Genomic DNA, 70207 nt, shown 5'->3' on the forward strand with positions numbered 1-70207 from the left:
GGCTCCCTCAGGTCGTGTTCTGTGTGACAGGTTGGTAAGTACGGCATTATCTATGCATTCTGTCAAGGATAAAGGCTCTCGCCAAGATCCCAATTTGTGTTCCATATCTGATCCTTTAATGTAGTATGGCTCTATTGCTATGTGTGTGTATGTGCCTGGCCTTGGGCCTCCTTCTTCTTAACCTGACTTGTAGGCCAATTATGCTTTGGTCGCACATGTGCAGCGGGGATTTTCTCTTTTTCTTCTTTCTTCCTTTTTCCTTTTCTACTTCTTCTTTTTACCCCAAGATCCCCTAGCAGTTCGTAACATCCGACGGGTCAGTTGCTCGTTGTGCGCATCCATTCACTTCCCCACATCTGAGGTTGCGTGTGACGGTTGGACCCCATGTTTCTTCCCTCGTGCAACATAAATCGCTAGATCTGTTTCCATTGTTTCACTTTTAGTGACACTTGTCACTCTCCCATCTAGGGTAGTCCAATCGGCACAGGCTCCTATTTAAACTTACATCACATTCTTTTCGTCTCCCTTTTATCACATTTCTCTCATTCCCATTACCATCTTCAAAAGTCCCCAACCTTTCTGTTCTTCGTACTTCCTTCTTCCTTCAATAATCCCTGACTCTTCCTTTTTCTGACTTCAATGATTCCCAAGAACACCTCCCATTTTTCATCTTGGGGCTCACTCTCATCCTGTCCTAAGGGGCCTTCCACGGTCCTAGGGGGTCTAGATCATCCCAAGGTTAGGGGTAGTTCCCAATTATTTTAGGGGTATCATTTGTCCTCGATGGCTTCTCTTGCAGACTTATGGTCGGTGAGATCCTCCTTTGGGGTGCCTGACTCCACAGATTTTGAAATCCCGGGAGCTCACTAGGGGACCATCAACTAGGAAGGTTTTGCTGCGAAGGTGGCGTTGTACCCTTCTACGTTTTCTAATGTCTTGTTGTGTTGTCAGACTTATGGTCTTGGAGACCGTGGGCACAAACTACCTAGACCTGACTGCCAGAGAGTTCCTTTTTACGCACGAGGTGCAGCAGCTCAACGACAACCTATTTAGCTTCCATTCCTAAGGGGGTACAAGGTTGTCGGCATCGAACCCCGCTTTTCCTATGTCAAGGATTGGTTCAAACGATTCTTCTTCATGTCGGGTCAAGGTTGGGAGTTTCCCACTGGGGAGGCCACCCGCCATGAGTTCCTCATTCACGTTGTTTGAAGAGTTGTTCTGAAGGACTAGGAGATTTGCATGGTTTAGACCTAGCTAGAGCAGGACCGTTTGGCGACAATAAATGCCTACGTGGAGACACACCTAGAAGAAGTTTTGATCGATTGCTAACCAAAGACAATATAGACTAATTTTTGGTGTCTTCAAACCGGTCTTGTTTCAGTGGCCGTCTTATCTTAAGGGATCTCTCTACTTCTTAGGATTGAAAAAGGCTTCCCAGTCCTTCGTTGGGGGCAAAGGAAAGAAGCCCCGTGCTGAGGATGAGGTGGCTCGCGAGCCGCTAGGGTCTAGTAGCAGCAGTTCCAACTCCGCTGTTATGCCTCCCCTGGGCCAGTCTTCATACGGTTCGTCCTCCTTAACCTCAACTCGAGATCAACAGCCTACCCCGAGCTGTTCGGATGACCTCTTGTCTGACCGACTTCCTACTTCATTCTCGATTGGTGTTCCCCCTCCCACCCTGCCAAGCGATGATGGGCCAATAAGGTTCCTTAGCCGTGAAGAAGAAGAGCTCGAGATGGCCTTCTTCTCGGTCTTCCTCTTCCCTGCTTTGAAGGAATCTCTTGTTCACATCATGCCATTCGAGGATGTCCCAGAGGTGGTCGCCTCCACAAATGTTGATGCTGAGGCATGCATCGTTGTCCTAGAGACAACAGTTGTACCAAAGTGCCAAGGTCCCTAAGCGATGGTAGGGATGCCCATTCTCCACACTCCGACCGTTCTACGTAGTTGTCCCCGGGCCACCCCTTGGTCGTTGATCTCAGTGAGGAGAGAGTCTCCATACCCTTCTCCCCCTTCTACAAGTCACCTGAGCCTAAGGTGGTTTCTTCGGCGGCACTAAGGAGCCTGCTACCAACTGTGATCTTCAACTCAGGTATCACCGAGGCACCTTTGTCACCTTCTAGCACTTGCTCAAATGCCCTCGGGCTGTCTGCATTTGCCTACTGCATTAAAGGAGCCTGCGCTGAGCAACCAGCTGGCCGGGGGCTTCTAGTAGCCATCCAAGTTAAACAGGCGGCCACCCAAGTCGAACAGGAGTTAACGGTCAACATTGGTTCTTGGGGTAGTCCCGAGTTGGTGTCAGTGGTTGACATGGATGCCTAAGGATGACTAGGCAGGTGCTGATGGTCTACAGGGCCTTATCGGCCACAACTGAGTAGGAGACGGCGGCCGGTGCAGGTGTAGAGGTGATACCTAAGTCGGAGCATGTGGCTAATGCTGACAGCCCGGGGCATTCGAGCAAATGCTAGTAGGTGACGAAGGTGCCTCGGTGATGCCTGAGTTGGAGATCACAGTTGGCAGCGGTGCCAAGGAGATGCCCAAACGGAGCTGGTGGCTAACGTAGATGCCTCGAGGAAATCTTGGCAGATGCCAGTAGGCGTGGTCATAAGCATAACTAAAACCCTACCTAAGTTGGCGCCTGACAAGGGTGAAGGTTCCCTTTCTCGGGATCCTCCTTAGCCTCTTTGGCAACTAGGAAGTGTGGGGAAGACCTTTCCAACTGGCAGGATTGGCACTACAAAGATTGGTCTTGGTTTTGATAGAGCTCAGGCTGAGGCCATTAGTTGGGAAGCCGAAAAACTCAATGATTTCTTCACCTCAATATGATATTCTTTTCTCATTATTTATAATTATTTTACATACCCCTTCATTTCTGCTTATGTTTTACTTTATTTGAATTTGTTTGGCCTGCCAGGGAGTTGACCAATTGGCTACCTTGATTATGGATGAAAGGTGGGAGCTGGAAGAGGAGGTCTGGCATTGTGATCCCTCGCCATCCTAGCCCGAATGGAGGTCCGCAAGGTGAATAAGGAAAAGGACGATGTCGTGGAGGCCTTCGTGCAACTGTACTCTAGCTGTAAGCGAAAGAAGAATAAGAATGCTAGGCTTTGCCAGGAGAATACCTTCCTCCAAGGAGACTTGGTTAAGTCTTAGGAGAAGATCACTCACTGCCTCCTTAAGACCAAGCTTCTGGAGGAAAAGCAGGACAATTTGCAAGATCGATTGGCCCCTCATGAGGTGGAGCTGGAGGAGCTTAGGAAATCATGTCACAACCTCAAGGGAAAGAAGGATAAGCTAGTTAAATAGCACAACTCAAACATGAGGTCGCACAACTGATTGCAGAAGAACTGCCAAGGCCTCACCAAGTCCTAGAAACCTAAGATAGACCTTCTAAGATCTTGAGACAAGCAAGTCAAGGCCTTGGAGTTTGAACTGGCTTTGGCCAAGGGCAAGTTCTAGTCTCGGGACATACGGATAGAGGCTCTAGAGTCTGGGTTAGCCACTTCCCAGGAGGAGTTGATCTCTTGGGACCTGGATGTTGAAGTCCTAAAGTCCAAGTTAGCAGATACCAAGGAGGCCCTTACCTGTCTGTCTAAACGGATGTCAACTGCGAAGACGATCAGCAACCAAGCATGGGGTTACGGCTACAAAGAGGGCATGGACAAGTTAAGGGACCACTTACTAGATAACCCCCAGACCGACCTAAGGACTCTCGACCTAAAGTCACTCCAGCCAGACTGCCATGAGGTCCAATTCGCTAACTCCTTGGGCAAGGATCTGATGCCTAATGCTTTCCCAGACACGGCTCTGGGCTCTTAAATGCATATTTATTTTTAAATGTAATGGAGATGAACTTACCCAACGTATGAATTTTTCCATTCTTTGCCAATTTAGGCTTCTTTTCTTTTCATTGTTTTCTTCCTTCTTGTTTTTTTGTTGTGTTCCTTTTCTTTTACTTTCATTCACGTAAGGGCTGGGCAGTCAAAGGACTTGCACTACCCATTAGTTTGAGATGAGTCCAATTCGACTTTTATGTGTGTGAAAGTCAAGCAGTCAAGGGGCTATCACCACCTCTTGGTTCACGGCGAGTCCAGCGACTCGACTTTTATATGGGCGAAGGTTAGGTAGTTAAGGGACTGCCACCCCCTGTTGGTTTGCAGCTAGTCTAGTGACTTGACTTTTATGTGTGTGAAGGTTGGGTAGTCAAGGGACGGTCACTGCTTGTTGGTTCGTGGCGAGTTCAGTGACTCAACTTTTATGTGCGCAAAGGTCGGGCGGTCAAGGGACTGTCACCGCCTGTTGGTTCTTGGCGAGTCCATTGACTCAGCTTTTATTTTATTGGGTACCCTATAAGACAAAATACATAATTGGGGAAGAAATGTAGTTTTATTCATGGTTTTTTGGTATTTATCAATATATTTTCTTAATACATTCAAGAGATTTTTTTTCGCAAGTGTTCTGCGTTCCATGAGTGTGGTAGTTTATTTCCCTAGACGTCCTTAAGCTGATAAAAGCCTGAACTATTGTTGGTGGTGATGAAAAATGGTCCTACCCATCATGGCCCAGCTTTCTCTCCTCTTATGTTGTCGTTCTTGCTTGTCTCAAAACCGGATCGCCCACTTTGAAGAATCTGTGTCTCACTCTTTTGTTGAAATAGTGCTTGGCCTTTCTTTTGTTAATCGTCTTCTGCATCTCGAATTCCTATCTTCTCTTCCAATAAGTCCAATTGTTACTACAATATCTCGTTGTTGGAGTTTTGGTTGAAGTGTTGGACCTTGTAGGTTGACATCCCTACTTCCATTGATACCACTACTTCGCTTCAGTATGTGAGGACGAAACGAAACCCCTTGGTGTTCTAATGGTTGTTCAGTATGCCCATAGGATCCCAAGGAGCTCCTCCGCTTAACTTCCTTTCTTATCAGTCAATTTCTTCTTTAGTATCCGAGCAACATTTTGTTGGTTGCCTCGACTTGTCTATGGCTTGTGGGTGACCCGGGAAAGAGTACTTGAACTTGAGTCCCAATTCCATACACCAGTTGTGATAATGACTCGAATCGAACTATCGCCCATTGTCCAAGATTATGCTATTGGAGATGCCAAACCTACAAACCACGACCTTCACCCATTTAGTGAAGTAATGTATAACGACGACCATGAACCTTATGCTTCCTTTACTCGAGGGTAAGGGTTCAACTAGGTTGATTCCTCAATGCACGAACAATCAATGTGACATGATCGACATCAGTTCCTCTGGTGGGCAATGTGATATCGAGGCGTACAACTGGCACTTCAAGCATTCTCTAACAAATTTTTCCACATCTTTAAAGGCATGCTTCCAATAGTACCCCGGTCTTACCACCTTTCCGACTAATGCTTTCAGGCTGGAATGATTCCCGCATACCCCTTCTTGTGTTTCAGATAGTATGTATTGCGCCTCTTCCAATGAGACGCATCTTAGGAGGGGCGTGGAGAAGCCTCACCTTGACAGGACCCAATCTATCAGAGTGAAGCATGCTGCCTAAGTTTTGACCTTCTGCGCCTCCCATTTCTCATTACGGAGCTCCTCGGCATCTAGGTATTTTATCACATCCAACGCTCATTCCGGTGCTCCCGACCTTACCTCCAAGACTTCGAGCCCCACAACGGGGTACATTAATTGTTCTGGCAACCATTTGTTCTAGTAGGGGAGAATCCTCATATCCTGAGGTGGCCCGCACTAACTTGTCGGCCTTTTAATTCTCTCATTTAGCACCTATTGGATACGAAAATATTGGAAATGGCCACAGTTTTCCCACACCAACTGCAGATATTTCTTCAGCTTTTCACCCTTTGTGGCAAATTCCCCCAAGATTTGGTTGACGACTACTTGGGAGTTGCTTCTCACTTCCACTTCAATGGCCCCTAGTGACTCTGCTACTAAAAGTCTGGCTAGCAATGCTTTGTATTCTGCCTCATTTTTATTAGTTTTGAAAGCGAGCTTAATCGTGTAGTTGTATTCTTCCCCGGAGTCTATAGTGACATGCACCCCTACTCTCTTTGCAGCAGGATAGGACGAGTCGTCGATGAAGACCTACTAGGGATTTCCTGTAGGTGCATCTCGGACTTCCTCAGGAAAGTCGGTGAACTCGGCTACTAAGTCGGCTGGGATATATCCCTTTACAACATTCTAGGGAAGGTAGTTGATGTCGAACTCACTCAATTAGATCACCCAATTCATAAACAGCCTGAGGCATCTGGCCTTTGAATTACCTTCTTCAAAGGTTCTTTTGTCAGCACCTTGATCGGATGGGCTTGAAAATATGGCCTCAAGCGTTGAGTAGTCATTACTAGTGCGAAGGCCAGCATGCCTATCAAGGGGTATCTTGCCTCTACTCCCTAAATGGCCTGGTTAGTGTAGTATACCAGCTTCTGGATGCCTTTCTTTTCCTCACCAAAGTTGTCGAGACAGCATGTAAGAAAGCGGATAAGTATAGGTTTAGAGCTTCTCCTGGTTTTGCTTGGATAAGGAGTGGCAGTTGGTGAGATACCCCTTGAGCTTCTCTAATGCCCAGTCGCATCCGTCGTTCCAGGTTTATGCCTTCCGTAATACTTTGAAGAACGGTAGGCATTTGTCGGTCAGCCGGGAAACAAATTGGTTGAGGGCTGTTATTCATCCTGCTAGCCTCTATACTTCATTTTCATTTTAGGGCAATGACATGTCCATTTTGGATGTGACTTTTTCCAGGTTTGCTTTTATCCCTATCTCTGCGACCATGAAGCCCAAATTTTTTTCCAAATCTATCCCGAAGGCGCACTTTGTTGGATTGAGCTTCCTCTTGTATAACCGTAAGATCGTGAAGGCCTCTCGTAGATCTACCAGGTGTAGCTCAGGTGAATTACTCTTGACAAGCCAATTATCCACTTAAACTTCCATGTTGCTCCCTTTCTAACTTTTGAACATTCGATTGACTAACCTTTGGTAAGTGGCTCCCGCATTTTTATTTTCGAACAACATGTCTTGATAACAATAGAGCCCACGATCTGTTATGAATGGCATTTTCTCCTTATCGCCGGGATTCATTAATATTTGGTTAGACCTACAATAAGCATCCATGAAACTTAGCATGCGATGGCCTGCCGTGTTGTCCACGACCAGGTCGATGCTTGATAGCGGGAAACTGTCCTTTGGGTAGGTTTTATTCAGGTTGGTGAAGTCAACGCACATCCTCCACTTCTCATTGATTTTTTAACCAACACCATGTTGGACAACAACTAGAGGTAATGCGCTTTTGGAATAAACCCCGTTGCTAAAAGGCAATTACCTTTGTCGGCTATGGTGGCATACTTCTCAGCGCTGAAGCTTTTACACTTCTACCATAATTTCTTGGCTTTTGTGTCCTCACAAAGGTGGTTTCGAATACTGTGTTGTCTATCCCAAGCATGTCTTCGTGGTCCCAAGCAAAAGCATCTTGGTGCTTGGTCAAAAGCATCTTCATTGATTGCCTCATCTCTAGCCGCATCTTGGTCCCAAGTCTCACGGTGTTCTCGGGACGGTCTAGATTCAGGGCGACTAGTTCCAATGGCTCGTTCGGCTCCGTCTGGCGAAGGGTTTTCTCATCCCTAATTTCTTCTTCCATACCGACAAACTCTGGAGGTGGTGGTGGATCCACGTCATAAGTCGGCCCTTCGGTCATCGAACATCTCCCCCTCCAGTTTTCAATTCTTGCACGTAGCACTCTCGCACTTGAACTTGCTCGCCCCAAACTTCCCATATGTCAGTTGCCATTGGAAACTTCATCTTCAGGTGGTAGGTTGACGTCACCACCTTAAGATTTTTTAGGGTCGAGCGGCCTAAGATGGCGTTGTAGGACGATGAGGCTTTCACTATAAGGAAGTCGGTCATCGTTGTGATGGTGTTAGAGGCCTTACCGGTTGTGACCGATAGAGTTATAGTTCCCATGGGCTGGACTACATCCCTTGAGAACCCTTTAAGTAGCATGGATGTCAGGCGTAGGCAGTTGAGATTGATCCTCATCTTCATGAAAGCATCCCAGAAAAGGATATATGTTGAGTTGCCGTTGTCAATTAGGGTTCTTTGGATTGTGAAGTTGGCAACTAATGGTTACATTTTCATAGGGGTAAAGGACCTTGTCGCTGTCTTCATTTCCAAATAAGATGATCGTTGTCTCCGAACACCTCATATGTTTAGTCGAGGGTCTCTCCGCTGAAAATACTCCTTCATATTGCACCCTCCGGGCATATGCCTTTCTGCTGGATGAAGTGGGGCCGCCCCTAGCGAACCCCCAACTATGGTACAGCTCTCACCGAGGGGGCTATTTCTACAAACCAAGGCTTGGCGAAGGGCTTTGTGTGCGGGTCCCATTCCGTTCTTTGCATTTTGGGGCTCTCACTCCTTCGCGGCCTTTGGGGCCAACCTTTGCCTTGCTCTGAACCCCTCCTACAGTCCGTCAGGTATTGAATAGCTAAACGCTCCAACTCTTCCATTCTCTTCTTGAGAGTATATCAATACTCAATGTTGTGGCTTGTTATTTGGTGGTAGGTGTAGAAGCGGCGGTTTTCACAATCACGGTGGTCGGCTTCCCGGGTGTCTGGTTTGCTTTCTCCTTGCACATTTAAATCGGAGCGTACGTGTCTAGCACCTTATCTTCTCAAGGAAGCGTTCTCCTCTCTCCTCCTGACGTATTGCCCTTTTTTAGGTTTCTCTGGGGCTTTCATCTGACCCAATGCGTTGGTCCTCCTGTCCATTTGTTCTAATTTGATCTTCCTTAGGGTTGTTAGGACCCGGAGAGCATCCTCGGCATTGATGAAATCGTCCACCCTATCCATGAACTTCTGCAATGCCATGGGAGTCTTCCTTACCAACTTTATCATGAATGGGTTTCGAGGTCAGATGCCTCCCAAAAGCGCTGCCAGTGTAATTTTCTCATCCTTGTCATTCGTCGTCATGTGCTCTTTGTTGAACCTGGTCAGGTATGCCTTTAGGCTCTCATTCTCTTGTTTTTTGACGATTAGGAGATAAGTAGCAGAGCACCTTCTTCTCCTACTTGCAATAAATTGCGTTAAAAATAGGCAGGCTAATTCTCCGAAACCATAAATTGAGCTAGAGGTAAACCATGCATTTCAATGTCAGCGGGAAGGCTCTACAAGCTATTTCTTCAGTGAACCCATGTAAAGTTATATGGGTTTTAAAGGTCTCAATATGTTCGAGAGGGTCCATGGACCTGTCGTACATCACCATCTGAGGGACTTTAAACTTTGGTGATAGTAGCGCTACCATCACTTTCGCTCTGTAGAAAATCTGTGCTAGTGAGTAACTAGTTGACCAACGACGAAGCTCCCATCCTTTTTGCCATTTCCTTAGACTTGTTCATGAGGCTATGTAGTTCACAGTGCATTTGCCTACTTTCTTCCTTGTGGATCTCTCCATCGGCGCTCTAGGATTCAGCATGTTTGTTTTGACTTGGCCATGCATCCTCTTGCGACTTGTCATTCCTACTCTTTAAGACTTCATTTTCTTCCTAGAGGTTTTCCATCTCCACCTCTATTTTTTTTATCAACTCCTCCATTTCTACAAATCTCCCTTCCATGTTTCTCGATGGGCTTCCTTTCTACAAGTTGTCCAAGAGTGCGTTGTAGCTGGCATGCGAAGAACACATAACTTTACAACGATCCCACAAACGGTGCCACTGTTAATGACGTGTTTCGCACACCGGTCATTGGGCTCATGCTCATATAACACAAGAAATGTGAAGGCTTGGGGGGTGATGATCCACTTCCGATGCTTAAGTTAGTCATTTATCCTTAGAGAGAATTTTTGTATATGAGAGTACATCAGTCTGAACTCTAACCTGTGATTTGGCTTTTATACCTCATGCAAAGATGGTCCACTGTATCTTGTGTTAAGGGCACTCGTCCTTTATACTGGGTACCATGTCGTCGTCTTTAATGCGGTGTGGCTCCCTCGAGTCGTGTACTGTGTGACAATTAGTGAGTGCAGCCATTATCCGTGCATTCTGTCAATGATAGAGGCTCTTGCCAAGATCCAAGTCTGTGTTTCATATCTAACCCTTTAATGCGGCATGACTCTATTGCTTTGTGTGTGTATAGGGTTGTGTCAAAGAAAACATCGTCCCATCTTCCCATGTCGAACTTCTTCCCGCACTGACACTGGACCTCTTTCCTAACCTAACTTGTGGGCCGACTATGCTTTGGCCATTGGGCCTCCCAGGGATGAGTTAGGCCTAGCCCAATGAGAAGTGTGAACATCCCTTCGAAGTTTCATCTGATAATTCTACTTTTATGTCAAATTAAGAGTATAGTTGGGCTTGGATATAGTATATTTTTTAAAGTTAGTTTAACGATTTATACGATGTGATAAAATAATTGTTTTGAAGAGTAGTGTTATATATAGTTTTAGAGAAATAATATTTGTAGTCGTGGAGTGCGCAAGATTGTGAACCCCCACACTCCCATTTTGAAAAAAATTTAGATTTAATTTTTTAATAGTGAACCCCCATTTTTCAAAACGATTGTGCTGCGCTTGTGCACTCCAAGACTGTATGTAGTATTACCCATGGTTTTAAGGTATATAAGCCCCCACACTCCCATTTTGAAAAAAATTTAGCATCCACTATTAAAAGAATAAATTTTCATGTGGGTCTTATATTTACCCACATTTTTAAAGGGAATACGCGAGACTTGCACATGCTAGAACTACAAATATAATTTCTACTATTTTGAAAATGGGAATGAAATCATGATAGGTCAAGTCCCTCTCTAAAAGATGCACGATCCATTTGGTTTAACACATCTAGAGTCTCATCTTATCTTATTTACACATTAAACAATCTTTTATTTTTATTTAATATAATATGTCAAATTGAATTTCAAAGTACCCGAAAGAAATTATAATTTTTGTTTTTAAAAATGATAGGGCAACAACGCAAAATTATTAAGTTGTATCTGCCCACGACGAGGAATGCGTATGAGAATAGATAACAAAGAAACCAAAACAAACTGAAGGACACAAAACCATTTCAGTTTCAGTCACTCTAAACTTCGACCATTATGATGCTTTGACCACTACTTCTATTTGTATTATTCTTGTCAAACTCTGTCTTGATCGGACAGGTTGGCTCACACCAATAGTTTGTTATAAGCTAAGAAAGGGAGCTAGAGTGGAAGAGATTAGCATTTGATTGTCTAAGGTGCAGGCTATGTGAAGGAATGGGAAACAAGCTATGCATAGGAGAAGGTTGAAGATGACAGTTTAGTTAGTTAAAGTTAGAGTGATATATTGTTGTTCTATTAAACAAAGTGATGTTGTTTTTGCGCAAGTCATGAAAGATTAGTAGAACAATGTCATTTTTATACAAAATTGTAATAAGTAAATGTACAAGAAACAAAATCTTTTGAACACATATAAATACACCATGAGCTGGGAAAGAAGCCAACTCTGGAATTTCACACTACTTACGTTTTTCTCTCTCTCTCTCTCTCTCTCTCTAGTTCTTGTTCTTGTTCTTGGAGGGTGACTACCTCAAACTAGTTAGCGGAAGCAGGGTAGTAGCAGGGACCATTACAATTGGTATTAGTTGTTAGGAGCCATGGCAGAGGGTACACGATCCTACGCTCAAATTGTGGATTCGGTAAACCATATTAGACAGTAGCAAGAAAGACAATAAAAGCATATTGAAGATACGATTGCAATCTTAGTTCAACAGCAGGAGGCTGCTAGGGTGGATAAAGAGAATCAAGATAATAGATTTTTTTGAAATTGCTATAATAGATTTCAAGAATTTAATGTAATACTTCTTAACGAAATGGGCAAACAGTTAGGAATGTTCAAGAATCTTAGACATTTGTTCGAAATGGGAATGTTAATGAAGATATGGGTAAAGTTCATTATCGTGACATGGGTGAAAGGGGATTCACTAAAGGTATGCAATGGGATTTTTCAAGATTTTGAGACAAAAATCCATCAGGTTGGATTTATAGGACTAATCAATATTTTCTGTACCACCAAGTACCACCTAGGCAGAGAATATTTTTACCCTCATTTCATATGGATGAGGAAGCCTTAATACAGTTCTAGGATGCAAGTGAAGCTGGAACGGAAGAGTTTACATAGGCTGTGCATACAAGATTTGGTTTGTCACCATATGATGATCCAATAAAAGCTCTTACAAGACTCAAGTAGGTAAGTTATGTAACTGCTTATAAGGCTGATTTTGAATTGTTGTCTAATTGAATAAAGGATATTTCTGAAAAAAATAAATTTAGGGTTAATTACACTTTATCCCCTCGAACTTTTACTCAATTCACAATGTACCCCAAAACTAATAATCGCATCAAAGTGGACTTACTTTCAAAACTTACCAATGTGCCCCTTCCGTCCACCAACAGCATTAAATCTAACGAAAACTGCCTCCACGTGCTACTCATGTGCATAACATTCACTATAAAGATGTAATCTCTATCTAATTTATGATCATTAATTGATAGCATATATTATTTTATAATTTATATGGTCAATGATAACTAAATTAGATGAAAATTACATCTTTACAGTGAATGTTATGCACATGTGCAGTACGTGGAGGCAGTTTCCGTTAGATTTAACGCTGGTGGTAGACGGAAGGGGCACACTAGTAACTTTTGAAAGTAAGTGGGTCCACTTTGATAGAATTATTAGTTTCGGGGGAACATTGTGAGTTGAGTGGAAGCTCGAAGGGGTAAAGGGTAATTACCCCATAAACTTATCTATTTTTTTAATGAGCTAAGGGATGATGAAGTGAGGTTGTCCGTGGGAATGTTGAATCCTATTACCTTAAATGATGCTTTTGGATTAGCTAAGGTCAAAAAGCAATATATTTGGAGTACAAGGAGGTCTTGGAGAGGTAATTCTGTAGATCCTCATCAACAAAATTCTGAGTAGGGGTTGTCTAGGAATGTACCTTCTGGTTCCATTTTGGGTACATCTAAAACTTTACCCACTACAAAATTGCCTTATCAAAAGGTGTCTGAAACCCAAATGAAAAGAAAGAAGGAAGAAAGGGCAATGTTATTTTTGTGATGATAAATGACATTAAGGACATAAATGTGTTAAGCCAAGATTATACTTGTTGGAAAATGTGTATTGACTATAGAGTGCTGAATGAGGCTACCATTAAAGACAAATACCCCATACTTGTAGTGGATGAGTTGCTGAATGAGTTATTTGGTTCCACAATTTTTTTCAAATTGAATTTGAGATTGGGGTATCATCAAATCCATATGAAAAATGAAAACTGATGACATATATAAAACAACCTTTAGAACACATGAGAGACATTATGAGTTCCTTGTCATGCCATTTGGATTCACTAATGCTCCCTCAACATTTCAAGCTCTCATAATGATGTGTCAAACCATTTTTAGACAGTTTGTAATGGTATTTTCCGATGATATCCTTGTTTATAGCAAGGACATGCAATCTCATTTACTGCATCTAGCCATTGTGTTGAAGGTATTGGAGAAGAATAAACTATTTGCAAAGAAATCAAAGTGTCATTTTGCATGTGCTGAAATTGAGTACTTGTGGTACTTAATTTCTAAGGATGGAGTAAGAGCTAATCCAAAGAAGTTGGAGTCTATGTTAAGTTAGCCAATTCCTAAGAATTTTAAGTCTTTAAAAGGTTTTTTAGGACTCAAAAGGTTATTATAGAAAGTTTATCAGAGGCTATGGTTTAATAGCTACTCCCTTGACAACTTTGTTGAAAAAGGACGCATTTCAGTGGTCTCAAGTAGCAACTAATTCATTTGAACAACTTAAACAAGCTGTGACTAATCCACCAGTGTTGTCTTTGCTAGATTTTACAAGGATGTTTGTTATAGAATGTGATGCTTATGGTGTTACCGTGGGAGTTGTCTTGATGCAAAATAAAAAACTAATGGCCTTCCTCAGCCAAGCCCTCAAGGGTAAAAACTTGTTGTTGTCCACTTATGAAAAAGAATTGGTTACAACTGTTAAAAAGTAGAGACTTTACTTGTTTGGAAGTACTTTTATAATTAGAACTGATCACCACAATTTAAATTACTTGTTGGAACAAAAGATTAGTACAGTAGCTCAACAAAAGTAGATTTCGAAGTTGTTGGGTTATGAATTCTCTATTGAGTATAGAAAAAGGAGCTGAAAACAAAGTGGCAGATGCTCTATTAAGAAATTATATTTCAGATGATTCTATGGTGGTTATTACTATAACAATTCCTACCCCAACTTGGCTTGAAGAGTTGAAGAATACTTATGTTGGAGATTAATTAGCACAACAACAGTTGGTTTGTTGAAGAATGACTCATCTTCTGCCTCTTCCTTCACTCTTAAACATGGTCTTTTGTCTAAGAAATGAAGAATTTATATTCTAGATTGTCTTGAGTTAAAAATGAAGATTTTGCATTTCATCCATGCTAGTCCATCTGCAAGTTACTCTGGATTTCACAAATCTTTGTAGTGTGCTAGAAGTGATTTTTACTGGCCAGGGTTAAAAAGTGAGGTAAAAAAATATATTAGAGAATGTGAATTTTGCCAAAGAAACAAAGTGGAGAATGTGTATCTTGCTAAATTGTTGCAACCCTTACCAGTTCTGCAAATTTGGACAAATTTTGTATAAGGTTTACTTGTTTCAAAGGGACATTCTATCATCATGGTGGTTGTTGATAGATTGTCCAAATATTCTCATTTTATGGTATGCCTAAGAGCATAGTTTCTAATAGAGGCTCAACTTTTACTAATTCTATCATGGTAGTTGTTGATAGATTGTCCAAATATTCTCATTTTATGGTATGCCTAAGAGCATAGTTTCTAATAGAGGCTCAACTTTTACGAATTCTTTTTGGAAAGAGCTATTCAAATTGCAGGGAGTAACTCTTTCTTATTCTTCTACTTATCACCCTCAAAGTGGATAGACTGAGACTATTAATAAATACCTTGAGCATTTCTTGAGATGCTTCACAGGAGATAAACCAAGGTTGTGGTTCAAGTGGTTGACATTGGTGGTACAATACCACTTTTCACACTTCTACCAAGCTCGCACCATATGAGGCAGTGTATGGCAAGAAGAGGGTTGGGTGTATCTCGGACTTTAAGTTGATAAGAAGAGGGTGGAGAGGGAATTTTCGAATGGGGATTGGGTGTATCTCGGACTTTAACCTTACATACAACATTCATTGGTTACCAGGCATAATTTCAAGCTTTCTTCAGGGTTCTTTGGTCCATTCTAGATAACCCATAGGATTGGTCAAGTTACTTATAAGTTTGATCTTCCTCAGTATTCTTTATTCCATCGTTTCATGTCTTTTGCTTAAAAAAGAAATTGGATAGCATGTTTCACCCTTGTCTAAGCTACCACCAGTTGATGTGAAGGTTGAGCTAACACCAGAACCTAAGTGTATTTTACCTCGCAAAAGTAGAAACTAGAAAGTTTTATAGTACAGCTATAGTAGAAGTTTTAATGCAATGGAAGGGAGCTGGAGTGATGCCACTTGGAAATCCTATTGGTGACTTTGTGATAAATTTTCTCACCTAGTGAGCAAGATCCTTTGAAGGAGAGGGGCATGTTATACGTTGAGAAAGGGAGCTAGAGTGGATGAGATTAGCATATGATTGTCGCAGGCTGTGTGAAAGAATGGGAAACAAGCTGTGCGAGGTTGAAGATGACACTTTAATTAGTTGAAGTTAAGAGTGATACGCTTTCGTTATATTAAACAAAGTGATATCATTTGTGTAAGTTAAGGTAGATTAGTAGAATGGTGTCGTTTCTTAATGCAAAATTGTAATAAATAGATGTACAAAAAACGAATTTATTTAGGCTGCGTTTAGATGTTGAGTTGAATTTTAATAAGTTGGGATGGTAAAGTGAGTTCTGTGAGATCTATCTAAGATGAATTTAAATGTATTTAGATGTTAAGATAAGTTTAGATGTATTTATGATAAGTTAAAATGATTGTAAATCTCACATGTAAATAGATTTTAAATTGAGATGAATATAATAATTTAAAAATTAGATATTTAAATATTAAAAAAAATTTAAATATGAACCGAATAGCGCAGTGAAGGAACCAAAAGAGGTCTTAAATACAAAATTACACGAGGAGTGGGAAAACAAGCCAACTCTCGAATTTCATACAACTCTCTCTCTCTCTCTCTCTCTCTCTCTAGTTCTTCGAGGGTGACTACCACGAACCAGTCAGCGAAGCAGGGTAGTAGCAGGGTCCATTACAGAGTCGGGTAAGTGGAGCTGCGAGTTTGAATGTGAGACCCGAGTCGAGGCAGAGTTCAGCCCGGCCTCGTCACCCTCAACGGCCACGCTGATGATTGGAAGGACGTTGATGGCTTCGAGTTCTCTCTCCTCCCCGCTCTAGACCCAGATCCCGAGCACGAATACAAAGGCGGAAAAATGACCGTTAATGTGTACTTCCCTTGATTTAAATTTCGAATCCAATTTGGTTTCGCCGGGAATCATTGCTGTTCAGTATGTATTTTTCTTTTTGATTATTGTGTTGCTAAATTGAGGTTCTGCTGCAGGCTTTTGCACGATGGCCATTCTGTTTTCTTTATGTTACAAGTTGATGGGGAATATGTGTACTCCAAAGGGTAAGTTTTTAGTTTTGGGAGTTGAATGTTGCATTGTGTTCGTGGTCGAGTTAGATTTTTAATATAGCTTTTATATTCACTTCTAGCAACTAGGGTGAATCCATGTTCAAATGACTCGTCTGAAAGGGGAGGGGGAAAGAAAATAAACTTTATGGGTTTAGATTTTTAATTCAGTTTTGGTGGGCTGGCTGTGTAATCCTATATCACTGAGCCATTCATTCATGCAAATAGAAGTGGATACTTTTTGAATTGAATAACCTATCAGTTTCAAGCATCGACTCTTTGACAAGAACGGCTCTTGCTGAATTGGTTTTGTAGTAATAGCAACCAATGCCCTTCTGTCGCTCTTATGTTTCAAATTGGAGAAGATGCCTCGTACCATAGCATAAGTTACCACCTCTGGTTATTTATTTCTGATTTCCAATGATTTTTTTTATTTTTTTATTTTAAAGTTTTAGTTGCTTTTCATGTTGATTTCTTCTATCATAATCCAAACTGAGAAGACTTATGCTGTAAGAAGGGTGGATGTACCGAAGGGAAGGGAAAGACATGCACCAACAAGACGTGCAAAGGGCATGAAGTTGATATCATGCACTTCTCAATTGGAAATGCTATTCCGGGATGGCTGTATGGTGGCAATCCTATAGACAACAGGGACGGGAATGGTGGTGACAGGTGAGGCTGAATGACAACAACACCCCCACCCCCCCAGGCCCACTTTTGAACCCGACAACAATATTGTACAATCCCACCTTTTGACCTTCACATAAAGTTGTCTGAGATCATGGCAATATAGTACAATCCCATATTCTTAATTATTTTTGTTATTTATCACTTTTTTTTGGTGAACAGGTTTGGTCATTTGGTTGATCCTTGGAAATACATTGATGAGCCTAGAAGATCTGAAAATGTTTTGAGTAAAGGAGAAAAAGAGGGATAAGGCACCAAATGAAATGACTTCAAAAGAAAAAATCAATTGAACTGGCATGAAACTTGTGTCTTATTCATAAACAAAACTCACTATCCATGGCACAGTTCTCTGGAACCTGCCTAAAAGAGTTATTCTTCCTATTTAGTTGCCTTGTTTAATAATCACCAACACCTCTGCAATTACCTTTAACTGAACATGTTAAACTATTATTTTAGGAACCGTATAGACCGCCTTCCCTTATGCTGGGAAAAACTACTCTACTTCCTCCTTGTTATCTTCTAAATTTTTGCATCCATGTTTCTGTAACAGCTTTCATTCTTGTTCTTTTGGACTTCTTATCGTTATTTGACTCCTTCAATATTAAGCAAATCACTCATCTGCAGTGGTGTTTATGTCTCCATTTGCTTTTTAAAGAATTGCCATTATGTGGCTTTGTCTTCATTTCATTCTGGTTTTCCCCCTCATTTTGCACTCCTTTCTTTCCCATCTACAGCTGATTTCTTCTAATCCCACAGGTTATTTTGATGACATTCATCTTCAGTCACATCCTTTAATCTGTACAATCAAACTTCGTTTTGGATTCAACATTAAAATTTTCTTTATTGCTTTAGTCAATCTTTGGATTATTGGCTTCTTCATAAATATAAATTTGTCATAGCTTTGCCGGCTAATTTCACCCACAAGAATTGTAAGACTTGCTTGGATGAATCATGCATATTTCTTAAATCTTAAATTTTGGACGGGAAGAGTGCCACCTCTTGAGAGCGGGCAGTAAACAGATTTGATAACAGATGGTAGGCACTCTATGGAATTTGGATCTTGGAATGTTGGTAAAGTTTCTTTAGGAATTTAGTCACCAAATTACTGCTATTTTCTTCTTTCTTGGTTTGTACTTTTTAGAAACATAGAGGTTGAATTCTTGATGGATTTTTTACTGTCAATCATGTCACTCATTGCTTTTCAAACCTTTGCACCTGAAATGCATATTTATCCATTGACATGCATCCCTTGTCAACGCAAATGGAAATCCCCAACTTTCAATTTGATTTATTGTTTTATCTCTTTTCCCTTTATGCCAATTTTCATGCAATGGCATCTCCTCTTCCCATGGTAAGAGATGGAAGGTTAGTTTGTGGGTTGATTCCTATGCAAGTGCATGAGTTGCATATACCTAAAAGAAAAATATAATTTTCGTTTCTCCACCCTTCCGCTTCTCGAGGTTTTACTTTGTGTTTCTTTTTTCTCCGATGGTAATTTTTTGTGATCAAAGTGTAAGTGGTTTATCTTTCTCCATTGTCAGGAAATGATGCTAGTGCACAGAATGACTGAAAAGGTGCATGGTGGCACAATAGCTTTGCTGTTCACTCAGGTAATTAACTATCTTTTGTTAAGGGTCTGATATTTAAATATCTATTCTCATTTCTCCACCTTTATAAAAATGTGGTGCTTACATGGAACTATCACTTGACTGTAAAATATTAAAAAGTAGGTGAAAAGTAATGAATAGTAGAAAAGTAGGTGAAAAGTAATAATAAAGTAAAGAATAGTAGTGAGAGTACCTCAAGTACTCTCACTTGCCAAACACACCCTTAAACGGCAAGTGTTCAACAGCATGGTTTCAATTTTTGAAACAAGTTTCAAAAGTAATTTAAGCTATTATCCATCTGACACTGTGCCATCCAACCTTTTTTAAAAAGAAAAAGGCCGAAGCTCGAGTGGAGGGGAGATAAGAGATGAGTTTTGCTACACAACCTCCACCACACTCCACACTCCACATTTTTTTAAATTTTAAAATTTTTTAATATTTTTTTTTAAATTTTTTTTGACCTTATTCTTTTTAAATTATTTCAAATTTTCTATTCATTATTTATATAATAAATATTTGATAAAAGAAAAAAATAATAAAAATTTTAAAAAAAATGTGGAGTGTGGAGTGTGAGGAGGTTGTGAAGATTTATTCAATAAGAGATTCATCCCCTTACGAATAAAGTTAATCTCCTGCTAAAAGCTTGGGATCTGAGCCATGCCACTTCAGGAATGAGCAAACGAGGACATCATGGATTTAAATGAAGGACATTGTAACCTCTTGAACTGGATATAGTAAGGAAGGTAAATGTGATTTCAAATTGACTGGGAGGGAGAAGTTCTTATAGCCTATAATGATTTCAAAACTCCAATCGTAAGCTTGGTTGGTTCTTTTGGAGTATAACCCAAATTTGATTTGAGCGTTACTCGGGTTGTTGCAAATCTAAGACAAAACCAAAACCCAATAAAAACCAAACGAAAACATGAAATCAATTTCAAAAACCACAACCAAAAAATAAACTTTGTTCCCAAACATGCCCTCAGCCTGTGGGACTGTTGCTTAAAACAAACTGTTGCTTAGTTAGGTTTAAGGCCCCTGAGCCTGTGGGACTAAACTAAAATAATCTAAAATAGAAAAGATAAAGAACTTCACTTGGTTCCTTATGACGATTTTGGCTAAGGGTGCGGCTACTATGCCGCCCCATCTTGACAGCTAGACTTACCGCCCAATGTAAATTTTTTTTTTTTCTCTTTTTTCTTTTCACATTTTTTTAACATATTTAAATACATTTAAAAAATAAAAAAAAATACACCAATATATTTAAAATTACTTTCTTAATCACTAAGTAAAAAGAAAATTGACCAGCGGTCAAATGGAGGTGTCGAAAGAAGTGGGCATAGTAGTGTTTTCCTTGCTAAAATGTCTTTGTGACAGTTTTGGCTCCTGTCAAATCACCCTTTTCACATGCTTGTTTATTTATATGGTGTTCCATGCGTTTCCCAAATGTGACCTCATATTTCACCAGTAGTTGTAGTCTCGGTTTTAGTTATATATTGTTGCATCCATTTCATGTTGAATATCAGTATATGGTAGTTGCCTATTCCAGGTTTTGTGGAGGAAGATAGTCCGTGTGCATCAGTTGGCCAGAAAGGCACATATTATTTTGAATTCTCGAGACCTTTGAGAACAATGGATCATCTTCAACGGGTACGAATGCCATCTGCTGAATTTAGAGTTTTATCAATCTGGGTTTGCATAAATCTTCTAATCCCTTGTAACACACCTGATAGTAGGTGTTTGGTTGACTAGAAAATATAAGAGAAAAGATAAGAAAAAGTGATCACATTCGAAGTTGACCTAGCCTCTAAGAAAAAGAGAGAAAAGAGAATAAGGAAATATTTTCATTAATGATTTTGGATACCATTACAAGTCCCTCATTCTACTACATATACGACTTCTGTGTTGACTCTTGGGCCACAGGCCACTTACTCCAATGGCAAACATAAAGTCACAATTACAATTATAACTAACAATAAATGGGCCATGGCCCGACTCAACAAAACTCATGCAAATAAAAGAGATGATGTTTGTGGGCCATAGCCTAAGCCCAACTACTAAACTCCTACCATCCAACCCAAACTCATTATGAACTTGGTCCCTATTGTCACAATCACAGACGTGTGACAAATCCTCCCCCTTCAAGTACCTTGTCCTCAAGGTGCGGCCTAGCTTCAATCCTTCTCTTGTAGTTGAGGCAAGTTTCTTCCTCGTCATGACCTTATTTCTATGTTGTCTGGAAAAGGGTAGAGACTGTGCATCGAAACCTTCTGAAGTGAAATTTTCAAACTCAAACTGCCTTCTAATTTGATCATATACTGCAAGTTCTCTATCATACTTTAGTGCCTGGGACTAAAGCTCCTTAATTTGAAGTTCTTTCCATTTACAGCCCCACAAAAGAGGAAGTATAAACTTCCTCCAATGAACTGTTAACTTTTTCTTCAAATCAAAGCATCCATCATATACTGATGCATTACTTGCACACATGTGACTCAATTTCCTCATCAGTCAACCTCCAGCCAAAATAAATGACTTCCTCCAGCAACTCATATATAAGCACCAAGTTTTTGTGCAACGAATCTTCATTGAGTACACCAAAGTAATCTTTGATGACACCTTTGATATTAGACCCCTGCTCCCTTCCTCTGTCAAAGGGCTTAAAGACAACATTAAGTAGCAAAAAGTCAAGCAGCTAAGGAGCAAGATTCGTATCAAGTATTTCTAAGTTTGGGCTCCTCTGTATTGACATACACTGGTCCTCTATGTCAAGCAACGCATATAAGAGATCCAGTTTTTTGAGTTGGGGTGCATGTATGTCATCAATTTGCAGACCCTTTTCAGGCGTATCATCAAACACTTGAGGGGTAACAACTCTCAATTCATGAATCTTCCCCACAATTTCCTTGCTCAACAAAGTGTCGGTGGTGTTCTCAAGCTGCAGCTCCACAGCTTGTGGTTGGTTCATTTTGTCAAGATTTCGGCCTGAATGGAGACCATGCCTCTCAATTACCTGCTGCAAACTTGAGCTAGCGTAGTCGAAGAGTTTTCCAGTAGAAGAAAAGCTAGGAGTTCTATGTCAACATCGCAGAGAGTTGAGAGCTCCAGAGCCTTCTTAAACAGCCCCCTCCAATCCACCTTCTGTTTACCAGAATCAGTTGCAAAATCACCTAGATCTGTGGTGTGGAGTTCTCGGCTGATGAAGGAAACCAAGGGTATGAGCACTGTGAGGAGAGTGAGAATTGTTAAAGGAAACCAAGATCCACCGCCTTGGTTCCTATGAATCTCGATGCTCAAGGCTTTCACAATAGCACCATTGCCTTCCCCGAAGCCCAAGTAGAGCTCAAATATTTGGGATTGTTGGGAAGAAGATGTCACCCACCCCTACGAAACCAACTTGCATCATGGCAAATGGCGAGGGAGATGTGGCCACCTGTGAGGGCGGACAGACAGTGGGTCTAGGGACCTTGAGTCTCCCAATGGACATGCCTTGTGGGTTTCTTGTGATATTGGGTCTGGTATAGCATGTTTTGTCTGGAACAACGTTTTAGGATGAGATTGGTGTCTGTTTTGGTGGCTATTGAGCAGAGCTACCCAATCTCGATTTGGCTCCCGGTAGGACTTCCACGTAATGACTGAAGGTGGAAGGAAGGAAAGGACGAGTGGTAGAGAATGGCGTTGAGACTGACGAGGTCCGAATTGAGCTTGGGGCCACGGGCGAAGATCTTGAGCTTGTAGAGCACTTCGACTGCGTGTTGAAAGAGGAGGCCCAGGTTGTTGCTGGCGCTCATGGGAGAAAGAGGAGGGTGAGGAACAGAGACACTAAAAATTGCTACCACTTGGGTCAAACTCCCAAATCTGAGAATCTGAGTGTGAAACTTGAGGCTGGAGCCGTAGTAATGTTGTATTCCAGCTTTGAGAAATTTCCAAATAACAACTCATTTTTTCCTCCAGCCATTCTCTTGCTTTATTCACTTCTCTTCGGGCTCTATCCCTATGTTTGGAAATGTCGATGTTGAGACTAGGCTTGGAAATCTCACAGTTACCTTTGATAGTTTCCCCCTTAGAAATCTCGATCTGGATCTGAGAGAGGTATTTTTGGTCTCAAGGCAAATCTGAGACTGGAAATAAATTCTTTGGCTCTGTTGCTTCATTTTCGTTTGCAGCTGTAACAGTGGCAGATGGAGTAAAATTGGTTTCACCCGGTTGATTCTTGAACAATATTGTCGGTTGCTGTAGAAATCTCATCCATGGCTGTGTCGATGGCTGCATTGGTTTCTTTTTTTTATTGCAGCAATAGTATCTCCAACCCTTTCAAGCTGCTGTTGGAACACTTCACAACTTTATTTCATCTTAAGAATGAATTCCATGATTGATAACATAGAGACCGATGTCTCTCTGATACCAATTGTAACACACCTAATAATAGGTGTTTAGATGACTAGAAAATATAAGAGAAAAGATATGAAAAGTGATCACATTCGAGATTGACCTAGCCTCCAAGAAAAAGAGAGAAAAGAGAATAAGAAAATATTTTCATTAATGATTCTGGATACCATTACAAGTCCCTCATTCTACTACATATACGACTACCGTGTTAACTCTTGGGCTACAGGCCACTTACTCCAATGGCAAACATAAAGTCACAATTACAATTATAACTAACAATAAATGGGCCATGGCCCGACTCAACAAAACTCATGCAAATAAAAGAGATGATGGTTGTGGGCCATAGCCTAAGCCCAACTACTAAACTCTTGTTATCCAACCCAAACCCATTATGAATTTGGTCCCTATTGTCACAATCACAGACGTGTGACATCTCTAGTGTGTATGTTGCTTGCATAGGTCGTTGCTCCTTCAGTTGTTAAACGAAGTGGTTTATGAAATGTGGACCAAGACTATGCATTCTTGTAATTAGTTGAGGGTTCACAATTGAAGATTGCCCTTGAAAGTGTGACACAGTTGCCTCTGCCATTTGACTTTGGACCTTTAGGAGGTTATTCAAATGAGCTTGTTGGCCGTGTTTGTTTCAATTAGGTTCTTTTTTTGAAATATGAATTTGACTATGTTTGAAAAGAAGTAATTTTTCACGATGGGAACTTAATAGTACAACTTTAGGAAACTCTTTTCGGCATAATTTCCTGTTTATCCTGATGAAGCCCTTTTCATTCTTATTTGTGTTGAATTTGTTTTAAACCCTGTTATCTTGAGTGAATAGAGTCCAATATTTCACATGGATGATATTGATATGATGGAAAAGTTGTGTTATCTGTACATTCGGAGTTATATATTAACCCTGTAGCAACAGAACCTTAATTTGTTTAATATTACCTGGTGCCTGCGGGATGCTCAGTTTACACTTGGTGGATCAAGTAAGATGTCAGTGGCATTCCGGTTTCCTGTTGATGGACAATGATGGCATGTTTCTGGACACTATTCTGTCAACTGTGATTGGGTACCCTTGGATATCTCTTCCAGCAATTCTAAGCTAAGCACCTCTGCCCGAGGTGGCTCTGGGAATGTTGCCATTGCCTTTGCCCTTCTGCTATCAGTATCCTCCTTATGCCTGTCTGTTTTTGTGGGGTACTGGCTTTACAAACCCACGAGTGTACCTTTTACACCAATGGAGAACCTTTAGGATACCAGTATGTGCATGGGATTGTACCAAAGACTGACTCGTTTGTTTTTATATATGAGATTAGATGAGTTGAGATTAAAGTTAAAAAGTTGAATAAAATATTGTTAGAATATATTTTTTTAATATTATTTTTATTTTGGGATTTGAGAAAATTGAATTGTTTATTTTATTTTGTATGAGAATTTGAAAAAATTGTAATGATTAGATGAAATGAATTGTGAAAATAAACTAGGTTTGCCATTTGTGTAACCCCATTTTCCTCTTCCAAAGGGGTATTCTTAGAATAAAATTCATTATTTTGAAGTCTTAAGATTTGCCATTTCGGGAAGTAAATATTTTTCACAAGGTTCATTTGTTGGGTTATGATCACCTTAGTGGGCTTTCGGGCCGAATCGCTCCCCATCGATGGGCTGGACCCAAGATATCATCCTAGTTAGGAGGGGAAGCATGTTTCAACTTGTTCGAAGAGTTCTGTTAACAATACTTTGATTAAGAGGGGTGATAGGAATAGTAAGGGGAAAAAAAAAAAGGTTGCACCTAAAAAGGGTTTTAAAAAGTATTTAAATAGTTTTAAAAGTTTTTTAATAAAAAAAATGAGGTTGTTTGAGTGTTACATTTTACAATATTTTTTAATCTTAGATGTGTTTTTCCGAATAATAGGAAGGTAATTCAAATTTTGGATAGATTGTCAATGGACGAAAATATCTATTAGACTTTCAGATAATTACAACTTTAAAACTTTTAAGGATATGGTCATAATTTTTTAAAAAATCAAATAATTGTCATTTCTATCTCAAAAAATATTGTTTTAATTTATTTCTAAACAAATATAACATATTTGAATGTGCTTTAAACATATGGTTATCAAACAGTAAATTACTCTTTAATAGTAGAACTTATTACTGAACATTTAAGCTATAAGATCTAAAGGTATAAGTTATATTTTCTACCACAATCTCAAACATGCAGCAAATACAATATAAGCTTTGGAATGCCCATATGCCAACATATGAAAGCAAACACTATGTGACCATTTTTCCCTGCAACCATTGCTTCTTGTGCTCTGTTGGAATTTTGCACTAATTGGGATTGGGGTCCTCTTATTCATTTTCTGTAGACAATCTAATTCAGAAAGAGAGACACACTACAAGATATGAGCAGTTGAAGATATTGCGTTTGGATGTTAAACTGAACTGAGTTGAGTTGAGATGATAAAATATTGTTAAAATATTATTTTTTAATATTATTATTATTTTGAGATTTGAAAAAGTTAAATTATTTATTATATTTTGTGTTGAAATTTCAAAAAATTATAATAATGAATTGAGATGAGTTAAGATGGGTCGATGATTAATATGTATACTTATTTTCAAATCCAATAAGGAAAAAAAAAAAAAATTAGAGAGGATATCCACCTACTAAAGATATGGGTACCATGCCAATTGACTAAAGAGTAATGATAATCTTTAACTATTTTACATTTATTTTAAGACTAACTAATATAATAGTGCTGTTTCATAAAAAAATGTTGGAGTTATTTTTATTTGAATTTGAATAATGATATTCTTTATCACTTTTTTACAGCTCATTTTATAATTAACCGATATAATAATTTTAAATTATTAAAAATATGAAAAATTTTTATTTAAATTTTAAATTTTAATAAAGTTGTACGTAGAGAAGGAAAAATGATGGCACTGTACACTTGTTGAATTTCAAATTTTACTGTGATAAATTCTTTTTTAATTGTTTTTCTCTCTCTTGCAGTTCCAGACAGCCATTCACCTACTCTAGCTCTCATCTTCAGCCCAAATTTCTAACCCCGATTCTCTCTTTCTCTGAGCGATATACAGCCGAACACATCAACAGTACAAAAGAAAGGGCCCATCGGATACACCCTCTATTCATTAGACGTCTTCAGGTGAGAATCATTTTTTTTTTTTTTTTTGTTTCTTTTTTTCAGAATTTATCAGATTTGAGTATAATTTTTGTTTTACGTGAGTCATCAACGTGGGAATTAAAATCTAAGGTTTTAGTGGGTACGATTTGGTGCTTTCTCAATGCTCTGTCTGGGAATTAAACTCCAAATAGTTGTCAGCTGATATTACTGTATCGGTTTTAAAGTCGTTGAGTTTAGGTTTCACTTGGATGCTTGTGCTTGAATATTACAAGATCTTACTTTGAAACCACCCGTACAAATTTGTTTGAATTTTATGATTGGATTTAAATAAAGCTTGAATTTTGATTCAAGTTGGGGGAAACTTTCGCCTTTTTATAGAACCACTGGAAGCTCTTAATTTGGAAATTCTTAAGTGTTTGGTAATTCGAATTGTAAACCTGTAAAAGATTTGAATTTCAAAACCGCACCGTTGAAGTAGCTCTTTATATGCTATACACTAAAGAAGTCTAAGGCCATTAGTTCCAAATCCGTGAGAATTCCAAATATAGTTGAAAGCGAACCTGGCCTTTGCATGCTCTGGTATATATTATTTTTCATGGAGAAGCGTTTTAGTATGGAAATTATGGTTAACTCGTCACTGGATGAACTGCTTTTTTTATGGGTTTAACTTTATCTATATATTGGGATTGGTAAATGGTTTATGACTTTAATTTTAACCTCTAGGGTTTCTGAACTTCGTGGGAATTGATCACGCCGTGAAGCCGAAGCTTGAAATTTAATGGCAAGGATCAAACCTCAAGCTCTGCTACAACAAAGCAAAAAGAAGAAGGGGCCGACTCGAATAAGTGTCACTACTATCATATTGTGCAATTTGATTGTTGTGTTGATTGTGTTTTTCCTGTTTTCAACATACAGACACTGGAATCAAAGGTTTGTGTGGTTTTTTATTTGTGCATAATATTTGGCATTATCAATTAAAATTCTTTATTGGTGGGGGTTTAAAAATTTGCTGTTATGCATGATGAGAATAGGCAAGAGTTTAAGATATAGGCCAGCCAAATTGATTGAACTAGGAACTTTCCCACCTGGCATGCTGGACTAACAATATGGCTAATTCGAGTGCAATCTTATTGATATTTATAATGTATTAACCTTTATTTATCACAATAGTTAATTTCCAAATTTAGTTTGACATGCTGGATTTTATATAATTTTTGGATTGTTAACAATATCCTTGGGTGTAACTAGAGATTTTGAATATAATTATATGGGAAAGTTTCGTGTATACAATTTTTAAAGAAGTTCAGAATAAGTTAGGAGTTCAGCAAATGATCAGAAGTTTTTGTTTCAGTGAGTTCTGCTTTATTTTCATGTATAGCATTGGAACTACTTGAAATATCCGTTGAGTAATAACTTTTACTTGCTAACCTGTGTATAGGTCAAGTTTTCAAACAGATGATCACTTATCAGTTTCTGAGGTATTTGTTCCATTATAATGGCATTGATAGTTCTTGAGCATTTTCTTTCTGGCTTCTAGCTATTATGGATAGCCAAATTGTAGGTGTTGCATAAAGTGCCAGATTTCTCATATGTGTGCATGTGCATCTATTTGTTATAGAAATTTTAATGCTAAGCACAAGCTCCAGTATATATGATGATAATGCGTTGTTTCTGAATTTGTTCTTGAATTTGCTTTAGGATGAAAACGCACTGGTGGATCCAAAAAAATCTGATGTCCCTGGATATGCTGTAGGTTTCTCATTTGCTCACTGAAGAATTTCCCTTTGATATGTTGCAAATTTTAGATGTGAGCTCTGACTTTCATTAGATAAAAAAAAAAAAAAAAAACACAATGCTTTTTCATTTTTCTTTGTTTTTGTCTTTCAATAGGTTTTTAATACCTCAAAAGGGTACATAACAGTGGAACTTTACAAGGAAAGTTCTCCTGAAGTTGTTGACGAATTCATTGAGTTATGGTGAGTAATTGAGTCACCACTTTTGTGTTAATGATATTTAAAAAGGAAGGCTGTTGTTGTTCCCATCTTTTTACCCTCCCGCATCCCTTCTTCTCTCTTTGTGGGCAAAGAAAATTCTCCATTTGTATGCTGAAATTTATTCAATTAGGTTTTCCCGTGACTGCGAACTTACAGAAAATTGTTTAGTTGGCAAATTGTGCATTATCAGCTAGATTTTGCATTTTACTTTTACATCAGCTCTGACCTATTCCAACAAAAATGTTATTGGCTCAGTTCATATTTGGCTGGGGTCTTCACCTTCGGAATTAGTCGGGACTTTGTTCTCGGACACCCGGTGTCAATAATATATATATTTGTTTGGGGCCTTTGAGAAGAAAAGAGGGAAGTAGGGAGCGGGCTTGGATGTCTAAAATAGCACCGTATAGAATGCAAAAAGGTTATCGAGTTATTGGAAGTCCCATATCAAGCAGTTAGCTGGAATCATGCACGTGCTAATTGAAAGCTGTTATTTAAATAGATTACCTATTAATTGGATTTGCACATGGTTCAGGTTTGTGATCCATGAACGGAGGCATTAGTAACATCCAGGAGAAACATCAAAGATTATTAACTGTGCATAGAGTTATTTTTACTAATTACTTTTCATATCAAACTGTAATTTCTTAAAGATGTCAACTTGATTAATGTTATCTATCCAAACTGTTGCACGGGTCCATTAAATGCTAACACCTGCAGAAGTTTTCTGACATGATACCTGCTCTCCATGAAAAATTATACTAAATCTGAATGAAAGTGGTTTTGCAGTCAGAAGGGGCACTTCAAGGGAATGCTTTTTAACCGTGTTATAAAACACTATGTCATTCAAGCTGGGAATGCTCAAGGGGTTGGAGCTACTGAAGATTGGACTTCGAAAGGAAAGCATTATGATCATCTTGACACAAGGTGAATAGCTAATTTTGAAAAAAAAAAAAAAAAAATTGATAGTTTGATGCTATTACTGATTTGTTCTCCTCTGACATGTGAAGTTTGTAATGTTTAAACAGTCTGAAACATGAGGCATTCATGCTTGGAACTTCAAAGGGTAAACGTGATGACAAAGAATTTGAGCTTTTCATTACAACTGCCCCCATCCCAGATTTAAACGAGAAACTTATTGTATTTGGGCGGGTCATCAAGGGAGAGGAAGTTGTTCAGGTGACAAATAACTGTGATTATGTGTCTGGTTTTTTGTGTGGTTAGTTACATGCTAGTGATTGGCATTGCCAATCGGGACTCCTTCTATATACATGAATCAAGATTGTATCTCACACACATCACTTGCTGACCTTTTGGATAAACTGCACTAGTACCATACTACACAGTCCCATGTGATATATGCGATCGGAAGTGACATGATGAATGCTGATTGATATTGGTGACATATTCCATGTTAATGTCGCAAAAGTGCCTCAAGTAACTGTGTCACTGCATATGTTTAAAATTTTTGTTATTGAAATTATGAAGAGTCACAGGAGCTCTCTAATTTATTATTTAACTTATTTTTTTGTGAGACCTACAATTTTTATAGTCACAGTAATGGTAAATGTGGGTTGCTTCGTACATTATTGTACCCAGGAAATCGAGGAGGTGGATACAGATGAAAACTATCAACCTAAATCCTCTATTGGCATCATCAATGCGAATCTCAAACAGAAAATCTGAAGGCTCCCCATCTTGATTAAAGAGCATTTTAGCTCTGCTTCCTCCTCTCCAGATAATTATGTTCACAGGGACCTGGTGCAGTTTGTAATTCTCGTCCCGAGGTCATCAGCGAAGGATATTAAACCATGATGCTGATCTTGGCTTTGTTGCATGTTTTGGCTAATCAAGATCTTGTCAATTCTCTTTATGCAAGTTGCTTCGATGGCTTTATAACGCTAATCTTCATTGCATTACAAGTTGGATGTAATTTTTCACATAGGTTATGAGATTAGAGTAGGGTTTCTTTGGTTTTGAGAGGATTTTTTTTCTTTGAAGTTGGCTGGATACTGAAAAGCTTAGCACTGTTCTCAATATAATGCACGGTAAAAACACTGGATTCAGTTCGAAATGTATGTAATGAAAGATCATGATACTCATTTCCATTTGCATTTTTTGTGGTCAGTACATATATCGTAGAATGGCAGTGCTTCCACTTGATAATTATATGCACACACGGACACATTGACGCTGCCATTGCTTTGATCAGTTAAATAAAAAGATAGATTGCCTTTTATTATCTGTAACATTGTTTAAAAGTGTTTGTATAGGATAGAAAAGGCCACTTCTGTGTTTAGGCTTGGCATAGTTATTGTACAAGCACCATACAAATGGGTCGAAAATTAATCTGTGCAAGGCTTATCATCATTGAATGAGATTCCCAAATCATCATTCATGTCATCTGGAAATAAGGGTAAAAAAGTGTATTTATGCAGAAGATCTCCCTTCTCTGGTCTTCCGATGTATGGAAATAATTTTTTTTTACAAGTAAAAATTTAATAATATCAATAGGCGTAAGCAAGTATACTGGCAAGTATACAAAAGAGAACATCTAGCCCATAATATAGAATTTTCGTAGCTGCTTTCCCTTACAGATTGCAAAGAAGTTCAGATGAAATATCGGGGAGAAATAATGGTGAAGATGATAATGGCAATCACTTCTTCCTCTTGTAACAGTAAAACAATAAGACAACTAACAGTTTTATATGTCATCGCTCATAGCATTAACAAATGAAATTCTTCCTCTGTAAAGTGATCGTCACTTGAATAACAAATGGACCATTTGTCAATTAGAAGTAAGAGGGAGAAGTCTCCATATTTGATCAGAGGGACTAAAGGCTATTCAGGGCAAACCTGTTCAAGCAAGTTTTCTAAGCCAGAGTCACTGCTTATTTCTATGTGATCTTCCTTCAACCGGCGACGCATCTCGGGAGCCTGTTTACCAGCAGCTATGTAAGTCTTAAGCAACAAATGGTAGATGTTAGAGGTGAGACACTTAAAAGTCTTCAGAGTCGTGCAAAACTCTTCAGCTCCATCTACATCTTTCTCTCCCTCAAAATACTTTAAAAATGCACAGGCTGTTGCCGGGGCTGGACGCCATTCATTGTGCTTGACTTCAGAAACAGCTGCTTCCAGATAACTACGAGCCAAATCCACCTGACGGATCTTCAAGAAGTAAACCATGAACATTTCCCGAGCTAAAAAGAAAGGTCCTTTACACCTCTTCATGGCATCGTCAAAGACCAATGTTGCTTCTTTGAACATGTCCTGACTTAGGTAAGCACTTATAACAACATTTGCTAACCTTACATCATAACTGAAGCAACTAGACTCCCACGCTTTATAGCATTTTGTCAAGCCATCAACATCTTTTAGTTTGCGAAGAGCTTGGAGCATAACCAGATTGCTCATATTGTTAGTTGTCTGAAGAACCGACTTTAGGGACTTCCATACCCGATGTACCTCACCTAAATTATTAGTACCCGCATACAAGCTAATCAGAAAATGGTAAGCCTCACGCTTTGGGGGTTTCATATTTTCCTCCAGCTTTTTAAGAGCTAACTGAGCTTTCTCAAAAAGGCCAGCCTTGACATAGATTGCAGCCAAATTACTATATGTTGTCCAGTCGCATTTGCTTTCGTCTTCCTTCAGAACTCTTTCTACCCCATCAATATCATTCAACAACGCATAACTATTCATCCATACATTACGAGTAAATGTGCTCAGTGGAATACTCCTCCGCTTCATTTCTTGTACTAGGGGAGGCACTTTCTCTGGTTGGTTTGTTCTCATATATAGAGACATAAGATTGTTAAAAGCCAAATCAGATGAAACAAAGTTCAACGCATCCATCTCCTTAAAGAGAGTTAATGCCATGTCTTCCATCACTTCCTTGCAATAGCAGCTCAGAAGGGCTCCATAAGTTATTCGGTTTTTCACAGTCGGCGGAAGACCACTGAAGTATTCCTCCGCTGCAGGGATACCTTTTGTCTTCGATATAAGATCTAAACGCAATGCATGGTCTGTAGAGTAGTATTTGAATCCCTCGGCCTCCATCCATTCCATTATCTGCATCAAAGTCAAAACTGATTAGGATATTTTCTCTGAACGCGAAGATTAAAAAAAAAAAAAAAAAGACCGACAAAAGTCCATGGTGCTCACTTCGTTAATATAAAAGAACCATTAAGTTAAACCAGAATAAACAATCATAAAAAAGAGTTTGCCTTTCATTTCAAGAACGGCATATTTTCGCCCGAAGAAAGTGCAATGATATTACATTCAGTCACCAAGAAAAACATCCCAATAGTTTGGATGGCATCAACTACTAAGCTAAGACTAGGAATGATATTAGAATACGATTCAAAACTGTGTTGTGTCCGCTACATGTCTTATATGCCATATACTTATATGGATTACTCAGAATTCAATCCATAATCTAAACTGAAATTTTCTAATTACTGTTCTTTGGAAAGTAGTTTTCTAGTCACATTTGACTGACAGAGGTTATGGTTCCTTAAAATATAAAAATCTCGATTAACAACATTTGACATAAAACCGTTAGGGACAAAAACGTTTGTGAGACCAAAACCTTCCGAAGATCGGTTTTGGCAAAGTTACGATATATCAACCACTAACACTCACGAGCTTGTACTACCACAAAAAACCATAGCGCATTTATCTAGAAACAAACAAAAAATGATTAGTAGAACAAATTAAGCAAAAAATTGATAAAGTTCCATAATCTTAAATTTTGTGGATGTTGGGGATTAGGATTTGATAACATTGATCGAAGAAGGGATGGAAGGAAACCTCGAGGGCGTGCTGGAACCTGCGGTACTTGCGGAGCGCCTTAATGCATCTCTGGAGATTGTATTTATAAACGGTATTGCCTTCCCTGAGGTACTGTTTTAAAGTCTCTGAGACGCTCCCTCCGGTGGCTCCCAAGGCCGATAGTCTCCGGTACAGTCGCTCCGGTTTTCTCTCGGTCTCCGTCTCGGAAACCCTGCAAAAATGTCTCATCAGCCTTGCGACGGCTGGTATAGGACGGCTCCGAATCATTCTCGTCAGACTCCTGACTCCTCTCTCTCTCTCTCTCTCTCTATCTCTCTCTCAATTTGCGTAGGGTTTAAACATGCCAAGGTCCAAACAAAAATGGTTGATAATCCCTTCCACTGAAGCGCAAGCTTTTGCGCTGCTTACCGTTTTGGCCAAGTTTTGATAACCTATTATTCTTCGAAAAATTATAAACAATTAATATTTTTCACAATATATTTTACAATCATATTTTAAAATGAGAAATGTTATTATAAAATTATTATGAAGATTGTTGTGTATATATTATTACTCTTTTAAATGTCTTAATAATTATTTAATTTACTAACCAGCAATAATTTTATAATTTTATCTTAAGATGTACTATCATTAAAAAAAAAAAAAAAAAAAACTAAGATGTCACGTTTTAATTGTTTAATTTTACGACTCAAAGTTAACGTTTGTTTGAGTTAGAAAGTTTAAAAAGTAAAGCTCCTTTGAATAAAAACTTATATGTTTAGTAATTTTATAAAAAATATTTTTAGCATCTAAAAATAATTAAAAAAATTCATAACTGTATAAGTTTATATGAACAATCTCTATTTAGAGACTGAGAACTATATATAAACTAACTCCAAAACATCAAATTGAATATTTTATTGAAAAACTCAAGCTGCATTTTTAAAAAGTTACCGTAACAAATTTTAATAGTGGTTTAGATGCTTGTTTACCAAATAGTAAATAGTTTTTAATTATAGAGCTTTACAATAAAACTCTATAATTAAAAACACTGCTTTAAAAAAAAAATCTATTTCCTATTATAATTTCAAAGGGATGCTAATCTAACGTATAGAAAGATTTTATTTATCATCTTCATATCACACATCACGCACTATATATAATTTTTTTTTTCTCTTATAAAATTTGTAATATATGAATAATGTATAAAAGAATTTAATTAATTTATGAAAAATAAAATTAAAATAATTAAAATAAATATTGTGCGTGGACACGATGAATAGGAAAGCTCGTTCCTTAGAATGTTAGTGGAGTCCAGTCCTGACTCCTATCTACTTCGAGCCTGGAAGCACAGTAACAGAAGAAGATAGCTTTAAACACACGTACAGACAGTGAAGGAATGAAGCCACTGGCTCTTCTTCGTCCCCTTACCATTTCTTCTGCCCCCTCAAACCCTCTTTTCCAACCACAATCTCTTCCCCAAAAACATGCCTTTCGAGTTCTATGCTCTTCTTTCGATTCTAAACCGGTGAGTTCTATCTCTCTCTCTCTCTCTCTCTCTCTCTCTCAAACCTATCGGTTTTTTCATTCTAAGTTATCCAAAATAATTTTCAGATACAAGATGGATATACTGCAGCAAAGCCCGATAACAACAAGCCTGGAATCTTGGATGATTTGTTCCTCAATTTGTTCCGTAACAAAATGGTGCAGGTGCTTCTCTTAATCCATCCCAACCATGCCATACAGTTATTGTTGATTTTCGTGTTCTGTAACATTGGGGATTCTCTAACACACCACCTTAAACCATTATCTATCTATATATATATATATATATATATATATATATATATATATATATATAACTCAATCCCAAAGGAAAGAGTAGGTTCTAATGCCAATTGCCATGTTTGTTTGAGTCTACGTACATGTGTAGTTCTACATCTAGATGTGCTTATAGTTGTTTTATTTATATTGTATATGATATAGCTCTTGAAGTGGAAAAACAGGAGGTCGGATGGGATTCAGAGAAGCCGGGCTATGAGGGACTAATTGAAGTTGCGAATCGACTTATGATGAGGGGCAGGACCAATTCTGATACTAAAGAAGCAGCGGTAGTTCTCATTATATAAGTTCAATATACTCCGTACAGTCTTTTATGCTGTCCAGCAATAAACTGGTCACATAGATTACATAAATGCATGAAAATCTTACACATATTAGAAAAGAAGTGATAGCATCCTTCTCTGCATGCCTAGTGTGCAAAAAGAGCCTGACCTGCAGAGCATTTCGTCTTATTATGTTATTGGACCAAATTCTTGGTTTTAGAGTGTTTTACAATGTAAAATTGATAGAACAGATCTTATTAGAATAGAAAAGTGCCTTCTCCAAAAATGTCTAGAATTAAAATCAAATACAGTGGAGGAGTGACTGCCTTGGTTGCTTTCTTTTGTCGGGCCATCAGGAAGTTGAGAATAAAAGGACTTATGAGTAGAAAATACCAGATCCTTGTCTTTGTCAAGAGCTCAATCCTTCCAACTGATTTTAATTTTTCTCTTCCAATAGTTTAGTCAACTCCAGGTATGATTCTATAATTCTAGTGGCCAGGGATAATTTTGGAAGGTTGTTTGATGGCAATGCTCATACCTTAGGTTTATGTGATCTCGGTTATGTTGGCATCAGCTGTTAGGAGAACGACTTTGATTTCAAAAAATCCCTATCACCCGACATTGGTATCATAGAATCAGATATTGAAACTGTCATAAAATCTCATAAGCAAATGAAGTCCTTGAGAGATTTCAACAACTTTTGTAGATTAGTCAATCGTTCGAATCAATATCTAAGTCAGACTTCCCTTCCCATAGTCCTGTCATGTTCAATTCGTTGTTCTTCTGTCTACAGCAATGGTGAATCCCTTATTCTCTGTACGGTCGAGTGGGATTCCATTGCTGAGTCCGTTGTGGGATCAGTGGCTTTTTTATGAGCTGGTAAAGAATCAAACTTATTTGAATGTTCCCATCTGAAGATCTCTGCAATTTTCTGCCTTAAAGTCTGCTAATCCAGTAGTTGGCTGGTATTTTTGGTTTTTGATGTTTTCTTTTGTTTTGTCTAGTATTTTGTTATCCTACACCAAAACATATACCTGAACATGCTTATTATATGTAGTTGGTATCAAATCTCATCTCAACAAATTGATGCATTTGTAGTATGTATATGTCCATGTTTCTGTATATACCTGTGCATGCAGGTAAGTAGTTTTAAGTGTGCAATAAGTAGAGGATAAAGCAATTCATGGGACTTGTTTGTTTCCACGGTTTTCATCCACCATAAGTAAGAGCTTTATTAATAAATTCGGGAGGGGGTCACTATTGGACAAGTGACTGCCCGCTCTTAAATAAAAATAAAAAAAGCAATTCATTATATGTATCGTTGGCAAATGGCAGGTAAGAATACTGATATCACTATTTCCTCCATTTCTGCTGGAGCTTTATCGAATCCTCATAGCCCCTATTGGAGGAGGCAAAATAGCAGCAACTATGGTAGGTGAGTTAAACTCCGTGTGGGTATTTGCTTAAAGCTGATTTACATTCCCTTAATCAAACTATATGCTCAAAAATCTGAAAAGGGCCTTAAATCTTTCATTCTCTATTAAAGCAAGGGTGACTGCACTCAGTTGGCAATGGCTCATGGGGAAGTGCACTATTAATTCTGTCGATCTACCTGATGGAACCTCGTGCAGAAGTGGGGTGATGACTCTACCTTCCCAGTTATTTCATCTTAAAAGACAGTATATTCAAAACTTATATTTCATCGACATTTCTATGAAATAGTGATCCCCAGTAAATGTGAGTTGGTCTTTGATATAGGTGTTTGTAGAAAGATGCAAATATTTAGAGGAAAGCAAATGCATAGGGATTTGTATCAATACTTGTAAGCTTCCAACACAAGTGAGTGGCTTTCAAATTTCTTTTTATGCAATTTCTTCCCTTTTATCTTCCTCTTTTGCCTGCATTTATCAGGTTTGAAAATTTGTAATCTGAACATTTTGTTGTTGCTCTAGGCTTTCTTCAAGGATTACATGGGGGTTCCTTTACTAATGGAACCAAACTTTACTGATTACAGTTGTCAGGTAATCCCACTATTATCTCTTTAATTCCAACCTTCTTGTTCCCATTCAATGAAAACGAGTGGATTGATTTGTGCCTCTATAAACTTTTTCTGTTGTTTGGATTTTACATTCTAATTTATCAATGCAATGAATCCATTCTCAACAGCAGAAACCAAGGAGAAGTTCAGTAAGTTTCTTCCAGGATATTGAGCAATTTGATTGTCTGACTAAACTGTAATCTTTCCTCAAGGTGCAGCATTTCCAGTCTTACTGATTCTTTTGTGGCTCTAACATGGCAGTTTAGATTTGGGGTTCTTCCTCCATTGCCTGAAGATGATATCTCCCTTAAGGAGCCGTGCTTGGAGATATGCCGAAATGCCACAAGACGAAGAAAAGTTGCTGGTGACATGGATGTCCCGCATTGCCCTAAGGCCTGAACATCCTTCTAAATTTTGAGGTGGTTTACAACAATACATACATACATACATACATACATATATATATATATATATGTACATATATGCACTTTAGTTGCTCTTTGATTTTTCATATACACAAAAATCTCATCTCTTCTCGTCTCTTCATTTCTACAAATGTACGATCTAGAAAGGATGTTACCACCATGTGCTAGCTAAAAGCTCATCCCTTCTGAGTTGATAAAGTGGTCTCTAATGTGAAGAGGAAATATTGAAATTTTACTCCCAATTGTAATTTCCATATCACAAACTAATCCTCTATCAACTTTGCGATATAACATGTCGATTATTTGTCAGATTATGATCAATCAAGCTGGACGTATGCCCAAAATATAGTGTCAAAAAAAAAAAATAAATAAATTGAAAGAGAAAAGTCATCTCTAGTTGATCAAGTGAAATCTAGAGATCACTCCGAGTGATCATGAGCCACCTCGAGAGAGGTCCTTTACGCCTTGTGGGTGGTTGCATAGAGAGGGGGAGCCACCACCATGTAAGGAGTATGATAATCCCTCTCGAGGTGGCTCGTGGTTTCTTCAGAAGAATTTCATCTCACTCTAAAGTTGGCTGTGACTAGAAAGTTAACAAAATCTAGGATTGGTATTTCATGTTTTCAAGATGGTTTCAGGATGTATCAAATCAAAATCCAAAATCTAATTGTAAATGAGTAGACCATAACCCAACCCATTTATTTAAAGGTATGAAATCCCTCAATCTTAAAACTTTAATCCGTTTATTTTGTATTAGATTTAGGAGTTGTGACACAAAATCGACTCATGTCGAATAGACCCTCAATTCTAACCCATTAACTTAATATCGAAATCGTATCCAGTTCATATATGGTATCAAAATTATCAGCCAAGTTCAGTCTAACGAAATCAAAAAACCCCTATTAGGATGACATTTTACCAATGAAAATAGAAGGATGCGAACCTAATATGTCAACAGAGGTAGCCTTTTTATTATCTGAATATGTAAATCTCATGCTCAAAGCAGTTACTTCAAAAAACTGTTTTAAAAACTCTAAAAGAATAATGCTACCCTGCTTTCCTCAATTTGTCCACTCATTTTGACCGTTCATGCATTAATTTTTTTTTTAAATATTAACTATTAATGTATTTGTAATTTTTTATTTCTTAAAAATGTTTAAACATATTTTTAAAATGTTTGAAATAAAAAAAAATAAAAAAAAGAAAAGAAAGTGCGACTCCATTTTGGCGAGTGGCGACAGGGGATAGCAGAACTCGTCTCTGTGCATGTCTGTGTATCAGTGTATGCATACATTTTTTGAGGCAAAATATAGTAATTTCACATTACTTAAAAATAAATACAAAAGGTTGAGGAGATTTAAAAAGAAGCAGAGAGCGACCTGCATATGCATGGGGTTTTCAGCATCCTTCCTATCCAAATGTAATATTTTCTATCCGACTAAAGGCTGCATCCCAAAAAGAATCAATTCATACCATCTTCAAATATTGCACAGTCCTTAGCTGGAGGATTTTACTATTTCTGTCCACCCCAAAACAAAGAAAAAAAAAAAAAAAGTTCTGTAACTTATTGTCTTCTATCTAGGATCCCTCGTTCAGAACACCACAAAAGTATCAAAAAGCTAGAATCATACAGTAGGAACTAACTCCTTTTTACTTCTTTTTATATAAGGAACAGTAGGAGCTAACTTAAAAGCACAAAAAAAAACTTACACCAATAACAACGGAATATCATGTCAGAGTTATACTAAGAGATGAGAGTAGTTGACCATATGAAAGTAGTGTTGTTTAATTGTACAGATCACCGGTCCCAACCAGAGGGCCTCCGCCTTTCTCTACCTCTGTCTCTTGAACTGCAACGAGAACAACAAATTAACTTTATCAAGAACAAGCATCCAAAATCCAAATTTATTTTAGCAGAATATTTAAATTTAAACCACTAGATAAAAACTATGCAACTTTAGCTTTAGATATAACCTTTCCGAGTTCTTTTTATTTGCATTTTCTGCGGAGCTGTGATTGGTGCTGATGCCTGACATAGCAGGACTGAATGAACTGGGCGTTTGTGTTTTATATATATCTCCACCAATTGAACCACCAGACACAAAGCCAGATAGTGCTGTTCCCTTGTTGGCATAGGCACTTGAACTGTTACTCATTCCCTGGCTCTGTGAATTTGATGCAGCAGCAACAAAGTTACTCTTAAACTGTGCCATCATTCCCGTCCTGAGTGAATTAACAGCAGCAGATCGACTTGGAACAGAGCTAGAGGAAGTATTATTGGATTCTGGAGTATAGCCAATGCCCAAACCAAAATCAACCCCACGAACACCCCGACCACTGCCACCACCCTCCCTCTACCCTTTTTCCCTCCTGCACAAGACATCAAACAAACATCCAGTAAAAAGCCACCAAAAGATTCTAAGCGGAGTGTTTTATAAACCAGCAATACCAAACACCCCTATCTCGCGTATATTTCATCATCTTAATCACATCAACCAAGTGCTGCACTGATTGGAAGACAATCTAGTTTCTTAACATTCCAGGCAATACCATAGGCATTGAATTATTGCACAGTGGCAAAGGCATTAGAATACCGTTTTTCGATAAGTAATCAAAGATTTTATTTAAAAAAAAAAAACAAAAGGCATAACCCAAGTACACAGGATATTCTCAAGAGGAAGCATATAGGCATTAGAAAAACAATTTTTGCCGAATAAGAACTAAAATGCAAGATAAAATAAAATAAAATTAAAACCTTACCTCCTTTTCTTGCATCACGTTTGGACCTGAATCTCCCATCCTAATGTTTACAAGGTAAATGTCATTTAATCAGATAAAACGTGAAAGTCAGACCTAAAAACTAGTGCCATATCTGAAGATATCAAAAAATGAAAATAATAAATGGGAATTGTAAATGTTCCAAGCATGAGATAGTATCATCCAAGACAATAACCCAGATGGCTGAGTCAAGGAGAGGGAAACTATACCAAGAAAGGGTGGACCAAAAATTGAAGCAGAAGTAACACTGGGCATAAAGTAGAAAACTTTTTATTGGTAAACAAAATTTTATTGATTATAAGAATAGGCAAGAGCCCAAGATACAGGACAAGGCATAAAGTAGAAAAATATTGGAAGAGAACAGCACAACAGTCAGAATCTACCGGCTCTTGCCAAAAAAAAAAGGGGGATATTTATGCCCATTGCTGCAAGAATCTTGGGCCTAGAGTTCTGCACTCATACCTATATGACATGATTTGTGAACACAGGTTCACAGGTTGCACTTTAATTATGCACCAGCCACAACACCTTATCCTGGTGGTTTTCAGTTACTTGGTATACAGGCTTTTCAAGGGTCAGGTTGTTTTAGGGAAATGTAAAGTTTGCAAAGTAACCCTTATTGGTATGTACTAGGAGTACAGTGTAGAGGAACGAACATTGCAATGGGTTTCCCCATCTTCCACCGCAGACAACGGAAATAATAGCTCAAGAGTGGGCATGGGCCTTGACTTAGAGAGGCTTAGTCACCCTGTCGGGGAAGGACCAAAGCCACACAATCAAGAGAAAGGATTATCAAATGGTTGTTCATCCTGGTATCAGATTTTGATGGTATTCTTCAAATGGTTGTTCATCCTTCTACTTCAGTTAATGGCATAATGCCAATATGGCTTGCCCTATGGGTAATTCCAACTTTGAGATATCAAGTGGGGCTGTCCCGGCCCATTTTGGTGTGAAGTGTGCTTTGGTAGTTTCTTTAGGTCCCTTTGGAGTGTTGGCTAATTCTATTGGGTGGGCTGTTGTGGCTAGTCCTTACAGAGCCGAATGAAAAGGCAAGGGCTTTTGTCGACTTAGATAGGTGTGAAGAAGGTGAATTTGGTGGAGGTTTTTTATAAGAAATTTGGCGGAGGTTTTTTTTTATAAGAAATTTGGTGGAGGTTTATTGGTCTCTTGAATGGCCTAGACTTGGTAGTGTTCTCTGAAGAGGATCCCCTCCCATTGAAGGTTACTGCCAATTGCCAAGAAGGTTAAGGGAAAAAATCTTCACTCTGGGTTTGGAAGATCATGAAAGATATTTTTCATGTGGTGGAACTTTCGTGTGATTGTTATGCAAAGTCCTTTGAGGCCCTGTTTACAGCCATTGAAGCAAGTCATTCCCTTTAGATGGAAGCCTTCAGCCTCTTGAACTGGATTAAAAAGAAAAAGGTGATAGAGAGTTAAGAAGGTTATACTCCTCCATGAACTATGGTTGTGGAAGTGCGAGTTGTGGTAAAGGGAAGATTGAGGTGGGCATATCACGTTGTGAATTGGCTTGTGTTTGATCGAGGATGGAGTCCTCAATTCTGATTTTATTTTGTGCATTTATGATGCTTTTTAAGGCTTCAAGGGGAGCTCATTGCATAGCTTGTAGGGTTTTGTGTGTTATGATCTCTGGAGGGGTAGTTTGTTTCTCTGGCATAGAGAATGGTGGGTTCCAGCTTTGACTGTTGGTCTTTTCCTTCCCTTTTTTCCTGATTAGGTGGTTTTCCTTGTATACTTCTTGTGTTCTTGGGTACAGACTTTGGTTTTTAATGAGTTTCAATTACTTATTAAAAAGGCCATGAAGTGTGGTGAAGTTTACAAGATGCATTATCATTCATTAAAGATTAGGCATGCATTTTCCATCCTGTAAAAGTCCAAAAATTCCACTGGTGACCAGTGAGAAATATTACAAATGCCCGAGAAGTTCAGCATGCCATAAAGCAGATGATAGATTATTACTGGTCTCAAGATTCTGTACCCAATTCTGTATCCCTAGTAATCCCCCAACTTCTATCCAAGAACAACTTAATGATAGGTAATCCATTATATCACAATTTAAAGCACTAGTGATCCTAAGAGTTATTAGTCACAACAAGGACATACCAAATCTGTAAATTGAAATCTAACTATTAATTACCTCACAATTTATTCGGTAACATAACATGTAATATTTACACATCAACTAGGACATACAAAATCCTTCTAGAAGATAGGCCTAAATTAATAATTGTTCCACTAATTCCATCTCAGCACAACTTACAGCAATTTGGAAAAATTCATTATACTAGCAAACTAGAAACCTATCTACCATGCCTATAAGAGTGTAATGTAGATACGAATAAAAAGAAGTTAATTGGTTTTGTATCAGTTATCCTAGCAAAAGGAACAAACAGATCAAAATCATAATACACGTTATCAAAATGAAAATCATCAATAAAATCAAAAGTTACCTTCATAGCAAGATCCATCAATTCTACGGACACATTCTGACCAGCAGCAACCAAACTATTAACCAATTCACCAGCAAACCGTGCCTCTTTCTGAGTAATTAGTGTATATGCAGTCCCATCTTTGTCACCAGCACGGCCTGTTCTACCAATCCGATGGACATGCATATCCATGTCTCTGGCAATATCAAAGTTCACAACTGATTTAATCGACTTGATGTCAAGACCACGGGCAGCAACATCAGTTGCAATAAGAACGTGATAGATGCCAGATTTAAATTTTCGCAAAATTTCCATACGAGAAGCCTGGTCCTTGTCACCATGAAGAGCTGCAACTTTAAAACCTGTCTGAGCCAGCTGTGATTCAATCTCATCCACCGTGGCTTTTTTTGAAGCAAACACTAAAACATCTCCATCATCGATCATTTTGGGTAGCTGTTCAAGCAACCAAGGCAACTTCTCTGCATCAGAAGGAATTACATGAACTACCTGAGTAATATCCTCATTGGCCATTCCCACCTCCCCCACTGTAACTCTTACAGGATCAGTAAGGATTTCCCTAGCTAACTTCTCGACTTTACGAGGCATTGTGGCAGAAAATAATAAGGTCTGGCGATCTGGCCTAATCTGACCAACAATAGACCTAACTTGCGGCTCAAATCCAAGGTCAAACATCCGATCAGCCTCATCAAGTACCAAGTAGGTTGTCCTTAACATCGTCAGTGCCTTTATCTTTATCATGTCTATCAACCTCCCGGGAGTAGCAACCACTATCTCACAGCCAGCTTTAAGCTCTTTCAACTGATCAAATTTCGACATGCCACCATAGACAGCAGAGACACGTATTCCATTTGACTTGGAAAATTTCTTGGCCTCTAAGTATATTTGGTGTGCTAGCTCTCTAGTTGGTGCACAAATTACTCCTATAGGACCCTCCTCTTTCTCCAGTTCAGGTTGATCCATAATATGGACAATCATGGGAAGTACAAAAGCAGCAGTTTTACCAGAACCCGTCTTTGCTATTCCAATGATATCCCTCCCGGAGAGCACAATCGGTAAAGCTTGGCACTGTATTGATGTAGGCTTCTCATAACCTTGCTTCTTTATCGCATTCATGAGCTGCGGAGAAAACCCAGAGTCTTCAAATGTCTTAATTGGCTTTGGGACATCAAAACCCGAGACCCGAATAGCCAAGCTCTTCCGGTACTCGGCAACATCCTGCTCACTCATCCCTAAAGCAGCGAACCAAATTAGAAATTACCCAAGTTATTGCAGTTTCTTCACTGTTATTTCTCACTTAATAAGAACTTATATTCACATGCATTTATATTTATAGACCTCTCTGTGATTAGGAATTGTGCATGAAGAAACATACAAAGAGAGAAACCAAGTATAATTTCAACCCCATTTTTAACCAAAATCAGTCACTGTATACATTTATCATAAGTACCCGATATCGAGTCCTTCTCCTCGTAGAAATCCTTATTGAAGGGCTCGTACTCGATCTCGCTGTGGTCCAGAGGCAGAATGGGCTCGATCCGCTTCTTGTCCAGGACCACCACGGGGTTGTCATCCGAGTCGTACTCCACCATCCCGGCATCCACGGCCTTGGCGGCCGCGTATACCTCCTCATCGGAGTCGTAGCCAGCGTGTAGTGCCTCCGACGCCAGCGTGAGCCCCAAATCCTTCTTCGCCAAGAGGAAGCTCTCCATGGGATCATCGTCCTCGTCGTCCTTGTACCTCTCGGCCTTCTCCTTGGGCTTCGGAGGCGGCGCCGAACGCATCTCCTCCTGGATGCCCTCCATGAACGCGTCGAGAGGGTCGATTTCCTCATTTGCATCCTCCTCGTTCTTGTTGGCGGCGGCGGAGGCGTCGTTATCTTCGTAATCGATGTTGTCAAGGTCGGTGTCCTCGTAGTTGTCATGGGGAAGGGATGAGGAGGAAGGAGGGACGTAGAGTCGCTGAGGGGGTTGGGAGCGCTCGAAGTTGTAGGTGGGTTGGCGGTTGATGCCGAAGCCTTCGAATCCGAACTTCCGCTTCGACATGGTTGGTTTCGAATTTTGTATTGCTCGAGCTCTGGGAGCTGCTGGCAGAGAAGCAGGCTTTTGGGTTTGTTTAGGTTTCTGCGCTGTGCAACGACGGAGGCCGACTTCGAGAGAGATAAATGAGGGGAAACCACGCACGCTGATAGCTGTCGGACGGGTCGGTTCAATTTAACCGGATCCAGCTACTATCAAATAAAAATGATAGAGTTATTATTTTCTTATTATTTATTTATTATTAATTTTTTTTAATTTTTTAATTTTACTTAATAGTTAAAAAAATATCTATTAATAAAATTATATTTTTTTTTTAATTATTTTTTATGATTAAAGATATTAAAAAAATACTTAAAAATAATTGATAAAAAAATTAAAAATTTTTAAATACTTGTAATTAGTAAATGGATAGTAATATAAAAAGATAAAATCAAAAAATAATTCTTTATGCATTTCTGGGGAGACCCGGCGCATGCGGCTCAATGAAATGCATCGTTTCATTTAAGCGGAAAAATGCATAGAAGTAAAGCGCGTCTTTTAACTTGGCTACTATTTTAGGTTACAATTTCATATTAAATTGAGTTCAGTTGAATTTTTTATAAATAGTAATAAGTTAAATAGTAAAAAAAATTATATAGAGCTTATTTAAATTGAGTTTAAAGTATATTTTAATATTAAAATGTATTTAGTACTTTTTATGAGAACTTGAAAAAAATTATAGATTCCACATATAAAAATATTTTAAATTGAAAAAAGTTGTAGGTCTCATGTATAAGAAGCTTTGAATTGATATGAGTTTAGTAATTTGAAAATTTAATATTTAGATATTAGACTCATCTTAAGCTCAAATTTAAGAACCAAACGTAGTCTTAATCGTTCAAACTCTTTTTCCTGAGCTCTAATCTGCTCTGTAAAACTTGATGTGTTACTCTATATCTCACAGCCAATATCATTATCGTTTGTAGAAGCGGAGGTGACACAAGAACAATTCTTCGAGCACAATGCCAGGCAATCAGAAAAACTTGGGTTGTTGCTTTTGCCGAATGCGAATTCCATAGAAATCAAACCCATTTTGGACAAGAGCCTCATCGCTTAATGATGTTAGATACCAAATCAGCCCAGGTTTTTTGTTGGTTCTCAACTTCATTTTTTAAAGAAGTGTGTCGTTAGGAGAATCAAACCTTTGTCATAGTTCCTGCTTTATGGTTCCATCTGGGTTCAGTTCAAGTAGCATGTAAGAAAGGGGCATTCATAGTGGGCACCCCTTCACCTTCTCTTGGTGGTTATGAAGTGGTTCTTAAACTATTTCATGAGACTTAATAACTGGCCATTAAGGGCCAGCCGGGAGTTACACTTAGAGGAGCTATTTACATAGCCCCTCTCCCCTTTGGAGTACACTTGCATCAAAAACATGAAATCTCTCTCTCAAATGATTCTCTCTAGTTTCGGCATTTAGGCTGTGGAATATGTGGGTGTTGCTCTGGTATTGCCACGTAGCACACTCCACCATCGATATAGAAGATTGTGAATGAACAACGACGATGACGAAGAATCTGTGGAACAACCACACTAGATCCTAAATATTTACGATGAGGTAATATCGCTTCCGCTGTGTAATTTGATCTAGTATTTCAAACATAGCACAAATTTCTCAATATCTAGCAGTACGACATTTCTCTCATCAATAAAAACCAGTTGTTTTCATTTTCAATATCCCCAAGGCTTACAGTCTTGCTGGATGCCAATGATCCCACTTCTTTTTCTTTCTTTGGCTGGATGGAAAAAGATACCTTATTTAATAGCAAATGCCCTCATAACTGCAAGCATAAATCCAAAGTTACTACAAGAATCAGAACAGAGAATTCATTGACTCGGTTGAGCATTTTGGGTATAAAGAATCGTTGCTTGTTATAGCTATGGAGAGAGTTAAATATCTGAACTGAACTTAATATATGAGCATTTTGGGAAAAATGTATTTAAGCATCTGTTTTTTGGATGACAAGATCTATTTTCAAAGCACTCTAACGCTTCGAATGAGACTGCATACTAACGATGGTGGAGGAGATGTAGAGGGAACTCAAATTGTAGAGATATGTTTTCAGAGTACTCAAATGTAAGGCCACTTTGCTTTGGGTCGACATGTCTTATTGCCAGACGGTTGTGGAGGAGCTGAGCAAGTCGATGCCCGTGGATGGAGTTGTAGCTCAAATGGCAAAGAGAAATGAATTTAGTGGCAATAACAAATAATTTAGAAGAGGTTTTCGATAAAATTGAGAGCAGGAGTTTTTGGTCATTAACATAAGCTAACATGGGCAAGGAGTACGCAAGGACTGTATTAGGAAGACTGTACGTAGCAGAACTTAAAACAAAAATAATATTAAAAAATAATATTTTAATAATATTTAATTCAATTTTCAACTTTTATCCCATCTCACTTATGTAACCAAACGAGGCTAAAATAAAGGTTATTCAGATAATTTTCACTTTTAAAAATATTATTACAAAATATATTTAGAAAAAAAAATACTAATTATACTTAAGAAAAACTTTCTTTTCTATAAGTTAGTTATTAATAGGCTAAAAATTATAAAATTTAAATCTCAAAAGGAAAATAATAAACTAAGTCTTTGTAAATTTTTTGTAAATGAAATTGTAAGTACATGTAGTACTACTCTTAGAAAAATCTATTTTTACAAAATTCAATAAGAAAAATGATAAATCTACAATTAGTCTACAAGTATTTTAAAACTCTATTTAAAATAAAGGATAATTATTTAAAATTAAAAATATTTTTTAAAAAAGGGCCAAAATTACGATAGTTAATTTGAAATCAGTACTAAAATAAGTGTAAAAGAATTGTACATTCATTATTCATCCAATAAATATCTATCTCAAAAAAATTTGTGAGATATTATCAAAACTTCTATTAACCAAAAAACAACTATTACAACTATTTTTTTAAGTACATAAAAGTGACCAATACTTTTAGTTTTTTTTTTAATACTATAAAGTACAAACTATATTATACAATATTATAGTATAAGGTATAAGCTACATTATACAAGAGTGTAAATTTAAACCGAAAAATCAGATCGGATCGAACCGGACCTGACCGGTTGGTCCGGTTTTGAACCGGTCTGTCTGGAACCAGTTCCTATATTATGAAAACAGGTAGGAACCTGTCTAGTTTCGGTTCCGTAGTTTCCGGAACTGGACCGGACCAAACCGGACCGGTTGGAAAAAATATATCTATAAAAATTAATTTTATATATTATACAAAATATTTATATATATAATTTTTATATATAATATATAATTATATATTAAATTTTTATATATAATATATAATTATATATCATATATGAAATAATTTCATATTATAATTTATAAATTATAACATAAAATGTTAATATTAAATATGAACATTTGTAATTTGTTTGATTATATGTTATTAATATAATTATATATAAGATAATGTTATTATAATTTATAAAATAAAAGTTTAATCTTAAAGATAAAAATTTAATTGATCATATGCTTTAAACATAATATATATATATTAAATTATTAATAATATTTTATCATAAGAAGTAACACTTTTTTATATGTTTTTTACATTTTAAAAAAAGGGACCAGACCGGAAACCGGTAAAACCGGATGTACCTGTTTAGGAGGATAACCGGGACGTAATCGATTTTGAAAAATGAAAAGCCGGTACATTCCGATTCGGTCCTAGATTTTGTCCAAAACCGGATCGGTTACACCCCTAATTATACTATAAAGTACGTTTCCACCCACCAAGCGTGTGAATAAAGAAAGACCCAAACTTGATGGTATGCCTTTTGAGACTATTGACCAGCTAAGCTCTACGCGGTTGGAGAGACTATTTGAGTCAGAGGAGATTTTTTAGGTGATTTGTGGGATGGCCAAGGATAAAGCCCCGAGTCCGAATGGGTTTTTTATGGCTTTTTATCATGATTGTTGGGAGGTAGTGGGTGGAGATATTATGCAGGTTTTTCAGAAACTATACACATTTGGGAGATTTGAGAAAAGCATTAATGTGTCTTTTATTGCTCTTAGAAAGTTGGTGGTGTGGATGTGAAAGGCTTTCGACCTATTAGTCTTATAAATGGAGTATATAAGATCATCTCAAAGATGCTCGCTAATCGCATGAACATAGTTATAAGTAGCAGTATTTCAAAATCTCAAAATGTTTTTGTGAGGGGTAGACAAATTCTGGATTTGGCATTGATAGCCAATGAATGCTTGGATTGTAGAATCAAGGAGGGCAAACATGCACTTTTGTGCAAGTTAGACATGGAAAAGGTTTACGACCATGTTAATTGAAACTTTTTGTGTTATTTACTTAGGAGGTGCGGATTTGGGGTTAGATGGATATCATGGATTAGACATTATGCATCTATGGTTCGCTTCTCCATTTTGGTGAATGGAGCACCAGAATTATTCTTTAATAGCTCTAGGGGCTTATACGGTAAGGGGATCCACTCTCCCCTTTACTATTTGTTGTTGTTATGGAAGTACTAAGTCGAATGTTGCGAACGGCGATGAATGGAGGTTTTCTTGCTGGATTTTCAGTGGGTGGGGTTTCTATATCTCACATTCTTTTTACTGATGACACACTTTTGTTTTGCGAGCCGCACAATGATAATTTGCAGTGTTTAAGGGTTGTACTTCTTTGTTTCAAAGCAATGTCAATCTCTCAAAGTCTAAAATAGTTCCTGTGGGTAGTGTATATAATATCCAAGACTTGGCGAATATCTTGGGTTGTAAGGTTGCTTCGCTATCTTTGAAATATCTTGGCCTCCCATTGGAGGCTACTTTCAAAACAAAAACCATTTGGGATGGTGTGTTAGAAATAATTGAAAGACGATTGGCTGGGTGGAAATGGATATATTTGTCCAAAGGTACTTGTTTGACTCTTATCAAGAATATTTTTTCTAACCTCCCTACATATTTTTTATCCCTTTTTCCATTACCTGCAAGTGTGGCTTCTTGTATGGAGAAAATTTTTTGCAACTTTCTTTGGGGAGGCATAGGAGAAGAAATTAAGTTCCATCTTGTGGGTTGGGATAAAGTTTGCTTACCAATTCAATGTAGTGGGTTGGGGTGCGCAATGTAAGGGTCTTCAATTAAACATTTTTGGAAAAATGGTTGTGGAGATACCATAAGAAAGGGAAGGGTTTATGGCAAGAAGTCATAGATGCTAAGTATGGGAGTATGATGGGGGATGGTGTTCTGAGGAAGTTAGAGGGACACATTGTGTGGGCTTGTGGAAAAATATTAGAGCGGGATGGGGTAAATTATCCAAGTGCTTTAGATTTACAATTGGAAGAGGTGACAGAGCTTACTTTTGGCATTATGCTTGGTGCGGTGAACGGGTCCTAAAGTAGGTGTTTCACACACTTTACCAGATTTCTAGCGACAAAGAGGTTGTTGTGGCTGACTTAGTGGTGATTTCTAATGGTGTTATCAATTGGGATTAGGTTTCTCAAGAGCTGCTCATGATTGAGAGTTGGATATGCTTGTTAATTTTTTTGACTCGCTATATGCAATATTGATAGGCAGCGAGACGGAGGATAAAATGATCTGGATTTTGAATGGAAATAACAAATTTCCGGTGCTCTCATTCTACAAGGCCTTCTTGGGAGTATCTAATGATCATAATTTTCCTTAGAAGGCCATATGGCAATGTAAAGTACCGTCTAGGATCGCTTTCTTTGTATGGACTGCATCTCTTGAGCGGATCCTCACGTCGGATAATTTGAGAAACGTGGTCATCTCTTAGCAGATTGGTGCTTCTTGTGCAAGAGTGATGGGGAATCAATGGATCATCTCTTATTACATTGTAAGGTGGCAAGATGTTTATGGAATGAGAACCTTAATAGATTAAAGGTGGCTTGGGTTATGCCCAGAAAAGTTAGAGATATTCTGGAGTGTTGGACAGGAATTAGAGGGAATTCACGAATAACTATTGTGTGGAGAATGATCTCTCTTTGTATTATGTGGTGCTTGTGGCTAGAGAGAAATAAGAGGTGCTTTGAAAACGTAGAGCATTCTTTGGATGTGCTGAAGCGATTCTTCTACAATACTTTATTTTCTTGGGCTTCGACCATTATTTGTATTACGGACAATTTTCATGACTTGCTTGTATCTCTCACTAGTACCTAGATGTAATTAGGTTTCATGATCTGCTTGTATAGTTCTGGTGTACTTTGTTATTATCCTTATTTCAATAGAATTTTACTTTTACCTATAAAAAAAAAAAGCTTTCCGCACAGATGGAAGAGTGGAGGAGATCCCTTATCTCTCATTGATCACCACCTCTTTACTATGTGATGGACATATATTCCCTTATTTTTCTTAATTAAATGTTTTTATGCGTATATATTATACACATAAATATGTTAGATGTCATGTTTAGCCAAGTCAGTATTGGATGAAAGTGATTATTTTTTTTAAAGAAAACTATAATCATTCATTCATCAAAGAAACTTACATCCATAATCAGATACATTCTAGGATATTTTCATATCAAACATAACATCATAAACCAAAATAATGGATTTGAAGCTCTACCAGTACACTATTTTCTTTTGTAACTAGTCTAGTCTTCACTATTGTTGATACTCCTTAAAGACAAACATCCAAAAGACAACACTCTCTGCCTAAGTAAAGACTCCACCTCACTTTTCATAAAAAAGAGAGGACTCACTACAGCCAAACTCTTTTTTTTTAATTAATAATAAAGAAACTAAAAAAGAAAGCAGTTAGATAAATTGATGAAAGTGATTATGAGATGTCAAATTTAACATTCCAAACAAAATTGATTCTATCTAATTAAAAACTTAGATTGTCAACCCAAAAATCACATATACATTCTATTAAGAATAATTATATTTGAAAACCTTTACATCATACACATTATCCATGTGGTATAATTTAACTTAGAAGATAAAATTTTATCCATGTGGTATAATTTAATTTAGAAGATAAAATTTTTCTTCTTGACAAACATTTTTTTCTACTAAAATACCAACTTCAATTTCTCTACAATTAAAAAATATATATATTTAAAATTAAAACAAATGAGTAAGTGAACTGCACCCGCTCTAGCAATGCATGTGACAAGAGATATTCACACATAGTGGATGGTGGAATCTCCCCCTTCTCGGCAGCGGCGGCAAAGGAATCTATCCTTTCCCCATGGATGGTTTGTAGCTCATTGATAGTCTCTTACCAATTTTTACTGTGCACTCCTAAATTTTTTACCTTCATTTATGTACGATCTCTTTCCTGACTTGTAGCCTAAATTCAAAATGTAGGACACATATATTGGATTTTAGGTTCAACTTGTATTATACTTAATTGTCACTTATTTGTTTCGTATTTTATAGAGTAAGAGGATGCTTGGGGTGGGGTGTAGCTTGGGTCCTGTTATAAAAATAATAGAAAATCTCCTGTTAAGTAAACCGACGTCGTGTAGATTTATGCTGGCCAAACTAATGTCGTGTACATATCTCTTATTTTTCCTATATGTTGGCCACTGATGACTGAATAGATATCTCACATTTTTTCTATACGCCGGCCACTGATACTCATTTGGAACACTTTGGCAAGAACCAACCGCAAAATCGTGGATTGGCAAATGTGAATCTACTCTTGCTACATTATTTATGTTAAAGTTGTAGGTGGAGAACACCTGCTTGATACTTCTAGCAAAGGACATCAATAGACAATACTAGTTGTAAAATCAAAAGAGACAACAACAACCAAAACAAAAAGAAGCAATGCAACTATGGGTTCTCAATAAGAGATAAGAATTTAAGAAAATTATTTATGAAATAGTATTTTTCATGATGTAATTTGGTATTATTTATGAAATAGTTTGTTGTTGTTGTCGATCTATTTGAAACCGTAGGACAAGTGCTTGTAAAAAGTACTCTTAGAATGTAAACTAAGATGTCTTGCTCTAGTTTGTAATATAATGTTAATAGATGATATGTTACTCTCAAAGGTGTAATTAATAGTTATATTTATCGGGGCATATTGATGGAACCGATCCATTTTCCCCCCCTCTCTCTTCTAGAAATGTGGGGCGTTTTCTCTCTACTATTCTTCTGAACGTAGAGACCCTCTCTTGAACTTAGTTCGAAGAGGTTTATCTGTTTTTTGGTTGTAAGGTGAGCTACTAAGTTACATTCATGGCTGAAGAATTAAGTAGCCTCTATGAGGGTCTATGTCTCACGGAGGAGGAGAAACAATAAGTTTTCATTCCGACTGAGAAAGTTCTAATCTCCATTGAAAAGAGCAAGAAGTGATTGGCTGCTCTTGTTGTAGCATAGAAGAAGTAAACAGATGAGCTTTTCGGTCTACTATGAGCAAGGTATGCAAAGTGGAGGGCCAGATTTCTTTTAAGAACCTTGGTACGAACATGTTTCTGGTTGAGTTTCAAAGTCCCATGGAAAAGGATCTAGTACTATCAGGAAGGCCCTGGTCCTTTGACAAGTCTTTGGTATGTTTATTTAACTGTGAAGGTTGTTTGGCTCCTAAAGATATTGCATTTAACAAAGAATCATTATGGATACTGCTACATGATTTGCCTTTTGCTGGTATGAATAAAAACCACGCGGAAAAAGTTGGGTTCAGCTGCAGGTATTGTTTTATCAGTGGATGTAGATGCAAGTGGAATGGCTTGGGGCAGCTTCCTCAGGGTTAGAGTATTACTCAATATTTCTAAACCTCTTACTCATGGTAGGTTTATTAATATGGGAGAGAAATGTTATTATATCCCTTTCAAATATGAAAGGCTTCCTATGTTCTGTTTCCACTATGGTGCCACTAAACATACTGGTTCTTCTTGTCCAAATTCTCCTTTGAGCGGCAAAGTACGTGAAGGAACTGCATCAAAATACGATTCCCGGTTAAGGGCTAGCACTCAGATTAGGAGTTTTCAAACCTTTAACAGAAGGGGTGATTTCGAAAACTCAGGAAGTTGGCGCCAAAACAAACCTGAGGACAGCTGGTACGATGAGGGTGGGATGGGACATAATGCTACTGGGAACTCTAATGCAGCTTTTGAGCAAGCAGACCTTGGGAACCCAACAAACATTGCAAGTGGTTGAAACTCCTTGTTAGTCCTATATGTCGTATAAGAAAAAAATTACATCACCAAATAAATTATAATCAATAATCATTTGGTCATCTGTCCAAAAAATGTGTTATAGAAGGAATGACTCTCTCATTTTTGCTTTTAGAAGTATCTCAATAAACTCCGTCTTACCATATTTTAGCTCTCGTTGTCATTTGTTATGAAGATAATTCTTTTGATCTTGCTTGGTGTAACCAAGTGCATCTTTCTCACAAACTTGCCTACCCATGAACTCATAGGAATCCTTCAATTTTATATTACTATCATCTGCCAAATCAATTTCCAATGCTTGTGCTTTTAAAATCTTCATTGTGATGGCATCATGTGAGCACATTGTGGAATATGGAGAGCATGATTATGATTGAGCTCAATACTATATATGTAATTTTTTTGTTTTTATTTATCATGTCTAATTATCATATGTGCTTTGCAACTTGTCCTTGTTTATGCTCGCTCATATCTTTTTTGTCCATATCTCTCCCATTGGGCTCGAAGTCCCTCCTTAAAACACACAAATTTTCTTGAAGTCACCAAGTCATCTATTTTTCTTTTATCATACTACTATCTTCGAATACTAAATCCATAGTTCTATCCATACTCATTATAGAAGTCGTATGCCTCTTGTTCATAATCAAACTCAAGTCCAATCTTTGGTATATGATCTATAACCAAAGTTTGATCATTATTCTTGATTATCTCTTCTATGTATATTACGGTCTCTGAAAAATTACAATAAGCACATGAACTTTTAGATTCATATCAAGTCCTTGAAAGTGACAAGTACTTTTCTAAAAGAAAAATTAAAAGCAACTAAAAGTAACAAAAATTATGTCTACACATTAGAATGACATACTGACAAACACAAGCTACAAAAATATGGTAAGCCAAAAAGGCAAATACAAGCAACAAGAAAACCAAATAATGGCTTAGTCGTAGAGAATGGAGACCAAATTGGATTTAAGGAAATGATATTCAGAGTAAAAATGGAAGAACCCTTGGGAGATTAACTCAAATACAGGAAAAACAAATAAAAAGAAAAGACTTTGAACAAAGAGAGAAAAATATATATACATTTACCAATAAAAGAGAGAAAAATGCATAACAAAGTAGATTTACATTTACCAATATTCCAAGTTTTTGATGCTCGTTCTTCTTCCTGCAAGCAAGTGGTTTACCAGAAAAGAAAAACGATTTTTATGAGTATACGTCAAACCAAAGTGTTCTAAACGAGTTCGACCAGTGTATAAGAAAAATAGTAAATATATATATATATATATATGTTCAGTGGCCAGTGTACTCAAACTTTTTGCATTCTCGTGCCAAAAACAGAAGATATCTGCGTGACATTAGTTTGGCCAATGTACCTCTACACGACGTCGGTTTGCTTAACAGGAGATTTCTTGTTATATAAATAACGAGACCCAAGTTGGATCCCTTGGGGAGTGAGATGAGATGAGAATTTTGTGAATAGTAATAATATAGTTTGTGAATATTAATGAAATAGTTTAAATTGAGTATTTTTTAGATTTTTAGAAAGGAGTGAGAAAAAATTAAATAAAAAATATTATAAAATTAAAATATTGTTAGAATATAGTTTTATAATATTATTGTTCAAGATTTGAAAAAGTTAAATTACTTTTTATTTTTTGTTTGAAAGTTTAGAAAAGTTATAATAATTAGTTTGAAAAAGTTGTAATGATTAGTTTGAAAAAGTTGTAATAATTAATTTAAAAATATTTGTGTTTGAGTGATATTTGAAAAGAAGATTGGATGAAATGAGATGAGATAAGAATTTTAGAATGGAAACTTTTTCCAAACAAGCTCTAAGATTACTACCTTATATGTATTACAAGATTACCTAATAATTAGCATGGAGAGAGAGACCATAATTTCCATTTTTTAATTTTTTTTATATGAAACCTCAACTGTTTGTTTTTTAAATAAGTAACTGAAAAATTATCACATCGATATTCACTATTAACCATGCGTATAGAAACTGTCTTCTTCTTCTTCTTCTTCTTCTTCTTCTTTTTTTTTCCCCTTAAATGAATGCATAAAATCAATCCTTTTTTTTTTTAAGAATAATAATAGAAGAGCTTCCTAATTTTTAAGTTGTACTATTTACAAAATTACAAGTATGATGTGTAACATACCACTTATTGTGAGATCTATTATATTCATAAAAAGAATCAAAACTACTAATTATTTTTTATATATAAACTAATGTAATCGGTTTTCATGTTAGCAATGTATTTAGTGTATTAATAAAAAAAAACTTGTGAATATATTTATTCATTTTTTCTCAAACAAAAAGTTAGGTCATACATATACCTTAACATGTCAAAATCTCCTACTCCCTATGGTAGAAAATTTTAAGTTTTATTGTCACCATAAAGTATATGTAGACATGCCGAGAATTGAACAACAATAAGTACTACAGCTATAAAAATATTTTGCAAAGTAAATTTTCAAGATAACGTGATTTCATACGGTACATTAGGTTTTGGTATACCATATCAAGACACATTGTTTTGTGAATTTATTTTTATGAATTTATGACAAAAGTATTTCTCTTAAATACATCTATATATATATTTTAGAATTCTTATATCTATATAAGCTTTTTATGTTATACGTTGATTTGACAAATCTTGATTCATAAAAGAAAATAACTTTAAACCAGAGAAAAATAGAATTGCCCTCATGAGCAGATCACGCACAATTTGCCCACCTTCTCTATCTTTCTCCCTTCTCTCCCTCTCTCTGTCTCTCGTCAAAACTCGCAAGCCTAAAGCTCTCTCACCCCTCAGTCGGTTTCCATCGGCCAACCATGTGGGGGGAGCCCTCATGTAAGCAGATACTTTTCTCTTTCAAAGAAAACTCTTTAAATTTGTTAGTGTATATGTGAGTTTATAAATTGTGTGTATGAACCAGTGTTTTAAATTTCGTACCGTACCGGCTGGTATGGTCGAAATTTTTCGTTTCGGCCGTCCGGCCGGTACAGGTACTATACCTGTTCCGTACCGGCCAAAATACCGGCCGGTACCGGCCTCAATTTCGGCCTATACCGGCCTAAATTTCGGCCGGTACCGGCCGATATTTCGGCCTGTGTTTTTTTTTATTTATTATTTTTTCAAACTACAAGCTTATTTTTTAACCCCCAAGTTAGACTAGACTATTTATAATTTATATATATATTTATATATAATTTATTTATATATAGACTATTATTTTAGAATATAATTTTTATATATATTTATATATATAATTTATTCATATATCGACTACCCGAAACGTTATCCCGAAACGCTATCCCGAAACGATACTGATATCGAAATATTTCGTTCCAGTGCCTTGACAGGTACGACGTCCGGTACGGTATTCAAAACATTGGTATGAACAAGAGTTCCACATTGCTTGAGTGAGGCTTTTATATTGCCTTAGCCTCTTATATAAATGTCACATTAGATTACAGTGAAAAAGTACAATGATGTATAGAATACAATTCTAACATAGTATCAGAACCATGTCATTGTGCCACGTGGTTGCCACGTTAGCAGCCACGTCAGAGTCAATACTCTAACCTTTTAAGTATTAATAATTTTCGTCATTCTTAGCATTCTTCCATTGTTTTTGTCTTCTTTGGTTGGGCCATGTTACCGTTATCCAGGCGGTGCTCACTACCGTAAGACATTTGCAATCATTACAAGGACTACAACGTTTGCAGTCTGCTATATCAGTAGTTACGTCTACTTCATCTTTATCAGCATTCTTCCTCTGCATGTGTCTTCTCTAGTTGAGCCCTGTCACTGTTATCCAGGTGGTGCTCACTGCCGTAAGATATTTGCAATCGTTGCAAGGACTACTATGTTTGTAGTCTGCCATATCAGCAGCTACGTCTACTTCGTCTTTATTAGCATTCTTCCTCTGCATGTGTCTTCTCTAGCTGAACCATGTCACTGTTATCTAGGAGTTTCTCACTGCCATCAAACATTTGCAATCGTTGCAAGGATTACTACGTTTGTAGTCTGCCACACCAGCAACCACGTTTGCTTCTTCCTTCTCGGCATTCCTCTGCTGCCTGTCTTCTATGGCTAATCTTTGCCACCGTTTAGGTGTTACTCACTACCATGAGACATCATCTGCAGATGCTGCAATAACTACTACAAAATTTCTTAATCATTACACCACATCATCATCCTACCACATCAGCACACTACGACTCGATTTCTTTATTTGATTGACAACTTTAAGTTAGTTTTTCATCCACCTTAAGTTTACGGGGTTGTTAGTATATATGTGAGTGTGTAAATTGTGTATGATTAGGAATCCCATGTTGATTGAGTGAGGCTCTTGTATTACCTTATTATTATTTTTTAATGTCACATAGACTACATTAAAAGATGCACAATGATGTATAGAATACAATTCTAACTTTAGAGAGAGAGAGAGAGAGAGAGGCGATTGAAGAAGAAGGGTACCCCTCAGACCAAGCAACAATTAAAAAAGGATACGTGTGAACTTGTGAATAGGCCCTGAGAGAAACAAAGTAGACGTTGCGACAAGTCCATCTGTCTAATGTAATTTTTTCCAAATAAATTGAAAATTGAAAATTGAATTGTTTATTTTATTTTATATAAAAATTTAAAAAATTATAATAATTAGAAAAGCTGAAATAAAAATAGTTGTAAAAACAAACAAAATGACATGAAGGGTTGAGTTCTTCTTTTTTCTTTTTCAGTTCTCTTTTATTTTTACAGATGAGATGAAATGAGTTGAAATTAAAATTAAAAAATAAATAAAATATTGTTAGAATATATTTTTGTAATATTATTTTTATTTTGAAATTTAAAAAAGTTGAATTGTTTATTTTATTTTGTATAAAAATTTAAAAAAATTATAATGATAAAATAAAATAAAATAAGATGAGTTAAAAAAAATTGTGAAAACAAATGCAGAATTTGGTGCAGGTGTTGAGGAGAGAGAGAATGAGCAGGAGAGATTGATCACCTAAGATCAGTTCTACCTTAAGTAACATAGAAAGCTTACGTGTACACTTTCTATCCGAGGACATAAAAATAGGTTTGATCCCGGTTGAAAGACTCTTTCTTCATAAAAAAAAATTAACTAAAAAAAATTTAATTCAAAAGAGAATTAAATATTGCTTTTGTAGTTTTGCAGCTTCTTATCTTATGTATATGAAATATTTCTTTGTTTTTTTTCATCGTTAAATTGTTCTCTTCCGTTAACGGCGCACGTTAGACGCCAATATAAAGTCCGTGCGCATCCCTTAACCCAACGACATCTCCTCCAACAGTCACAGAGCCATTCCTTCTACTCTCTCCCTCTCTCTCTCTCGCTCTTTCGACGGGCTCGAGTTTGCGGATAACAGTTTCTCCGAGTTCACTCGGTAATGGCAAGCTTGACTACGAGTCCACTTTCCCGAGTTCGTATTTTCACTATGTATCCGCCTCTGGATCCTCCTCCGTTTGCGTCTAGAGATTGTTTCAGCTCCTAGTGTTTGTACGGGGTTCGGGTGCGTGTTATGTTCGTTTTATAGTGTGATCCCGCCGTTGATTTCATCGAATCTCGCAGATCTGAAGCCCTCCGCTGTAAATCAACGGCGTCTGTCATGTCGGTGCTCGCCGTTTCCGTCCCCACAGGTAAATCTCGTTCGTTCGTGGTTTGATTTCAATTCCATTTGGCCATTTCTGAGTGATACGATTGGTTTCCGAGATAATGTGTGGAAAATGAAAGGAAGATAAAGGAGAAGAGAAGAATGTTTTGAATCTTATGCGGTGCTTTGCAAAACCAACAAAGAGAAGATGGGACTCAAATTTTGCGTCTCTTGCATAGTTTTGTTTAGTCTCTTGGAAACGATAAAACTCAGTTTAGCGCAGTCAAATGCTAGGATTATGTTCCAAATTAAAAAAAGGTTAAGATTCTCATTTTTTTTTTTCCTCATCATTTATACGTTACTAGAAAGTACATTAAAGTATATTATCTCATTTTATGCCGTCGGGAACCTGAAAGCATAAAAATCTATGCTCAGCACTTAGCAGTGAGACACTGCTTCAGCTTAGTTGTGTTCATAGTTGGGGGAGCAAACATGACGCAAACTGGGAGATCGGCACTTGACACTTATTTGCTCTTATTTACTTTTCACTGGAAATGAAGAACACTGTACTTGGTATATCTGCTGAAATTTTGAGTTCCTTGAACCATGTGATGGGGTTGGGGCTTGCTGAGTTATAATTTCTATCAAAACTGGTTTGTATTGCGGCAATTCTTTTTGTTTAGCTGAGTCGACAAGCTAGAAATAGATGATGGAATAAAAAACCTGAATATCGAGCTCTCTGATTATGTTTTTTTTTTTTGGGAGGGGCTGCCCAGCCCAAGAGTTGAATTAAGCTGGGCTGACTGGTACTATTGTTCCAAGGCTTCCTGTGTTTTGAAGAATCTAATATATGGTATTTAGGTTTCTTTTACTTTTTCTGTATCATGTCAGCTTCCAAATCGGGCATCAGTTTCATTCTAAAATTATTTTTAATTGCACACAATGCTGGGCTTTGGTCATTATTCTGTGTGTGGTGTGTTCCTTGTATATTTTTTGGAGCAAACTACATGACTCGGTTCTTGAATTGTTGACATTTATGAAATATAAAGTTCATGTTATTATGATTGTTACTATGATTTCTTCTTCCCAATAGATTGAATATCTATACTGAACAAATGTTGCAGGAGTTCCTGAAAAGCTTCTATGGTGGTTGATGAAACGGTTGCTTCTATTATTTTATGTGATATTAATCACAGATGCTGATGTCCCGAATAATCTCTTGGAAGCCCCTTTAGTCTCTCCAACTACTGCATCTGCTATTCCTGATCTGCCTCTACCAGCTGAGCTTCCTCTATTACATAAACATCAACATAAGCATTTTTCTCCTCGTGGTGCACCGAAAATTGCACTTTCACCAGCCCATGCTCCTTCTTATGGCCCACTGGTAACTTCCAGCCACCCTCCTACTAGTTCACGACTCTCGAGACCTTCGATGAAGAGGACTGCATTAGCACCACCTGTTACTAGTTTTGAGCACATCGCCCCAATGCAGTCTGGTGCTGGTGCAGTTCCTTCCGGATTAGCTCAGCCACCTCTATCCCCCTATAACTCTGGTAAGTTTTATTCTGGAATTGACTTTTTGTAACTTTTTTGTTAATCTCTCCACTGTCTTGATTATCTATAATTTGTAGTGCAACTCTTCCATGGAAAGAGTGGAATGGTCCTTGAATAGATTAATTTATTTTAAGTTTCTGAATTATTTATCAGAAAAGAAAAAGTTTCTGAATTATTTTTTCTCTACCTGTGTAGAGTGGCACATTGAACAGTTATCTTAACTTTGAAATTGACTTATATGAAATTTCGTTTTTGATCGATAAACAACATTTTATTGAGCATAAAATAGACAAAGGCCCGAGTATACGGGACGTATAAAAGAGCATCGCCTATGCATGCCAGTTTAGCGATCATATGAAATTTTCTGCTTCTTCTTTATCAAATGGGTGGTTACCTACTTTTATATTAACATGCTTACTTATTTTTTGTTCTGCCAGACTGTTGTGCGCAAGACATGGTATTGAAGCGAGCGACTCGAGGGTGTCACTGTGTGTATCCGATAAAGCTAGACCTTCTGCTTTTAAATGTCTCTCAGAATCCTAATTGGAATCTTTTTCTGAATGAATTAGCTTCTGGACTTCATTTGGAAGTTTCTCAAATTGAGCTGATCAACTTTTATGTACTCAGCTTATCAAGGTTAAATATTTCAATGGATATAGTTCCAAAAGCAGGGATCAGTTTCTCTGCCCGTGTGGCATCTGCAATAAACTCTTCCCTTGCCATGCATAAGGTTCATCTAAACCCTACGTTAGTGGGCGATTATGAACTTCTCAATTTAACCTGGTTTCAGCCTCCGCCTCCTCCTCCAGGTAATTTTGAGAAGTTGTCTAATGCATTGATAAGATGTTTTGATCTTGATGTATGGTTGCCTCTACCGCATTCTCTGCTTTGGAAACTTTTGTATAAATTTGCTTTTTTTTTTTTTTTTTGTGGGTGTGTGTGTGTGTTGGGGGGGGGGGGGGGGGATGGCGGTGATGGCGACTATGATATTAACCTTTTGTTTCCATGCATTGAGTGATATTTCTTGTTTAAGCTGAGGGAATAAATCGGTTGTATGAACAGTGACAGGGTCAGTGCTCATATCCATGGCTCCTGATTGCTGTTAATCTTGAAATTTTGGCTCTACACACCCAGGCTAAAGGAAAAAAAATGATCATAACAAATTACAGCTGCCTGGTGGGCTGGTTGAACTTCTTAAAAAGTAGGGATTTTATCTTGGTTATGGCGCATCTTTAGCCACTTGTTTCAAAGCCAAACTATAGATACTTGCTGATATTGAAGATATACCTGTTTCTTCTTTCATATGACATAAATATAGCAGACACACTCACTTATATATACACATGTACATTTATTTATGTGGTTAAGTTTTCCAAAAGTTACAACTGGCAAGCCAAGTGTGCAATCTTTTTAGGTTTGGGCTGGCGGTTTAAAATCTGAAAACACCAGTTAAAATTTTGTTTTCAAAATTAATTTGGGCTTCCCTTTGCTTTTTTCAGAATTAGTTTTCGCTTCCTTTCTATATCTCTTTTACGCACTACAATATCTTTTTTTTTTTTTTTTTTGCTCCTACATTATGTCGAGGATTGTTCGGTGGAACTTTGCACTGCTATTTTAATATTGACATAGCATTGCATCTGATATTCAGCTCCTGTTGGTACTCCTTCACCTGTGGAATCCCCACCACATCAGTCACCAAATGCTACGTCACTCAACACTGCTTCAAACAGAGGGAGGAATTCAAATTTAGTTGTAATACTTGGCATTGGTGCTTGTGTACTGTTCATCACCGTTATATCTGTGCTTGTACTTTGTTTGTGCACATTTCGCCATGGGAAGGCCAAAGCATCTCTTGTGGAAACTGGTATTGTCTCAAATTCTGAGTTATGTATCTCAGGTCTCTATGTTTTGCATCTTGTTAATATTCTGTACAGTGACCCTCTAACAACTTGCTATTGGTAGAAACCATTATATGTAATTGCTTTCTATAATGCCTTTAAAGTTTGTGCTTATGGGATTGAAAGAAATAGTGTTCTAAATAATTCTTAATTTACTTCTGGACGGTAATGTAAAAATATGACCATGCTTCTAAAGTCTCTCTATTTTTTGTCATTTTATAAACCTTTATTATTATAGTTAGGGAACATTTGAATGATTTGAATCTGAGATCCTGTGTGTTCATGCAGAACTTCTTTTTTTTTAAATTCTCCTTGGGATTGAAAATTATCAGTGTGAGAGGTCAATGTTAAGGTCTATTATAGATAATATACTCGGCTTTGACTCTAATTGACTTTGCCAAGGGTTGCCTCACGGATTTAAGTTTTTCCCATTCATCAAACGGCTTGAGAATATATTACTACCTCGTTATGCTTTTAATCTTGCTTTAAGTATTTCAACTTGGCTTGTTTAAGAAATTACTAGTGAAGATGACTTGATGGAATATAACGTCACTGGACAGCTCAGTCTAAAAAAGGCCTGAAACGCCAATACAGATACTTCAAATGGATTTGATTCTGACAGTTGCATGACCATTATGGTCTTTCCTTTTTCATGGAACCTTTTGTTTATTCCTTCTGTTTCAATCAATGGTTTTTCTTTTCTTCTCTCTCAGAAAAGCCGAGGACTGTGAGTGCAGTTCCAGCAGTAGGATCTCTTCCCCACCCAACCAGCACGCGGGTACTGGCGTATGAAGAACTTAAAGAAGCTACAAACAACTTTGAAGCTGCCAGCATACTTGGAGAAGGCGGATTTGGTAGAGTTTTCAAGGGCGTCTTAAGTGATGGTACAGCTGTAGCAATTAAGAGGCTTACTAGTGGAGGGCAACAAGGGGATAAAGAATTTCTGGTAGAGGTTGAGATGCTTAGCAGGCTGCATCACCGTAATCTTGTGAAACTTGTGGGTTACTACAGCAATCGTGACTCTTCACAAAACCTACTTTGCTACGAGCTTGTCCCAAATGGAAGCTTGGAGGCTTGGCTCCATGGTATTTTTTTTAATCACTGATTCTGCTAGAATCTTGAGTTTGATGTTTCTCTTTCTACTGGAGTTTCTTTGAGAAGAAACTTAGAGAAAGACGACATTCTGTGTGTAAATCTCATTCACAATTGACAATGACTCTGGTTTGCCTTAGGTCCCCTGGGAGTAAATTGTCCTTTGGAGTGGGACACCAGAATGAAGATTGCACTTGATGCTGCAAGAGGGCTTGCATACCTGCATGAGGACTCACAGCCCTGTGTTATTCACAGAGATTTCAAAGCCTCCAATATATTGCTTGAAAATAACTTTCATGCTAAAGTTGCCGATTTTGGTCTTGCTAAACAGGCTCCTGAAGGCAGAGCAAATTACCTCTCCACACGAGTGATGGGCACATTTGGGTTGGTCTCATTCTCTTCCGTCCTTGATTTTGTTGTTTCCATAATTAAATTTGGTGCTAAGATGGAATGAAATTAATCTACAGGTATGTAGCTCCAGAGTATGCTATGACTGGACATTTACTTGTTAAAAGTGATGTCTACAGCTATGGGGTTGTGCTTCTTGAATTGCTGACAGGAAGGAAGCCAGTGGAAATGGCACAGCCATCTGGACAGGAAAACCTCGTCACTTGGGTTAGTCTTATTTTTAGACCTATCCCTTTTTCTTCTCATTCTTCTTCTTGCTCTTTAACGTTCATGGTACATACCTTTTGCATTCAGGCCTTTTATGACGATCAGATTGATTGTCATGTGTTGCATAATTATTATCCTGGAAGTTCATTTTTATTACTTGTCAAAACAAAAATTATTATGGGCAGAAAATAAGACTACTCAGTGGTATTGTTTATCAGGCTAGACCAATTCTTAGAGACAAGGATCGACTGGAAGAGCTTGCCGATCCGAAGCTTGGAGGAAACTACCCAAAGGAAGATTTCATAAGAGTTTGCACAATTGCGGCAGCTTGTGTTGCTCCGGAGGCAAGCCAAAGGCCTACAATGGGTGAAGTGGTACAGTCACTTAAAATGGTGCAGCGTGTCACAGAGTATCAAGATTCCATGTTAACCTCGTCCAACAACCGACCAAATCTAAGGCAGTCATCTACTACCTTCGAGTCTGACGGGACATCTTCTATGTTCTCTTCTGGTCCTTACTCTGGTTTAAGTGCCTTTGACAATGACAACATCTCGCGGACAGCAGTTTTCTCTGAAGATCTCCACGAAGGACGATGAAGGCTTTTTAAGGTAAGTTAACCAGAAGTCTTCATTCGGTTTAAAGTTTGATTGCCATAAACAACAATGTGACGAGTGTTGGGAAAAAAGGAGCAGGATTTTTCGACATAATGTTTGTAACTGTTTATTAGTGGGAGTGGTAGGAACAGGTGCTTTTGGGTATCCTTCATGGAGAACGGTAGTTCATTTTCCCATTGGCTGTGGTTCTCCTCCTGGATAGATTTTGTACATATATCATATATGCCTTGTAGCTTTTTTAAAGGGTCTTTTAATTTAGTGTTTTTTTTTTTTTTTTTTTTTTTTTTTTTTTTTTTTTTTTTTTTTTTTTTTCCTGGTTCTGTCGTTATAAAACTTGAAATTGATGTGATATTTCCGACCATTCCCATGGGATTTGGGTTTTTATTCTTTGTATTCAATTAAGTCATTTTCAATCATACAGATGCATTTTACGTGACTTTATATGTGTACAACTTAAATAAACAATGGCATAAAATATATTATATCATACAGATGCTGGTTGTAGGACAAATAGAAATCCCATATACAACGCTAACTTTTATGGACGTGTTTCACAGTTTCACTCATGAATCACTTGCAACCAAAGAGTTGTGTGGCTTGGGAGTTTTGGAGAACGCCTCTAATGCCTAAGTCAACATTACAATGAGAATATCATTTTTTAGACAAATGAATTAGATGATCTTCACATACTTGGGTGATATGTATATATATAGTCCCTGAGATTTCTGTTGCCATGCAATAGCTGGCTTATCTGTTAAATTATTATGAACGTGTTTCACAGCCTCACTCACGCGATTATCTGCAACCAAATAGTTGTGTGGCTTTGAGGTTCTGGGGAACGCCTCCAATGCCTAAGTCAGCAATCACAGTGAGAATTTCATTTTCTAAAAAAATGAATTAGATGATTTTTACATACCTGAGTGTGTATATATAGAGCCCTTAAGATTTCTATTGCCATGTGATAGTCCGTTTATCTGTTATTTGAAATTCAAGTCTCGGGATGAAGGACTTAACCAAATCCAAATGATCGGATAACTCTCCTTATCCGAGAGACTCTCAATCAGTTATTCCTTCAACAACTAGGATGGGTTGGACTCTCAGGGAATTGGGTTATTGGCCTGACTTGTAGCTCAGGCCCATAAGGCGGCCCAATAGGCCTTGAAGTGGTAGCCAGCCCAAAGCTTTCTAAGGTAAAAATGACGATTATTTGAATTTTTAAAAATTATGAACATATTTTTAAAAATTTGAAAATTTGAAACTTGTAATTATCTGAGTTATACGAGTATTTTCGTTTATTAAAAATCTTTTTCAAATTTGAATTATATTTCGAATTATCTGGAAATGCACGTTCGAGGAAAATTATCTCAAGCGTAATTTTTTATTTATTTAAAATTAAAAACTTTTTATTATGTAACATTCAAAAAATCTAATTTTTTTATTAAAAAAATTTTAAAACTATTTAAACATTTTTTGAAACTTATACCGCAACTCCAAACAGGTACTTACCAATTAAACCACGTTTGCAACGGCGATAGAAACTTGCGAGGGAGGGAACAAGAATCATAAATAAGAGAGAGAAGTCGCTAACGTAAGCCAGTGGAAGGGTGCGCACCCTCCTTAACCTGCGCACAAACTCGCGGCATATGCATGACTGTAGAGGAGGATGGAGGGCGAATAAATACGAGAGGAAAGCCAAAGAAAGAGTCAGAGTCAGAGACAGAGAGATAGTAGGGTTGGGTTTACCGAGCGGGATCGCCGAGTTGGGTTTGCGGGCGTGTGTGTGACCAACCCACAACAAAAAAGGAAACACAGGGCGGGGGGTGAGTTTTTGGGTTTGGATAGGGGGACGTGGAAACGGTGGAATTAGCAAAAAAATGGTGAACAAGAAGATTATTAGTTCTCTACCTTCTCTCTCTTTCCTCTCTATCTTTTTCCTCTCATCATTCTTTACCCAAATTTCTCTAACCCTAAAACACTCTCTATCTCGATCCCTATCCCCGCCGATACCAAATACCACCATATTTTCTCACGCCCGGCCCAATACAATTCTCTCATCTTTCTCTTTCCCTTTTTATCTATTACTCTCTCCTCTCGCTGTTGCTTCGTTTCTCTTCCAGGTTTCTTCTCTGTCGCGGTTTTCGTTTTCGTGGTCCAAGACTGACAAGGTAGTGCATCTTTCTCTCTCCGTTGATCCTGTGAGGTTCTTCTATGTAGGTTTTCTTCGATTTAGTGTTGCTTGTCATGCTTCTGGGTGGGTTTTTGTTTGTGGGTGCGTGGGTTTCTGTTTGTGTGCGGTGACTGATGAATGCTTGTGCGTTTATGATTGGTTGGGGGATTGTTATTATCTTTTCTGGGTTTTGTTCGGAGGTGGTTTCGCATATATCCTAATTTACTGTGTTTGCTTTGATTAATGTTTTTGGTTGCTTAGATTGACTATGGCATTATTTTATATCATCTTGGATTGTTGAATTGTTCTGTGTTAATTTTTTATTTGGGTTTTTTTTCCCGATTTCTTCTGTTCTTTATTTGGTTAGTGTAGCGTAATCTCATAAGATTTCATTGCATGCTTTTGTTAATTCCCTTTGTATTATTAGATCTACATTCTTTAAAATTCTCCCCTCCTTTCACGGTTTCTCGACCTGTTAGCTATGAATGCTCTCTATTGACATCTTGGGTTTTTCTTGTCCACACTGGCGAGGATTACTGATTATCCACCTTTTTGAAAAACTCCTATTTTACTGATTTCTTTTGTTCACGTAGACCGTATTTGGGGAATGCTTCAGATCCCTCCCATTTCCCATCTCATTCTTATCTAGTAAAGAATTAGTTAGGAACTGTTGAGTATAAATGCTGATGTTTTATTTTTTTTGTTTGAATTTCTATGTTGTGGCATTACTTATATAAAAAACAAAACTTCTATGTTGTAGCATTGCCAAAGTTGCTGGAGTACGGTGTTATTATTTTTGTTTTTCGCTTGGAAGTTGTGACACCACAAGAAGCGAGCAATAATTATTTCATTTCCTATCATGGATGACTTTAGTGGTTCTCAGTTTAATGGTAACATCAATCCTGTAAGGAAGAAAAGGACTCAAACTTCTCGCAGACCTCGGCTCGAGTCACAGCTGCTGGATGGAGATCATAATAATTCACATTTTTCTCCAAATGCACTTTCAGATGATGTAAGCAAGGTCTCTAGTGATGATAATGCCAATGGAGATACTGATTATACGAGGAAAGAGTTCGATGTCAATCTATGCGTGTCCAGGGTTCCTTTTGGTGCTGGACCTGAAAGCGAAAATCTCAATGAGAATACTAAAAGTGATGGAGGATTCAATTCATTTTACAATAATGTGCCTGCCCAAAGTGGATTTAATAAAAAGCGTAGTAGTGAAGGTGTACTTGCCCCTGCTAACTGGAAAAGCACTAGCAAGTTGAAGGATGGGTTGGAATTAGAGTTAAGAAGTATGGATGAAAATGGTGGAAGGAATGGTGAAGGTCTGATTTCAGGAAAGGCAGGAGTCTTACCACATAGATCGGCAATTGAGAAAAAGGTTAAAAAGGTCAAGCTTAAGGTTGGTGGCGTCACACATACAATTCAAGCAAACGCCACTTCTAATGGTGCCATAGGGTGCAGGTCTTCTGCTAAGAGTTCTCGATCTATAGATGCCTCAAGACCGTGGCAGAAGCAGAATCTTCAGGTATCTAACTGTTGCTCCTTGCAAGCTTGAGTTGATGAATAGTGTTAGCTTTTCCTCATTTCTAGAATGGTTTCTTTTTTCCATGTATTGATCCATGCTATCGAAGTTATATGAGGCACTCAATTTGTATGAGGTGCTAATTGGTTTTTTTAAGCAACCCATGTCAGGGTTCAAAACTTTATATTGAGCTTTTACTTTATCTGATAAACTTACTGTTTGATAGTCTGACCTATTCTTTATAATCTGCATAATCTGTGGGAAAACCCTATATTGTAAATTTTGCAGCTCACCTTTGTGATTATTTAGTTGGACTATTCAAAATCTTAAAGCTTGTATATAAGCACGGCTTTTATACTAATATGTTTGTATCACCATAATAGTTGCTGTTATCCTGGAGTAACATATCGAATCTAGTATTTTCTTTTCATCAGAAAAATGTTTTTATTTCAGGGAAATTTGGACGATAACCACTCTCCCATAGGTAAGAGGAGTGGCTTACAAGGAATTCCATGGAATGATTTCTCAAGAGGTGGTTGTCTTGGGAAGAGCACATATATTAAGGAAAGAGAAGAATTAGAATCAGTTTGTAAGGGCAAGCGAGTCACTAAGAGGTGTGTTCTTGATGTGGAATTTGGTGGTGATGATGAGGATGACGAGATTCGGTACCTAGAGAAGGTTAAAACTTCGATGTCAAACAAAGGATCTAAAGAAGATAATGATGAATCAGGCAAGAAACATCGGAAACTTTCTGGGTTATCTAATAAGCAAAATGGTGGGTCATTAAGGTTAAGCAAAGGTGGCAAGAGGTCCAGATTGGATAGAGAATCTGAGGGCAGACAATTAGAAGAAGAGTCAGGGTCTGATGGGGAACTTGAAG

At 37.6% G+C, this 70207-nt stretch overlaps 6 protein-coding genes and 1 long non-coding RNA gene across 12 annotated transcripts in view; 5 read left to right on the forward strand and 2 right to left on the reverse strand.

Moving 5' to 3' along the window:
• Positions 1-16107: 16107 nt before the first annotated feature.
• Positions 16108-17247, forward strand: LOC121263381. The gene is made up of 3 exons (XR_005940252.1): positions 16108-16442; positions 16559-16627; positions 16946-17247. It is a non-coding gene; the product is annotated as an uncharacterized LOC121263381 (long non-coding RNA).
• Positions 17248-26265: 9018 nt separating this feature from the next.
• Positions 26266-30564, forward strand: LOC121263382 (peptidyl-prolyl cis-trans isomerase CYP21-4-like). 2 transcript variants are annotated; one of them, XM_041166240.1, is made up of 8 exons: positions 26266-26480; positions 27183-27389; positions 27898-27937; positions 28158-28208; positions 28350-28435; positions 29240-29377; positions 29479-29629; positions 30050-30564. In XM_041166240.1, exons 2-8 carry the CDS (start codon positions 27238-27240, stop codon positions 30134-30136), a joined length of 705 nt encoding a protein of 234 aa, XP_041022174.1. In that variant the 5' UTR covers positions 26266-26480; positions 27183-27237; the 3' UTR covers positions 30137-30564. The 2 variants fall into 2 exon arrangements, with proteins under 2 accessions (XP_041022174.1, XP_041022176.1); XM_041166242.1 differs by lacking the exon at positions 26266-26480 and adding an exon at positions 26647-27038.
• Positions 30565-31098: 534 nt separating this feature from the next.
• On the reverse strand, positions 31099-33593 carry LOC121263383 (pentatricopeptide repeat-containing protein At1g02370, mitochondrial-like). The gene is made up of 2 exons (XM_041166243.1): positions 33263-33593; positions 31099-32521 (listed from the first exon to the last, which is right to left on the reverse strand). The coding sequence occupies exons 1-2, from the start codon at positions 33509-33511 to the stop codon at positions 31292-31294; spliced, it is 1479 nt and encodes a 492-aa protein (XP_041022177.1). The 5' UTR covers positions 33512-33593; the 3' UTR covers positions 31099-31291.
• Positions 33594-34506: 913 nt separating this feature from the next.
• On the forward strand, positions 34507-38033 carry LOC121263387 (beta-carotene isomerase D27, chloroplastic). 4 transcript variants are annotated; one of them, XM_041166251.1, is made up of 8 exons: positions 34507-34751; positions 34838-34933; positions 35230-35334; positions 36664-36763; positions 36875-36966; positions 37087-37167; positions 37281-37349; positions 37633-38033. In XM_041166251.1, exons 1-8 carry the CDS (start codon positions 34623-34625, stop codon positions 37657-37659), a joined length of 699 nt encoding a protein of 232 aa, XP_041022185.1. In that variant the 5' UTR covers positions 34507-34622; the 3' UTR covers positions 37660-38033. The 4 variants fall into 4 exon arrangements, with proteins under 4 accessions (XP_041022185.1, XP_041022183.1, XP_041022184.1 ...); XM_041166248.1 differs by having other exon boundaries at positions 34508-34751; positions 37628-38033; XM_041166249.1 differs by lacking the exon at positions 36875-36966 and having other exon boundaries at positions 36664-36759; positions 37628-38033.
• Positions 38034-39249: 1216 nt separating this feature from the next.
• Positions 39250-45248, reverse strand: LOC121263384 (DEAD-box ATP-dependent RNA helicase 24). The gene is given in 6 exon segments (XM_041166244.1): positions 39250-39641; positions 39766-40141; positions 40144-40161; positions 40552-40591; positions 43038-44266; positions 44485-45248. Coding segments are annotated over 6 exon segments (2310 nt in total). The 5' UTR covers positions 45080-45248; the 3' UTR covers positions 39250-39589.
• Positions 45249-59530: 14282 nt separating this feature from the next.
• LOC121263385 (proline-rich receptor-like protein kinase PERK3) lies at positions 59531-66068 on the forward strand. The gene is made up of 8 exons (XM_041166245.1): positions 59531-59905; positions 60984-61412; positions 61851-62222; positions 63062-63277; positions 64025-64396; positions 64544-64787; positions 64871-65018; positions 65237-66068. The coding sequence occupies exons 1-8, from the start codon at positions 59875-59877 to the stop codon at positions 65612-65614; spliced, it is 2190 nt and encodes a 729-aa protein (XP_041022179.1). The 5' UTR covers positions 59531-59874; the 3' UTR covers positions 65615-66068.
• A 1149-nt stretch (positions 66069-67217) lies between these two features.
• LOC121263386 overlaps positions 67218-70207 on the forward strand; it is a 4310-nt gene continuing 1320 nt past the window's right edge. The window contains exons 1-3 of one of the 2 annotated variants that reach the window (XM_041166246.1): positions 67218-67797; positions 68560-69330; positions 69781-70207. The exon at positions 69781-70207 is cut by the window's right edge and continues 168 nt beyond it. In XM_041166246.1, the coding sequence (XP_041022180.1) occupies positions 68659-69330; positions 69781-70207 (1099 nt within the window). In that variant the 5' untranslated portion in view covers positions 67218-67797; positions 68560-68658. The remainder of the gene's footprint in view (positions 67798-68559; positions 69331-69780) is intronic. The other variant, XM_041166247.1, reaches the window with a different exon arrangement.

Source organism: Juglans microcarpa x Juglans regia, chromosome 4S (genome assembly GCF_004785595.1).
Source record: "Juglans microcarpa x Juglans regia isolate MS1-56 chromosome 4S, Jm3101_v1.0, whole genome shotgun sequence".
In the NCBI taxonomy this organism is placed as follows: Eukaryota; Viridiplantae; Streptophyta; class Magnoliopsida; order Fagales; family Juglandaceae; genus Juglans; species Juglans microcarpa x Juglans regia.

Bases quoted from the DNA above. Each gene is read 5' to 3' on its own strand.
- LOC121263382 (XM_041166240.1), top strand. From the start codon at position 27,238: ATGGCAAGGATCAAACCTCAAGCTCTGCTACAACAAAGCAAAAAGAAG. The intron at 28,209-28,349 runs GTAGGTTTCTCA...GTCTTTCAATAG, and splicing joins CTGATGTCCCTGGATATGCT to GTTTTTAATACCTCAAAAGG. The intron at 28,436-29,239 runs GTGAGTAATTGA...GTGGTTTTGCAG, and splicing joins GACGAATTCATTGAGTTATG to TCAGAAGGGGCACTTCAAGG.
- LOC121263385 (XM_041166245.1), top strand. From the start codon at position 59,875: ATGTCGGTGCTCGCCGTTTCCGTCCCCACAG. The intron at 63,278-64,024 runs GTATTGTCTCAA...CTTCTCTCTCAG, and splicing joins AGCATCTCTTGTGGAAACTG to AAAAGCCGAGGACTGTGAGT. The intron at 64,788-64,870 runs GTTGGTCTCATT...ATTAATCTACAG, and splicing joins CGAGTGATGGGCACATTTGG to GTATGTAGCTCCAGAGTATG.
- LOC121263387 (XM_041166248.1), top strand. From the start codon at position 34,623: ATGAAGCCACTGGCTCTTCTTCGTCCCCTTACCATTTCTTCTGCCCCC. The intron at 34,934-35,229 runs GTGCTTCTCTTA...GTGGAAAAACAG, and splicing joins TCCGTAACAAAATGGTGCAG to GAGGTCGGATGGGATTCAGA. The intron at 36,764-36,874 runs GTGAGTTAAACT...TCTCTATTAAAG, and splicing joins AATAGCAGCAACTATGGTAG to CAAGGGTGACTGCACTCAGT.
- LOC121263383 (XM_041166243.1), bottom strand. From the start codon at position 33,511: ATGATTCGGAGCCGTCCTATACCAGCCGTCGCAAGGCTGATGAGACAT. The intron at 32,522-33,262 runs GTTTCCTTCCAT...ACTTTGATGCAG, and splicing joins GGTTCCAGCACGCCCTCGAG to ATAATGGAATGGATGGAGGC.